Here is a 72,089-nt window from a genome sequence, read left to right as displayed (position 1 = left end):
AAATTGTTAAATATTTGAAATTTGGTTGGCCTGATAGAAGTAGAATTCCCTTACATCTTCATCACTATCTTAAAATTAGGGATGATCTTTTAGTTTGTGATGAACTTTTGTTTCATGGTAACAAACTAGTTCCAAAGAAATTAAGACCTCTGATGCTTCAAAAATTACATGAAGGCCATATTGGCATGGACAAAGTAAAATTAAGAGCAAGGCAGATATTTTACTGGCCATATATGAGTTTAGACATAGAAAATTTGACAAAAAAGTGTAAAATATGTAAAAAGTTCGCAAGAAAGAATATCAAGCAACCTTTAAAACCATACAAATTGCCTGATAGACCATGGCAAAGAATTTCTGCTGATATTTTTTCTTATGCTGATCATGCTTACCTAGTGGTATATGATGCTTACTCAAATTGGCTAGAGCTGGTGATGCTGAGAGATAAATCAGCTAAAGATGTTATTTCTAAATTGAAGTCAATTTTTTCTAAATTTGGATGTCCTGATGAATTGATTTGTGACAATGTTCCCTTCGGCAGCTTATCAATGAAAGAATTTGCTAAAGAATGGAATTTTGAGATTTTGTTGAGAAGGCCTCAATACCCACAATCAAACGGTTTAGCTGAAAAAGGTGTAGGCATAGCAAAAAACTTGTTGAAAAAATCCCTTGAGGAGGGAAAGGATATATTTGGAGCATTGCTTCAGTATCGTAATACACCCCTAAAGCATATTAATTATTCACCGGCCCAACTTTTAATGAGTCGGTCTTGTAAGACTAAGGTGCCTATTTAAGCTGAACTGTTGAAGCCTACACTTTGCACCAATGTTTCAGATAGGCTTGAACACAGGTCACTTCAAAATGAGTTGTACTTTAATAAAAATACAAGACTTTTGCCAGATCTTAATGAAGGGCAAAATGTTACTGTTTATAATCATGTCAAAAAATACTGGGAGCCTGACCAAATTGTGAGGGAGCATCAAAGTCTTCGGTCTTTTGTAGTCAAGACAGAGAAAGGAGAGATTATTAGAAGAAATAGAATAGATTTAAGAAAATCACAAAATGATTTCGAACTTGTAAATGATCAGGAATTGTTGGAATCTGGAGAGGCTTCTTCCCCAACATTTACAAACAATTCCGGAAGTAGTTATAAGCCCAGCCCAGAACCCGCAAACCCCACAAACTATGTAACAAGGTCAGGGCGAACAATAAAACCTGTAAACAAATTAAATTTGTGAAAGAATATAAAAAACTTCAAAGGGGAAGGATGTATTATAATATAGTAGATAAGAAGAAGAATATGTTTCTCTATGGTCCGTTGACGCCAAGCGGCTCATGCGCGCCACTTGTCAGTAGTCTAGTCACCGGCTAATTATTGTAATGGAGTAAATGGACGTTATGTGTAATAAAATAGTTTTCAGATGAATGGATTTTTAATATTATTACATAAAAATAATACACTTTGGCTTTTTGAGTAGTCTTTTTACCTGAGTAAATCTGCCAATACCTATTTATCATTATAATTTACTATTATTTATTATTATATACCTCAAATAACAGTACGAGAATGCTTTTTGATGAGACTATCTTGGTCTACTATACATATTTTTTATGATTTCTTCCGACTCATTGCAACCTAAACGGTTCGTTCTCAATTTTTTATGGAAACCTCTGTTTTGCTGATCAACTATTTTTCAAAGGGTTTGATAGATTTTTCCAATGTTCTTCTCGTTCGAATAATTTTTTTAAGGGAATATATCATTGTCGACTTCCCTGAAGAAAAAACAGAGGATGGTATCCCGATGGCTCTGATATCGAGCGATTGGGTGTTCGAAGAAGGTGGAAATTTATACTGCTTTTGGCCCACATATTTGAAATCGACCACACAAATAGAGAAGGCGGTCATAAATCATCAAATATTGAAGTATGACAAATGTCTTAAATGCCCAGTCGCAATAAAATATTCAACAGGTAGAAAATGTTTATTCCGTTGTCGTTCTATCCTTATTTGACAATGATTTTCAGATGATTACAAAAAGGCATCATTGAAGCTGCGGCTGTTAGAGGAAGGGATGCAGTCCCAATCAGAGGAATCCTCTTCCCAATTGAATAGTAAGGTTGTAAGAGGTAATAGAAATGAAGATTTCATTTACTCAGATGAAAGCTTCGATGAAGAGGACATGCCACCAGTCCCACCAAAATTGAAAATAGCTTCATCAATACCTGCACCTAAAAGGGACATGAATAAAACAATTAGAAGAAAAACATATTCGGTTCTCAAACCAGTCCAACCATTTCGAGTATCAGAACATAACATAAACGAACCAAGCACTAATGTAGAACCGAGTGTAGAACTAATGAATGATAACAAATCTAGTACATGTTCATGTGAACAGAACACAAGTAAGAGAATATATTATTATGTAATAAATATTCATAAATGTATTTCTTCAAAGTGAAATATTATTTTAGTTATGTTTGCATTAAATATCTTTTTCGCGATTATTTCATGGCAATTTCCTTATATTTGTTTCAATTTTCAGAAATTCTCACAAATTTAGTAAGGGAAATTCAAATATTGAAAGATGATATAAGGCATCTTTTGAGATTACATGTAGAAGATAGAAATGGATAAGAATACTATCCAAATAAAAAGGTATGAGGACCTGAAGAAATTTGATGCTGAATTAAATGATCTGGAATATTTCAAAAAATGTGTGAGTAGAATTATGTATCTACCCCGACTACCCCTTTGTGATATGCTTCAATTTTTTGGTTTTCTTCTTTTCCATTGTGGAGAAAAAATTCAACAATTTGAAAAACAGAAAAATCTATATATATATATTATATTTTTTTTTTTTTAATCACCGCGACCTACGCGGGCAGAAACTTCGTGCACACCGGGCTCAAAGGCCAAGATGTGCATTGCTGCTAAGGACCTTGGAGAAATTTCCTGACAATTCTCGCCGTGCTCAAGATGATCTGCTTCTGCGAGCTAGATATCACATGCTGGCCCAGGCAAAGTCTCCGAGTATTTTCAGGTAAGTGCCTTTCTATCAACCCATTCACCGAGATAATCAGCGGTAGCACACTCACAGATTTCAGGTTGTACATTTCACGAAGTTGGAAGGCCAGTTCGGAGTATTTGCTTACTTTCTCCGAGTACGCTTTTGCCAGGTTCTCATCCGCTGGTACTGTGAAGTCCATCAGCAAACACGTTCCTTTCTCTCTGTCGAAGAGGGCAACATCCGGTCTATTATGCGCCACTCCTCTGTCGGTCACGAGCGTAGCGTCCCAGTACATCCTATAGCGCTGATTCTCCAGGAGGGTTTTAGGTAAGTACAGATGTTGTTCGACCTCATTCTGAAGTAATCCTATTTTCAGGGCAATCTGCTGGTGGTAAATCTTCCCCATCGCATTATGTCTATCGAGGTATTCCCTGGGGGCCAGGATAGGGCACGAGGAGGTGACGTGCTGAATAGACTCCGAGCCCTGGGCCCACTTCCGACACCTATCCGATGGAACATCCTGCTTGGCGATGTGCTTCATATACATCCGGGTTGGCATCACCTGATCTTGAATCGCCAAAATTCTTCCTTCCGTCTCCGGGTAAAGGTAGCCTGCACGCAGATATGTAAGCGATTCTGATCTTTCAACGTCTCTACTTTGCAGGTGGGTTGGGTATCTGCCGTGCAAGGCCTTAGCACTCCACTCCTGAATACGCTCCTCTACAGAGCGCTGGGGAAGTTGGTACCCCGGTTCTGCAAGCTTTAATGCAGAGACTCCATCATCAGCTTCACGGATCGCTTTAAAGAGAGGTGAGTTGTTCTTCAGGAAGTGTTGTCTCAGATCACTGACAATTTTTGCATGAGCTTCCTCTAAGCTTGTTAGTCCTCTTCCCCCCTGATGTCGTGGAAGGTATAGTCTGATGGTAGAGGAGTGAGGATGGTGAACTCCATACTTAGTCAGCACAGATCTGATCTCTCTATCCAGTGCGCGGAGTTCAGTTGTTGACCAGGTGAGGACCCCAAAAGAGTAGGTCACACTCGGGATCGCCCAGATATTGATGGCAGTGAAGAGGGACTTTGAGTTCAGTTTCGACTTCAGCAGCAGCGCAACCCTAGCCAGGAGCTTCTCTTTGAAGGACTGTTTCATTTCAGGAGTTTTTATTTCCAGTGCTTGCTTGATGCCCAGGTATTTATAAGGGACTTCTTTGCTCAAAGCCGGTATTGTTATGTTACTGGTCAGTGTTGCTCCCTCCCTAGTGTCCTCGATCTTGCCCCTTCGGACATCCAAAACGGCGCACTCCTCGACACCCAGCTCCATCCCCACTGATTCGCTGAAGGCTGCGACCACTTCAAGCATTCTCCTCAGTTGTTCTGGGTTGGCGCCATATAGTTTCAGGTCGTCCATAAACATGCGGTGAGAGATAGCGACCTGTCTGTTCTTGTTGACAACGTATCCGTACTTCGTGTTCTTCAGAAAAATACTGAGGGGATTTAGTGCCAGACAAAACCACATGGGGCTCAACGTGTCACCCTGAAAAATGCCCCTGCTGATCTTAATAACTGGCGATTCTATAAGACTTCTTTCCGTGCGTACGCACAGGGAGGTCCTCCAGGTCTTCATGAGATGCCCCAGTATTTGGATAACCTTGTCGGCCACTCCATGCATTTCTAACACCTTCAGCAACCATGTGTGCGGGACGGAGTCAAAGGCCTTTTTATAGTCGACCCAGGCAACAGAGATATTTCTGAGTTTCTTCCGCGCCTGTGTGGTGACAATGTGGTCGATGATTAGAAGCTCTTTGCACCCTTTCGTTTTGTCTCGGCACCCTGCCTGCTCTTCAGTCATCAGGTTATGGCCTCTGATATGCTTGCCGAGGTATTTGGTGATAATTCCAGTCAGGATCTTATACAGCGATGAGAGGCAAGTTATTGGGCGGTAGTTTTTGGGGTTTTTCCTGTCGCCGTCCTTAGGGATGAGGTATGTAACTCCAAGTGTGAGGAAACCAGGTATCGACGCAGGGTTATTCAGGGCGTCCTGTAAAAGTATCGCCAACTTGTCGTGCACACTATCGAAGTACTTCCACCAGTAGTTATGCAGCTTGTCCGGACCCGGAGCTGCCCAGTTGCTAGATCTCTTAAGTGTCTCGACTATGTCCGATTTCTGCACCCGTATCTCCTCCATAAGCACACTAGGAATATTAAAATAATTTTCGCAGGAATTTGGACAAATTTTTATTCGTTATCCTTTTAGTACATCGCCAACGTTTCGAATCGGTTGTGATTCTTTCTCAAGGCTGGAATGTCAAAATAAAACTAGAAACAGATAAAAACGACCTAGAGACGATCTACCACTCACCTCGTATTTCATCGGATTGAATATCGTCAATTTTATTAAAATAATTGTATAAGTATCTCGAATTAAATTTCATTCAATCTTCAAGTGGTTCATGTGTTGTTAACACGACATGGGTAAACAGAATCGTCTCACGGTACGTTCCACAAATCGCAATGAGTGACATGGAGATGACATTCAACACTCCCATAAAACATTATATATGTTCGTTAAAATATCACATCTCGGGTAAAAAACAATAAGGTAAAAACAACAATGGTAATATACAACTTAACAACTAAATCAAAACATTTTGTTCTTGGTGGATGCACCTTAGACACATTCAAATGACTTTCACCATAAAATACCAAAATGAACAAACAACACAAACATCGAGGCTCCGAAAGCTCTCAGTTGTATCCATAATTAAGAATCACCATTTTGAGTCACTGAACCCCAGCATTGCCCAATATAAGACTATCATACACCAAACTGAGATGTTGGACGTCTTCCCTATAGTTTACTGTGTTGTTGGACCTTATGTGCACCATTTCACTAATTAGCCGTCTACCGTAGATAGGTTCGTAATCCAGAACTGTGACCTCCGAGAAGTTGAATTTTTGTCCTTCAGCATGGACGCTGCACACGTCTTCAGCGTCCATGCTGAAGGACAAAAATTCAACTTCTCGGAGGTCACAGTTCTGGATTACGAACCTATCTACGGTAGACGGCTAATTAGTGAAATGGTGCACATAAGGTCCAACAACACAGTAAACTATAGGGAAGACGTCCAACATCTCAGTTTGGTGTATGATAGTCTTATATTGGGCAATGCTGGGGTTCAGTGACTCAAAATGGTGATTCTTAATTATGGATACAACTGAGAGCTTTCGGAGCATCGATGTTTGTGTTGTTTGTTCATTTTGGTATTTTATGGTGAAAGTCATTTGAATGTGTCTAAGGTGCATCCACCAAGAACAAAATGTTTTGATTTAGTTGTTAAGTTGTATATTACCATTGTTGTTTTTACCTTATTGTTTTTTACCCGAGATGTGATATTTTAACGAACATATATAATGTTTTATGGGAGAGTTGAATGTCATCTCCATGTCACTCATTGCGATTTGTGGAACGTACCGTGAGACGATTCTGTTTACCCATGTCGTGTTAACAACACATGAACCACTTGAAGATTGAATGAAATTTAATTCGAGATACTTATACAATTATTTTAATAAAATTGACGATATTCAATCCGATGAAATACGAGGTGAGTGGTAGATCGTCTCTAGGTCGTTTTTATCTGTTTCTAGTTTTATTTTGACATTCCAGCCTTGAGAAAGAATCACAACCGATTCGAAACGTTGGCGATGTACTAAAAGGATAACGAATAAAAATTTGTCCAAATTCCTGCGAAAATTATTTTAATGTTTATAATATGGACGTAACCAATAATCGAAACACACTAGGAATCTTCTGATGTGCCTCCTCTATCCAGTAGGCATTTTCATCATGGGCACTCTCCCTCGCCCAGACTCCAGACCAGAAGTCACGCTATATATATATATATATATATATATATATATATATATATATATATATTTGTCCAATAGACGTTTCCAGTCCCGATACGTTTCTAAGGCGACCTGAGACCCACATGATCCGAATGTTTTCTTCGAGTATATATGATGAAATAACGTTAATGAGAATTATAACTCCTTAGGCACACTTAGAGGGGAAAAGAATTCCTTCATTTAAAAAAGTAGCATAATCGATAATATTTTCCAAACCCGAGACATTGCACCAACTTTACAATCCCACATATACTCCAGCGGTAAATATGGCCAACGTTCACGATCCCGGCGCTGTTGCCAGTTTGACGGGACTGAAGCCGACAATTTCGATGTATAAAATGACGCGAAAAAGTAGGTGTTACGGTAGATATTCATATATGTGTGACTTTGTTGAGAAAGAAGTATTGTCTCAATTTTCTCATGAAGCTAATTCCTTTTCAACAGATTCTTCTCAAATTTTGATCCATTAATAACATAAGCTTGAGAGGCCTGTATACATAAAACGATTGTAATAAAATACGAAAAATTAATTTTTAGCTTCTTTCTGAAATATACAAGGGGGCTCCTGAAATTCGTGCAAGTACTCCAACTATCATAAAAATGAGACAAAAATCAACCAAATTTATTGAAACACTGTTGACAAAAATTGAGATCTAGAGAGCGAAATATGAATTGTTTTAATATTCCAGAGCTAGACTCATCACACCTAATTCAACGTGTTCAGTTTTATCATATCATCCTGTATGTCGAATTGAAAATAATTGTTTCACTTTTCAAGAAGCCCATGCCAAGCCCAGAATTCCTCCTAAAATGTATTTTCCAAATTGAAATGAAAAACAGAAAAATCTAATTCATTCCTATAAATATCGTGAGAATGAATAGTTATGAGATGTGAAATATTCCATAACAAACTTTAAAACGACCAGAATAATCGTAATAGCTTTCCTCGATAGGTACAATCATTCATTAATGCGAAACACTGAAATGAAATAACACAAACCAAAATGAAAAAATTGATTACTGACGTTCAAATTCCGTCAATATTATTTTGAAAGTTTTGCGAAATGAGAACCGTTTGTTTGTACTCATCTGTCACGTTGAATTCTCCGATGAGATAAAGCCTTTCGATCCATTTCGCCATTGTTTCTTTAGATCACAAAAATTCATCATTCAATTGAATGCATCTCGTCGTCTGGATATCCTCCTCATAAACCTCATCAATTTTACCCACAAAGAATTGTATAGAAGGTTGAGATCTGGTAATCTATAAGGTCATGGTTCCCAGTTGGGTCTCCTGGACCAATTCATTTAATTGGATAGGTATTGTCCAGGCCATTCCTTACTTTGAAAATGTGTTTCTCCGATTTTTATGCCCTGTGGCATGCCAAGAGAAATATTTTGTGGAAAGTTATTATTATAGAACAAGGAGAAGGACTAAGGGAGATGATTCCTCGATGAAAATAAGCAGGGGTAGTTCCTATGAATTTTTTTCGAAATGGACCTCCCATCCAAGATACAGCCTTTGGAAGGCGATGACGAGTTTATAGTTTTCGATTTTTTTACGAGTTCTAAAAAACACTGAGTCATAAAACTATACATATAATATGAAGCACTAAGTATATATTAATACTCACACAATTTTTTAGATCTCATAACTTCATTATTAAGGGTTGAACATAACAACCCTTTATGATTTTCCTTCAAAAATTGTTTTCGTGGGATAGATATTCAAAAAACAAAAGTCTGTTATGGATTCCTCTTCGATTCGGGAGAAAAAATCGCCTGCAAAGTTTCGATACAGTCGATACTTTCTCGGAAGAAATATAAACTTACAATCAGTTCTGATTACTGTTCATTCCATTTCATCGTAAAAGTGTTCCATAGAATGAATATTCTGAGATATTGTATGTCTATGACGGGAGATAAAGATGTTCTATGACTCTTTCTTAAGGTTCAATTACCAATTTCCGGAAGAAAATTATTTCCCTAATGTTTTAATTCAACGAATTGAAATTTCTTTCGATTAATGAGCATAATTGACAACAGTACTTTTCATTTTATTTCAGATACAATAATGCAAAACTATAATAAATGTTCAAAATGACTACCTCTCGCTAAAATATATGCATCAACTGTCTGTCTCGTAGACCTTCGTATTCTTTCGAATATCCCGGTAGTATTTCTTATGGTTTCACACGATGATACTATTCGATCTCTGGAGTATTAAACGCATGATCTTCAGTGAACTGAGCATCATCATCACTGCAGATTCTCATATACAAATAAGGTTTGTGATTGGCCATACAATTTGAAAAATTCAAGGTTGAATATTATCTCCAAGTTTCAAACATTCTACATACTGCATGTGGAGAGGAAACTCTTGTATACTGCGCTTTGCAATTGAATACTGTTGAAAAATTAATTTTCGACTGTCAAGGTTGAAATCTAATTGATTTTATTGGTTTATACAGCGTGTCCACTTTTAAAAGGGCCAAACTTCATGATGAGATCATACAAGTGATTTGTAACGAAAAATGTCATATAACACATCATTGAAATGTTATCGGTTATTCTTTAATATAACATTTTTTGATTTCACGAAATATTCCATGTTTTTCTAATGGTATCAATCACACTACAGTTATCTCGTAGCCTAATTAAATTTGACCACATATCTGGAAACAGCAATAAATCTGCTACATGATGAGAATTCGTGTGTACGAAAAAATTTCTTATTGCGGGCTTGGTAAGGGGATGGGATGAATATCACGATTCTGAAGTGAACAAAATTAAGCCTATTTTTCCAATGGTTTTATCAATGAAAAATTATTAATTATGGATATGTTTTCTTTTCAACAAAAAATACCCCATTTAGATTGCTTCCGAATGACATATAAGCCTCTATTCTTGCTGCTAGTCTTCTTCCATTATATTTATTTATTACATAATTGTTTTTAGTAAAGGACAAGCCTATAAACTCGAAGGTTATAGATTGCATACATGCATACATAAACTGTGTGGATAAACGAAAATGAAAGGAAAAATACAAAACTGAAATATCATATACAAAAAAGAAAAAAAAATAGATATAACACCACAGTTCCTCACAGAGAGGACTTCTACCTGTCATAGCTGTTTTTGAAACCGTTTACCGAGGTCGATCGCACTACGCATTCAGGGAGAGGGTTCCAGTTGTGAAATATACGGTTAAGGAGAAAGTTTTAACATATGAATGGCTAACAAGATAACAACGAAAAACTCGACACATTCCAAACCTTAATTTGATTTGTTTTGAAGCTCCTTATGATTGAATATTAAAATAATTCACATGGAAATCATAAATTTATCTACAAAATCAAATAACCCAAATGAAAAAACTAAATTTTAATGATATAGATTTTATGGAAACATGTAAAGAAAACAAATTACTACTAGTACTTATACTCGTAATAATTGCTCGAAATGCCCAACGCCTTGTTCAATACATTTTATACATCGTTTTTGTAGTGAATCTGCAACCCTGCGAAGTTTCTGACGCATTTCAGCATAACACAATGTTATTCTTTCGATCAGGACCTCTCGAATCTGAACGCTAATTTAATAAACTTTTTCTTTCAAGGTGTTCCAGACATGAAAATCCAAAGGCGTAAGGTCGGAGCCTCTTTGTGGCCATCTTACGTTGACCCTCAACTCATGTTGAAAATGAGAAACCATGGTCGCATGGGAGTTTTCTCTTTTCCATACATGGGTTGAGGGTCAACGTGTGGTTGGCAGTCATGAGAGGTGGACTTTTCGGACGAGTAATATTTCCCGATCCGATTGATCCAAAGCATCTTGACAGACATATTGGAGAAAATGTCTGGTTTCAAATGAGTGGCTGCCAGCTCATAATAGCCGGAATGTACGGGACTAAATAAATCAATATTTTGGGGTGCAATGGATTGGAAGGTACAGTCCGGTAAGATGCCCAACAAGAAGCCCCGACCTTACGCTTTTGGATTTTTATGTCTGGAACACCTTGAAAGAAAAAGTTGTCACAATATTTTGAATAGAATCTGAGTGGTGTTATTGAATTCTTTTCGTATACAAACTAGATTATCACACGTCCGCAAAACTATAAACGTCCGATGAAGTCAGGATCTTCGTCAAAAAAAAAATTAATTTTAACTTTACCCTACTCTACCCTCTGCCGTCAATAGTCAAACGTTCCTCGCAGATTCCTTTTAAATCGTCCCAGTCGCTGAAGGTATTTAATTTTAGTTTATCGCAACAGTTGCGAAATAATTCACTAGTTACTAGAAGCAAAAATTTCAAGACATAGATGAGTTCTAGAAAATGTCAATTTAAATGTCAAAATTTGAAAAATCACTATGGTCTTTTCCAGAATTATTAACATCCCAGTAGGTTTTTAAAGTCCAGAGGTTCATAACAGCGTTTCTGGTGTTGGAACCTGAAGATGTGATGCGATTAATCATCCCGAAACCGGTAGTTCTTGTAAAATAAATTGGTGAAAGACAGTTTTTAGGTGTTTTGATTTATTTTGGTATATTATATCATCTGTTCATTTCAGCTCAAGCTAATTCAAATATCTATATTAAACTTATATTAGGTATCACATCACTCTGTAAATTAACTTGTACCTATAAGCGAAAACCAATCGTGTAACTGAAAGTCCTCTGAATTGATAATGATTTTTATGTGTATTTTTATAAATGATTATATTGAAAGTTTGACTTAGGAATACCCTTCCACCTCCTGAACTGAAAATTTCCAATAGTTAGTTCAGGATACTCGAGTAATTTCCAATATTTCATCTCTATGATTCAAACAAAAATGAAGTTGCTGAAGAATACTTGTACCAGAGATAGAGTAGAATCTGATGTGTATGAATTGACTGAAAAAAAATGATGACATATGTATAAAATTTTATTCTTGCTGCATTTCTTCTGCCATAATATCATGGCTAACAAGATAACAACGAAAAATTCCCAAACAAATTTGATCTATTTTGAAGCTCTTCATGATTGAATATTATAGTAATTCTCATGGAAATCGTGAATTTATCTGCGGAATCAAATAATCAAAATAACTCAAATGAATAAACTAAAGTCTAATGATATAGATTTTAAGAAAATATGTGAAGAAGAAAACTACTACCTAAAATTATTGCTCGAAATGTCCACCGCCTTGTTCAATACATTTTACACATCGTTATCGTACGTACACGTTTTATATTATGAAAATGAAGTTTTTCAAGAATATAAGGACTTCATACTGAAAAAACCTTTTTATCACTGTGGTAGGAGTAAAAAATCTCCATTGCTTTTGTATATTGATCTTCTGAAAAATTTCTGGAAAAGAGCTCCTGTCCAGTCAACCAAATATAACTTCAATGATGTTCAGGAAATTCGTAAATTCGTAAACACGACAGAGGGTCAAGTAGGGTGTGGTGAAAATACAATTTTTGTGCATAGGATCCCAAACGTGCCGAAGCTCCTGAAATTAGGTCGACTCACTTAATCGGGCTTGTATAAGTTTCCATACGTGTGCTATTATAGTTCGTATACGCAAAGAATACAATAACACCACTTCAATTCAAAATATTGTCATTGAATATTTCTCATGACGACTGTTCATCATACCGGGATCGTATAAGTTTTCTTATAGTACATTTGAGGTGTATAAATCGAAAAGATGACAAAATAAATTCTCAAGCTCTTCAACTGCAGCGTTGCCAAATTTTCGGACTAGATGCGTCGGTCAACTATGCGGATTATATACATCAAGTTCATGTCGCTCGAAGCGCCCTCGCACTGGCCAAACCCTGAAGTTTTCTGTATATAATAACGAGTATAACCGACTTTTCAGACCCACCTGAAAATTCACCCCCAGCATCCCCTAACCCCCCTTATAACGATTCTATGGTCGAACGTTACCAGACCCAGAGCCGGGTCTGACAACGTCACTTTTGGACTGAAAAGTCGGTCGAGTATACCGTTTTGGGTCTGTATATGCGGTCGAACAAATCTATATATATATATATATATAGTTTATGTACTATCAGAGTCTATACTATAAATAATACGAGTAATTTTAAGGGTTTAACGACTCTTTTGTGGAATGGAAATACTCTTTTTTCTCAACCAAGCTCTCGCAATTATTTTATTGCTTCTTCAGGGTTTCTACAATATAAAATACAAAGATCAATTTAATATAAAAACATTTCTTTTTTAAAATTACCGAAAGTGAGGTTAAACGTTTCACTGACTTCAACAACGCATAACATACTTCGACTACAAGTAGTACAGACAGAACTTATTTTTCGTTTTTTCGTCATGTATATCTATTTTTTATTCAGTCAATTTCAATTTATTTGTCCAAATTTCTTTTATAACTCTCACTCTATTACGTCGCATTTAACATTTGTAAATTTCAATGTCATGATCACAGAATACACAAACCACAATTTCTTGTCAAACAGTTCTTCTTCATCATCCAACGTCTGCTTCCCGGCTCCTGTTCAGTCTCATTTCCAGTAAATAGCTGTACATATTGCTCAAATTATTAGTGTCACTTTTTTTATTCATTGTATTTCCATTTTTTTTCTTATTTTTATCATCTCATGTATTAGTCGTTTTTGATAATTATTTTCCGTTTTCAAAATTTTTACATTTTCGATATCTGCTTTGTGATTTAGAATTTGGGCATGTATTGCCAGAGCGTTGTTGAAGTCAGTGAAACGTTTAACCTCACTTTCGGTAATTTTAAAAAAGAAATGTTTTTATATTAAATTGATCTTTGTATTTTATATTGTAGAAACCCTGAAGAAGCAATAAAATAATTGCGAAAGCTTGGTTGAGAAAAAAGAGTATTTCCATTCCACAAAAGAGTCGTTAAACCCTTAAAATTACTCGTATTATATATATATATATATATATATATATAATACGAGTAATTTTAAGGGTTTAACGACTCTTTTGTGGAATGGAAATACTCTTTTTTCTCAACCAAACTCGGGGAAGGCAGCGCTGGACCAGGGAAATGAACCTGAGTCTTATCAGTGCTTACTTCAAAGTGACGGAGGGAGAGAGAAAGAAAGTGAAATATGCAGCAAAACTTGCAGAAGAATGGAATGAGCTGTATCCCGATAAACCGTTCACCGGAAAACACCTGCTGGCTCAAATAAAAAACATAAAAACTAGAAAACTTTTAGCTCCTGACGAATTAGATAAGCTGAAATCCGAGGCACTAGTCCAGTCTCCAACATCCAGACTCATAAATATCAGGAGGAGTATTCAAGGTTCGGCGAGCACCCCACGGCTAAGCATAAGATCGCTGGCGAGGGAAGATGAACATCAAGAACCAGTGACACCGCTTGATGAGTCAACTCGTGAGATACTCAATTTATTTGAGGAAATAAGCATGAAATGGACTGGCATACCGATTGATAAAAGACCAAGAATAGAGCGCATCAAACTGAACCCGGAAACGAAGAGAACTATGGAAGCGGTTGACAGAGCCCTAGAGGAGACGATTGCTAAATCGGGAGAACTGGAAGAACTCTGTCACAAGGTTTACTGTGCAGCAACTGTGGCAAATCTCATTTTACAAACACCTACAAGACAACAGACCCACAGAGGCCCGTACCAGAAACCACCATGGGAAAAAAGGATGGAAACAAGAATTGCAACCCTAAGAAAGGAGATAGGGATCATACATGTAGCGCTGAACCAGCAGATGAGCAAGAAAGTTCGGAAAAAGCTTAAGAAATATTTGCAAAGAATCAACCTCAAGGAAAGTGACCACCATTACAAACTTAAACTGCAAACACACGTTGAGAAACTGAAACAAAAATTAGCAGCCTTGGGAAATCGTCTCAGAAGATACCACAAAAGAACTCTGAGGTATCAACAGAACAACCTCTTTGCGAACAACCAAAAAATGTTCTTCAGGAAGCTAGACGAACGATCAAGTATAGAAAAGAGCGCTCCCCCAAACCAAGAAGAAATGAGACAATATTGGTCATCTATTTGGTCTCATACAGTGTCACACAATACACAGGCGAATTGGATTGCAACTGAAAGGCATATACACCAGAACCTACAAGAAATGTCAGCTGTAGCGTTCATTGAAGAGGACATAACAAATAGCGTAAGAAGGATGAAAAACTGGGCCTCGCCAGGCATTGATGGCATTCACAATTACTGGTGGAAGTCGCTGACCTCTACACACAAGATTATGGCCACTCTAATGCAGAAGGCACTCGTGAATCCCAACACAATACCCAAATATTTCACAAAGGGCATTACCATAATGCTACCCAAGAAGGGAGATCTCTCGAAACCGGAAAACTATAGGCCAATAACATGCCTGCCGTCAGCATACAAAATTATTACGTCCAGACTTGCACACAAAATCAACACCCACCTCAACATCAATAAGATCATGGCATGGGAGCAGAACGGCTGCAAAAGCAAAAGCCGCGGGTGTAAGGAACTCTTGGTGATTGACAATGCAGTAACTAAACAAGCAAAAAAAAGGCAAAAAAACCTAGCCATGGCATGGATCGATTACCAGAAGGCCTACGATTCAGTACCACACTCATGGTTGCTGGAAATTCTTGAAATTTACAAGGTGGAACCACGTGTAATCGAAATGTTGAGGGTTTTGATGACTACATGGCGAACAACACTTACTCTGGGGGAAACATCGACTCCGTATGAAACGGCTGAAATCGAGATCAGAAGAGGCATCTTTCAGGGCGACAGCCTGAGCCCGTCATGGTTCTGCTTAGCTCTTAACATCCTCAGCAGCATGCTAAACAGGTCAACGTATGGTTACTCGATCACAGATCGAGCAAGGCTTTCTCATCTTTTCTATATGGATGACCTGAAGCTGTATGCGAGGGGAAGGGCACAACTGGAGGGACTCTTGGAATTGGTAAGGACATTCAGCGAAGACATCCGGATGAAGTTCGGCTTAGAAAAGTGTGCATCACTAATTATAAGAAGAGGAAAGATGGTGGAGGAGGAGAATATAAGGATGAGAAGTGGTGAAGAAATAAAAAGCCTAAATACAGAAGACAGATATAAATATTTAGGAATACAACAAACATTCGAAATAAAACAATCAGAAAACAAAGAACATGCTAAAATTGAATTAATGAGAAGAACAAAACTTATCCTCAAAACACAGCTCTCATCAAAAAACAAAATAATGGCGATCAACATCTGGGCCATTCCTTCGTTCACCTATACTGCTGGGGTGCTCTCATGGTCGAAGACAGACCTGCAACAAATAGATAGAAAAATCAGAACTACCTTCACACAATTCGGCCTTCTTCATCCTAACTCGGCCATAGAAAGAGTGTACTTGCCTCGTAAAGAGGGGGGTCGTGGCTTGAGCTCCGTTGAGAATGCATGCTGGAAAGAAGGAAGAAATATTAGAAAGAGCTTCAATAAAACATACTTACCAGTTCACCAATGGATAGCATACCAGGAAGGGATCCCACCTGTGGAGGAAGCGATCAGTGGAAACAGACCTGAAAAAGAAAATGTGCTAGATGAGCTCAGGCAGAGATGGCAGGCAAAACAACTACATGGGAGGTTCTATACAAGCTTACACCAAGATGATGTGGATATACCAGCGTCGAATACCTACCTCACACAGGGATACTTGTTTCCACAAACAGAAGGAACTATTTTTGCCATCCAGGACCAGGTGGTTCCCACACGCAACTACACCCACCACATCATGAAAAAGCAACTCGAGACAACCAAATGCCGACTTTGCAATGCCGCAGAGGAAACAGTGCAGCATCTGTCAGCGGGATGCTCCACTATCGCAGGAACCCAATACCTTTCCCGCCACGACAATATGGGGAAGGTGGTGCACCAACTGCTTTGCCTTAATAAACAGCTGATCCAACATTTCACCCCGCACCATTTGTATACGCCGGTGCCTGTACTAGAGGATGATAACACCAAGGTGTATTGGGATCTCACTGTAATCACTGATGTGGGGGTTGAACATAATAGGCCGGATATGGTGGTCTGGAATAAGAATGAGAAGACTGCCACCATAATCGACTTTGCAGTTCCCCAAGATTACAATATGATGAAGACCTATGGGGAAAAAATTAGCAAATATGCTCCACTAGCCTGGCAGATGAAAGATCTATGGAAGCTAAAAAAGGTTGATATTGTGCCACTAATCATGAGCGTGAACGGTCTAGTGCTGAAGAAAACTATTACGCATTTGGAGGAACTACAGCTACCTCACAGCGCTATAACATGGATGCAGAAGGCGGTTATACTTGGGACCGTCGGCATAATTAGGCGAGTCGTCTCTCCACACTGAAAACGAAGTCTCTCTTGGTGATTAGACCCGGGAGGCATCGGATTTACCACAGTCATGTGTGAAATTTAAAAAAAAAAAAAAAAAAAAATAAAAAAAAAAAAATAAAAAAAAAAAATAAAAAAAAAAATATATATATATATATATATATATATATATATATATATATATATATATATAATTCAATAGGGTTCAGTTCACAGTGGTAGGGCGGTAATCTAAGTACAGTAATATTTTGGGCCTTTGCGGTTTCATCCACGATGTATTTTTCTTTGTTCTGCCTGACTATCTTCAACAATTGCGCTTTTATGAGGTCAGGGGTGAAATCAATATTTTTCTCCCTCAACCATTGTTGGATATCACTCTTTCGGAATTGTGAATTAGGAATTTTCCTTGAATGGTAAGGAGCATTATCTAAAACTACTATAGAATTTTTCTCCAATTTAGGAAGTATACCCTCGAACCACTTTTCGAAGGACTGACCATCCATTTCTTCATGGTAGTCACCAGTTTTTTTGGATTGGAAAGTCCAGAATCCTCCAGTTAAAAAACCAGTGTCACTGCCAATATGACACACTATAATTCTTTGCCCTTTGCCTGGAAAAATATATTCACTTCATTTGAAAAAGAATATTGAAATTGTTTTCCACCAAAAAGGTACTTACATCAAGTTTCACAGAACTTTGATTGCTCGATCAACGATTTGGCATTCGATTTCCCGAAGGAAATCATTGAAACTTTCATATTTCCGAATATATTGGAGGAGTAGCAGTTGAGAATCATTAAATGGGCGTGTATAGATAAATTTATTTGGTGCAAGAATGATATTCAGAATGCTTATGATCAACTTATCGACTGAAAACTAATTGACGTTCATCCGTTAATCGATCGTTGATTCTCTGATCAAGCTTTATGAAACCGAGGGTTAAACGAGGGTTAAACTCAAAATTCAAGACCTCACCAGACGGATTTTTCAATCCAGTAGATAGTCTAGCAAGTAACGCTTGCCGAGAAGATGTAACTGTTTCATCGGTCCACACTTTGGATTTAGTATGACCGGCATTTACCCAAGTTTCATCCAAGTAGTAAATCTTCCTGTTTTCATCACGGAAGGCCCTAATTTTCGTGAGATTGTTTCTTCTCCAACATTTAATGTCGTCACGGTCCATTAAAAAACTGTTGCGTTGGCGACGTCTATATTTGAAATTAAGTTTCTTCAATATAATAGAGAAGGTACTCTTCTTAAAATTTTGCAAGTTCGAGTCTTCATTAACTATTTTTAATACTTTCTCTATAGTCGGGTGTTCGTATATAGAAAAACTCGTGAACTTTTCGCCGTATTACATTTTTATCGAAATCTGATAAGGACTCCCATTTGGTGGTCCGATTCACAGAACACACCCATCTTGACTTACTTTATGGTCCGATTTTGATTTGTTGCCGGCTGTGATAGAACACCGGATTTTATGTATTCGGAAATAATTCTCCTAACACTTCGAGATCCAATGCCAAGTCTCTCAGCAACTCGGAGTTCTACGTCCTTTAAACACATTCCTGCATTTTGAATAATCTCAATTTTATAAGTATTCAAAATCATTTCTTTTATCTCGGCACTGAAGTGTCGTTTCAGACATCTCTTTTTTGGAGGACTTAAGTCAACACGCGATTCCTCAGCAGTATCAGTACTTGACATTATCTTAAATGCTTGTAACTTGAATAACTTGCTACAACTATAAACCAATTTACGAAAGAAAAAGCAATGAATGACCTCTGTAGTTCTGCACAACAATACGCATACAATCAATGAATCAAACGTAATGCGGTTCTGCGGAGGGCTTCTTACTCCCGCCTGCAAACATATGGCGTTCCTGAAGCTTTGACCAATGAGAGGAGTACCTCAAATAAGATCAAGCGTTAGTCAGTTTGTTTACGCTGGCCTCGCGGATTTGGATAGACTATAGCTTTAAATTTCCGTATCTTTGTTTTATGTTTTGTCTAATCTAATCTTTGTCTAAGGTATGGAGAGTAGAGAGAAGGAGAACGATCGCCGTACTAAAAATGTGTCTCCAAAAACGGGGAAAATAGGTGTCGCTGCGATTACAGCGGGTATCGATAAGGAGTGGGGATTCAAGCGTCAATTTGAAATGAACAGCCTTCATTTTATTTAAGGTTATGTGTCATCGTGGTTTTTCTGATGATTTTTCAAATACCTTTCTTCAAATCTATATTGAATATGAGTTCTCTGAATTATATGCAATAAAATGCAAGTCGAAATCAATGAAATTCAAAAGAAATCACTGATCAAAAAAATTGTACCTACTTTTGTTTATCATTGTTTATTGAAAGCAGCTATGTTAGTTGGTTTACTAATCTTCAAAATTATATAAATCCGTAGTGAGGAGCAGTACACATCAAGACAACAAAAGGTAGCAGTCTCAGATTTATCACTTAGGTATTAGAGTAGATTCTTTTGCCAATACTCAGCTGAGAACCGATATAAACCATATATTATGTTATGCCAACAAAATTCTTCAAGAATATTTACTTCTGAACCATGTAGTTTTATTGGTTAAATATTCTTATTCAGAAGAGTCAACTTCTCACGAGGGATGACAATTTCGATTTCGTTTATAATGAATCCATCATCTTTTTGATATCTTCATCGCAAAAGTGCTCTTGACACACAAATTGATTGGGAGTTGATTCTTGAGATAAGGTTTTTTCCAATTTTCTCTCAAAAATGCTCTCGGAAATTTTATCTCTTCTCCTTTTCTTTCCGATGCCAAAACACTCTTATACTAGCGCACGCTTCAACATTTTACCATGGTCATATGTTGTTCTCTTATCAAAAATCGACAATAATAATATTCCTATCATCTGTCACCAGGGAAACAGTTCACTCAGCCAACGAGCCAACTACAATTGGATTTGTGTAAACAAAATTTCGCACTCTCGTGATGGCCAGCGCGACTGTTGGCAAAAACATGAACTACTACTATTGGTACATATTTTAGGGGACAAAAAATCTGTGGTCTCAAAGCAGCGATCGTTCTCCTTCTCTCTACTCTCCATAGTCTAAGGCCCGGTACTTTCACCTTCGAATAAATTTTATTCAACGAATAATGACGTACCGACATTCGATCTATGACAAATAAACTCTTCTAATTAAGTTTCAATGACAGATTTATTCGATGAATAACACTATCTGAAAGTGAAAAGACTGCATTTTTACTAATCTTACGAATAAGACTTAATAAATGCGAATAAATTTATTTATTCGCACGTGAAAGTACCGGGCCTAAGTGTAGAAAACTCTAAAGGCGGCTACAGACGGTATGGCATGCCTTGGCCTTGTTTGTGGAAACGTTGGTGTATTTTCGATATTCGTCGACCGCATGTTAATTTATCAAGTCTTGTCGAGGCAAGTAAGAAGGCGAAGGTTGAACAAGCGTGCGTTGTAATGGATTTTTATGATTGACGTTTTGTGGATCCCAAAGAATGGGGTACTTTTTATACAAATTGAGGAACTCTATAAAGGTGTCATTGCTCCAATTTTCAGTTATTTTAGCTTAAAAAAAAACCAAAAAAATTCACAACAAGAGACATTATTAAATCCACTGCATTCTTAACCATGTAAGAGGACACGAGGTACTTCACAAAACATAAAAAATTACGAACTTCCTTAATAAGAGATACCTACAACAAACCATACAAGACAGATAAACATTGTTAAAACACCTTATAATTTGAAATATGACTCGCGTGTCGTGTGTACGGTGATCAAGTCCACTGGCGTGTATCGACAAGTCTCTTTGATGTGTGTTTAAAATACCGCCTTCTAGGCGAACCCTAGCCAGCGCCAGCGTTGGCTTTGCCATCATTCAGTCATTGCTGTATCCCGTTACCGAGAATAAACCTACAAAAAGATTGAAAAAAAAATCGGTGCTATCAATCCCTAATTTCCTAGGGCTACTTGCGACTGTGTGTCATCCTGTGACTGAAGAGACCCAGCCGCGATATACAGATCCTTCCACACTCCGGGCATGGATAGTCACCAACCAGATCTGCAGTGGTACCACGATCGATCGACAACTTATCGATGAGGCGTTGTCGGCAATCTAATTACACCCGACAGTTTTCGTGTTAACAAGATGTTCATACAGAGAATACTGATCATCTTTGGTACAAATTTTCAACTTTTCGACTTAAAAATAAAGCAGGAAAAAAGTGAAAAAACGGGATTATGGTCGAGTCGTGCGCTTGTCGTGAGCTTGTGGTACGTGGGCTGGTCGCCGCTGTATTCTTCTCGAGTCTCCATTATAACTGGTGGACCAAAGACCTCCACTTTGATCTATCTAACGCTAGTTGTTCCCAGTGATCATTGGCATCAACTGATTTTAGGGATTGATGCAGTATATCCTAAAACCGCTTATATTGGTCTTCTGGTTTCCGAGCTCCCTCTGTGAATTCGCCATACAGAGCTATTTTGGGAAGTCTTTTGTCTTGCATCCTCACAATGTGGCCGCTCCATCTAAGTCGGACTCTCGTTACTTGAGTATAAATTGTTGTGCAACTCGCGCGCTGCAAGACTTCTGCATTTGAAACTTTGTGAAACCAGCTGATGTGCATTTTTTGTCTTAGATGACGTTGTTGCGTTTGTTCAAGCTGTTTAATATGTCTCCTGTAGGTTGTCTATCTTTCGCTCCCGTAAAGAAGCGTTGTGAGGACCACTGCTTTGTAAACAGCTGTCTTGGTCTTCAGATTGAGGTCGTGTTTTTGCAATACTCTGTCCTTTAGCTTCCACAATGCCCGTGATGCCGAATTGATATTGTTGTGAAGTCAGCCGATCGGCGGAGGTTGGAAAATACGTCAGTCGACCGCGTAAACTCGGAAAAAAAATCTGAAAATCAAGTGATTTCATCGCCTATGAAAACATCTCCATATGATTTCTTACATATATGGAAATATAAAAATGACCGTCAGCTGCGTGTCTAGCGGGGGAAAGACCGTCAGTCAGAGCAAAAATGTCTGAGCGCGCTCATGCATTTATACGGCGCGCGGAATTTGCAAAATTTCAAGTGATTTTATCCCGAATGAAAACATCTCCATATGATTTCTTCTCCTCCTCAGTCCTCTCTCCTACGCGAGGAGACGGTGACGTCATGACGTTTGTTCGACTGTGATCGGCCACTCGTCTCTATTCTGAGCCCTGTGAGAAGCCTCCGGAAGGGAAAGTCCTGTGAAAGTTTTTATCTGATCAGACCACCGTAAAGGAGATCTGCCCCTTGATCGTCGACCCTCGACTTTTTCTTCAATAATCAGTCTCTCCATTCCTTCTTTCTTCCTAGTGATGTGACCAAAGTACCTCAGAATATTTCTGTTAATTTTCGTGACGAGTCTTGAATTAATCTTTAATTCTTGAAGAACAGACTCATTTGTGCGTCGTGCTGTCCACAGGATTCGCAATATCCTCCTGTAGACCCACATTTCGAAGGCGTTAATCCTCTTTGCATCCGCTTTCTTGATGGTCCATGTTTCACAGGCGTATGTTGCAACGGGAAAGATTAATGCACCTGCCAGACGAAGTTTTGTGTTTTTAGTTATGTCGGTGTCCTTCCAAATTTTCACCAGTTTGACTTTTGCCGTCCTAGCCATCGCAATCCGCCGTTTAATCTCTTCTTCACATCCACCTTTATTCGATATTATTGATCCTAGTTATTTAAAAGTATTCACCACCTCGTATCCCGCTATGCTTGCGACCTCCGGTTGATTGCCTTCAGCTCGGTCGATTATCATGACTTTTGTTTTCTTAGTATTGATTTTCAATCCGTATTGTTTACTTATGGTGTCAAGTTTTCGCTTTATCTGTTCAAGTTCTTCATCAGATGCAGCTAATATCAGGGTGTCGTCTGCGTACCTTAGGTTGTTGATTCTGCGTCCTCCCACTGTTATTCCCCCACTCCAGTCTTCTAAAACCGTCCGCATAATGTATTCACTGTATATATTGAACAGCAGTGGTGACACAATACATCCTTGGCTCCTTGGCTAACTCCAGCCCCCAGCCTGAACTGACTCGAGTATGCATTACTTATTCGTACCTTGGTCATGTTGTTTCCATACAAGGCTTTGACAAGCCAGATAAGATGATGTGGAACACCCATTTCTTTCATTATTCCCCACATTCTACGCCAATTTACGCAGTCAAACGCTTTGGTATAATATACGAAGCATGGGTAAACTTTCACGTTGTATTCACGCGATTTCTCGATAATTTGGCGGATATTCAAGATCTGCTCACGGGTGCCCTTTCCAGGGACGAATCCAGTCTGCTCTTCTGAGATCTGTGGTAATAGAAACACTTTCAGCCTCTCATTGATGATATTGAGGAGAGTAAATATACTCAGCATTGAAGAGTACTTTACTTGCATGCGATACGAGAGCTATTGTTCTGTAATTATTGCAGTCTGTTGGGCTGCCTTTTTTGTAGATTGGAACAAACAACAAACACAAATCTACACCAGTCCGTCGGCCAAACTCCCGTGTTCCATATTTTTTGGCAGATTGTGTGAATAATGTCAATGCCGTCTTCTCCCATGCCCTTTATTGTTTCAGCCGTTATTCGGTCTTCTCCCATAGCTTCACCAACTTTCAGCTTTCTAACCGCATCAACCACTTCGCTTCTAAGGATATTCGGTTCTTTTTCCCAAGCTGTGATTTTATCAACCGCATCAATTCTGTCATCAGGTTTGGTATTTGAGTATAGATATAGATGCTCACAGTGTCTCTTTCATGTTTCTGCTATTCCTTCCAGATTGATTATGATATTTCCTTTTTCATCATTAATGATTTGAGTTTGTGGTTTGAATTCTCTGGCTAGATATTTTACCTTGCGAAATAGTTCCCTAGGTTTTTGATGATCAGAGTGCTCTTGTACCTCACAGCATATAGCACTGATGTGTTTATTTTTATCTCTGCGGCTTAGATTTTTTATTTGTTTATTCAAATCTGCAATTCGTTGGTTTTTCTCTGCGGCGTTCATGACGCATTTTTTTAGGGCTCTCCGCTTTTCTACAAGTTCCATTGTTTCATCTGACATCCAGTGTTTCCGCCTCTGCAATTTTTCTTTGGAATTTGTTGAGTCGATAGCATTGAGAATCCACTGTTTTGCGTCAATATAAGTTTTTGCGGGGTTTCCCGTAGCTTTCGGTTTTATGCTATTCTTCAAGGCCGATTGGAACTTGGCTAGGTCTTCTGGTACAACTCTGGTTGTGCTCATTGGTTTCGTTATTCCGTGGAACTTTATTTTGAATTCAGCTCTCAGTAGTTTGTGGTCAGAACCACCTTCAGCACTTGGTCTGGTTTTGACATCTTTAACTGAAGTTTTCCATCTCTTCCTTACTAGGATGTAGTCAATTTGATTTTTATATTTTGCGCCCGGCAATGTCCATGTTGAAAGTCTACTGATACTGAGCTACTTCGTCTAGCAGAAAATCTAACCAAATTTTATTCTTCGGACCTTTCCGACTCTCTTCACCAAGAAATAGTTTCATTTAGGCACAGATTCAGAGATAGAATTGATGCAGACGTTTGCGCGTATGACTTGGCTAAACTGTAATTTTTTTCATATTTATTGGGAAAACAACCGGTTTGGGTACTCGGCAATTATTGTTTGGACAATTATCAACAATCAGGAATCGTAACACCTATATTTCGAACCTCTTGTGGTCATATAGTAAAAAAATAATAGGTAGATTGTATGCAGTAGATAGACGACTACTGATTAGAGGAGTTTTCAACTTCAACTAAAGACAGAATTCATAAAAATCTCTCCCTGTATTCTATACAGGGCGAGTCTTCGACTAATATAGAAATTGTAACGGAACATTCCTGTGGACGAAAAAATCACTATTTCTCATTTGATAATAAGAAAAGAACTGTTGAAAATCCCTAAATAATGTCATTTTAAGTAGGTAATATCTTCACTAACGATATTATCGAATGGAATGAATATTTGACCATTTTGGAAAAAACAGTATTATACATAAATTTCGAGTAATTTGATATCCAAAAATGAATATACCTATGAAATTCTAAAAATTGGGTACTTTGGCTGAATGCAACTCTGCTAAAAAAATACACAGATGTACAGTGTATATAAGTGTTCTGTTGTGTAGATATTTAGCTCGAAGGGAATTTAGTTTTTTCAGGTTTGACATAGCTCATTATGAAAACTTAAAAGGACTAATATCTTTTTATCTAGGCCGAATCGGAAGAAATGGCAAAGAAAGTAGTGTTTCTTTTAACATCAAGAATCTGCTGTTAAAATGTATTAGTCAAAGAATCGCTATGTACATAGTATAGACCCCAAAGAGCAAAATTTCAAGTTTTATATTCTATCAATTCTGCATCCAATTGGTAACTAAGAGAGGTGGGTTGTATTTTTTTACAATTAAAATATCATCATGCAATCATTTTATTCACAGGGAAATTTACCAGATAATTTCAAATTTTTATTTCAAAGAAACCATGGTAGGAGTAGAAACGTCAAGTATTCCCCTGAGATAAGAAAATTCGCGGTAACGTTGCAGTTCTATTCCACTAGAGCCTATTAATACGTCAGAAAGACTTTCGGAAATGTACACACGAACACATCGTACAGTGTGGTTGATAAAAAACCAGGGTATTGTTTAATCAACGGTTTGGATGCTCCGGATAGAGCTAACATAATAAAAAAGTTATTTGAAGTTTTAAAAGAAACAGGATGTATAGTTACATCATTGACATTTGATGGGACTTTGGTAAATTCGAAAATGGCAGAACAATAAGGGGCAAATTTCGATTATGGCACGGAAAGATACAAACCATATTTCACAAATCCGATTACACAAGAAAAAATAATTATATTTTAGGACCCATGCCATATGTTGAAATTAGTGAGAAATACGATTGGCGACAAAAGAGTGTTACTCGATAATGAGTGCCAATAAAATAACGAAAAAGCTTATCTTCTACGAAAATAGGTAATAGAATGAATGTTCGCCTTGCTGCACAGACTCTCAGGGAAAATGTTTGCAACATCTTCAAATACTGCCAAAACATCAACATTGAAAACGAGGATGCAATAGCGGACGTCTGTTTGGAATTCAATCACCTCTTCGATTTATTGAACTGCAGAAATTTATTCTCGAAAAAAAATAAATTCAACATCCCTTCAAGCAGAGAATCTATAAGATTCTTGCAACACAACGCTTCGAATTTCGAAGAATGTATAAAAAATTTGATAGACAAATCAGGAACTGCAATCATAAAATCCAAAAGGTTCACAAGGTTTTTAGGATTTATAATATGCTTGAATAACATTTTTGATTTATACAATACTTATGAGGAGAGAGGTTCGAAATATTTATCAACCTTCAAATTAACACAAGACCCAATTGAAATGTTTTTTAGTGCAATTGGAAGTTTCAATATCAACCCTAATGCTTTACCTACAATTCAAAAGTGCTTTCAAAAGACTTTTGATAAAAAATGAAATAAAATTTTTCTCTGCCAACAATAATAACTGTATCAGTGATTACTTAGATATATTGAGTGTTTCTTCAAGGAAACTCTATACCAGTGACCCATATGTGCTGACACGATAATTGAAATTCCTGAAAGTGATCTCGACTATATCCGGTAAGATATGGTCACTGAATATTTTCACTGATTCATAAAATATTGAAAAAAGGATTGTGTGTAATATATGAAAAACATTTAACAGGTACTTCCGTTCCAAAGTTGTGCCAAATAAAAGATAGAGGAAATAAATTTCTCACACCTTCAGATGATGTCCAAAAATTATGTTTAATCACTGAGAAAAAAATCAGGCAAAACAGTAATTTGATTTTTGAAAGAAAAAATGTGAAGTTTTCCATAATAACAGCAGTGTTAAAGAACGCAAATAAAATATTCGATACAGCTGAAATGAGGAACCAATTCCATCCAATCTCAGGAAATTTTGAACAATCATTGTACTCGATTAATAATATTGGTAAATGAATATTTTATAGAGATCAGGTTTCACTATGAAGCAAAATTGAAAAATATGGAAAAGAAAGAATTTATTAGACAAAAGTTCACTAAACTTGTCCATTTCAGGAATCAATAATGGAAAAAAACTCACATTTCTGTAAGGTAAATTCATTATTTTATTTGACAGTTAGATCGTTTCCATCCGAAGATTTAGTGTGAAAAACTCTTTCCTGGGGGTGGGAAAAAAATAAAAAACCTTAATTATTGTTATATATATATATATATTATATTATTGTTATTTTTATTTATGAAATTGAAAAATCATATAGATACACACTCAAATATTTGTCTAAAAAAATTTCACTCTTCTCGCTTTTATATTCGCGAAATCTTCTATAATCTTAGTCATATCCAATCTATCCAAAATTTGGTGTTCAATTGAAATTATAGCTAAATTACTTAATCTGTGTTGGAGCATAGTGGATCTTAAATAATTTTTGATAATTTTAATTTTGAAAAAGATCTTTCTCCAGATGCAACTGAAACCGGCAATGTTAGTAGTATTCTTAGTGCTATTGTTATATTCGGAAATGTAGAAATTAAGTCATTGCCAAAAATATATTGTAACAGTGATTGTGGATCCTTCGATTGGTGTTCTGCAAAATGCGATTTTAGTGCAATAATTTCATTAAACAAATCAATACCGTCAATGTCTGATTCATTAGTAGCATCATCTTTAAGCTTCAGATTCAAGTCTTGACAAAACTTCATCAAATCAACATTGGAATAGTCGAAACACGTCGCAAAATGTTGTCCACTGTTCGAATCTATTTTTCAAGGAATTGATTTTTTGATCTAGTATCCTAAAATAAAACTCTACTCGGTATTTGGTTTTTGGGTCGGATAAAACTTCATCACTGTGAGCACTTTGTATGTCCCCTCCAAAAAAAATTTCAATTTCACTGGATTTGCCGCCCCCCTGAACGTGCCGCCCTTGTGCCGGGCACGCCTTGCACACCCGCATACGGCGGGCCTGAGGAATACGGATTGTACAGGGTTGGCAAAATTGGTGATACCTGAACTACAACTTTTTTAATCCAACAAGATAGAGGAAAATGCATGGCACATTACGGTAGTCTTTTTTAGTTTTTTCGAGAAACTAATAATACCATCACATGCATTCCTCTATCTTCTTTTGTTTTCGAGTTATAGGTCAAAATTAAAATTTCAACTTTGGTCATTATCTCCGTTTCTGTTTAATAATAATAATAATAATAATTTTCTTTATTTGCCCAACAGGAATATCCCAATTACAGGGTAAAGAAATAAAAATTTGTACATTACAACGTGTTACAGCATTTATGAAATAATATAATCCAAAAAGAAACCAAAACAATGAGGAAAACACTCAAACTTTGAACACCACACAATTCAAGTCCCGAAGTTAACCAAACACATCCATCCCCAATCTGTCAACACTCCGACATATACTAAGCTACGATGTTGAAATGAAAACATTATATAGAGACACTTTTTTCATAGCAATCAAGTGGCGTACTATGATTTTTCCAACAGGTATATTTGCTGAGCTGAAACATAAAGATGTGTTTTTTCTCATGAAAACAGTAGTTTAAAAGGACTTAGAAGGCGATGTATGATATATTTCTCAAACGGTAAAAAATAGCGATTGCTTCTAAGTCATTTTGAACTATTGTTTTCATAAGAAAAAACACAACTTTATGTTATAGCTCAGTAAATGAACTTGTAGGAAAAAATAGTACGCTTCTGGGTTGCTATCAAAAAAGTGTCTCCATAATATTTTCATTTGAACATCCTAGCACAAACAGAAACGGAGATAATGACCAAAGTTGAAATCGCCAAAATTTAAATTTTGGTCTATAACTCAAAAACAAAAGAAGATAGAGGAATGCAGTTGATGGCATTATTAGTTTCTCGAAAAAATACGACATATATGGCATATTCATTTTCCTCTATCTCGTTGGGATAAAAAGTTGTAGTTCAGGTATCAAAAATTTTGCTCAACCTTTTCAGTTGACCGTTTTCTCTTGTACAACGATACCATTAACAAAAAACAATATCGTTTCAATCCCTTTATTCAATTTTTTTTTTCAGAGGTGGAGAGGGTGCTGGGGCCCGCCACGTCCATCCTTGTTTCCTCCTCAACCACCACCTCGTTTGGCCGGACGGCCTCTGCTGGAGGCGCCTCCGGTACCCCTTGCGTAGACGCCCCCGCCTCCTGCACCACCGGCGCCCTCACCGCCGCCCTCCTTCCCCGCCACCATTTGTACCTCCTGTAGGTGCCGCGGCCTCTCCCTCCATCCGTACTGCGACCCCTACTGCCTCTACCTCTTCTACCACCGCCTCCTCTTCCTCTCTGGTGCTATAAGATGAATGATGATAAATAACACACGTAAGAATAGTGCAACGTATATTTGCTACAGAAACTGTTTTTCTTTATTTTCTGAAACTTTTTAGGGTTTTCACTCTCAATCTCTGAAACAAAGTCAATGAAAAAATTGAAATAAAAACGATTTGCTCCTGCGTAAATTCTTGCACTAATTATCAGGATCGAATCAAATAGAAAATTGTTGCCTGAAAATGAACGGAAAAAGGGAACTTTGGAATTATAATTATATATAGTAACACGGGGTATTCTTTGTGGGAATAAGGACAAATACTTTAGAACTTTTAAAATATATTTGTCGACGTTTCGCAGATTTTCATCTGCTTCATCAGGCCTCTATAAACTAAAGCTCTATTGGAACACTCTCCAGAGATATAGACTCCAGTCTTTATCAGACTCCTTCATCAGGCGAAAATCAATTTTCGAAAATCTTCTGAATTGTAGCTTTTATTCGACATTAATTATATAAATAAATACATAGAAACAGAGACGTTGATTCATTTAATTTTGAAATTACCGGATGACAGACGGCAGTTCCCTCTTCAGTAAATTATTCCAAATAAGATCTATTCCTACCGAACAATTGGCAAGAATTTACGCAGGAGTAAATCGTTGATTTCAAATTTTTAATTGTATTTGTTCCAGAGATTGGTAGTGAAAACCCAAAACCCTAAAAAGTTTAAGAAAATGCAGAATCTTCCCAGATTGAATTTGAATCGATATCTGTTGTTCTTTAATTCGGATTTCATTATACTAGATTAGAAATGTAGGCTAGGCTAACAACATAACAACAAGTGCTAAATAATAGATTTTACGTTTAAAAAATAGTATTTGAAAAACTACTAAGGTAATTGCATCTAATAAGGGCCGGGTTTTTGGAAATCCTTATAAATCAATTTTGGGACAAGTGTCAACTTGTAAGACATCTGGATCAAATGAACTGTTTATATTCAAATAGAAAATAGTATAAAAAAACAAGGCACCGATGGCCAGGTACTCATAAAAAAAGTTTTTTGAAATTCCTTCTTTGGTCCCTATTGGGAACTATGGCTCTGAATAAGGTCCATAATTGGAGTGCGAGATTTGGGACGTTTCATACTAGAAAAATCGTATTCTTAGGAAGCAATGACTTTAAACTACTCTTAAGTTCGTGGTTTTCGAATAATGAAACGGAAATTCATATAAATCAGTATCGTGGCCCTTATAAAGTCTCAGGAAATGTAAATAGGATATAATTATATCCTAACAAATTTCTGGTTATCAATTTTACTAAAATTATATTGTTTGATACTAGGCAAAACGATGTTTTTTTGTCTATATTGCAAAGACAATCTCACGGTAATACATGTTACCAAAAAATCTAGAAAATAGATAAGTTAACTTATCTATTTTCTAGACATAATTGAAACGAATTGTAGTTTTATGATGATATTCATCAATTCAAATAAGGAAAAATCGCAAATGTTTCAAATTAGTCATTTTTTCAGTCTTGGTCCTTGGACCTTATTAGGTATAGCACTGTTCGAATCATAGTCTGGACCTTATTAAGTGTTTGAAAATAACAATTTGGAGACGACAAAGTGGACCTTGTTCGGTACTTCGGTATGTCCTGGGCAAATCAAATAAAATCGAAATAAAGAATCAATAATTTTGGTAACATGTATTACCGTGAGATTGTCTTTGCAATATAGACAAAAAAACATCGTTTTGCCTAGTATCAAACAATATAATTTTAGTAAAATTGATAACCAGAAATTTCTTTCACTTATGAATGGCACTGATTGGAATTTTTTGAAGAGTCTTTCAGATTCTGATGATGTATGCGAGAGATTCAATGATAGAGTTCAGTATATACTTTCTCAATGTTGTCCCCTGTTCAATAGCAACACCCATAAGTACCCCAGTTGGTATACAAGAGATCTCATAAAGAGTATAAAGCTAAAAAATCACTACCATAGAATGTATAAGAGACATAAATGTCATTTTTATTATGAACGTTTCAGCAATATGAGACGAGTTGTAAAAAAGGAATGGAAACTTCATACTCCGAGTTCATTAAAAAATCCGAAGACAACTTAATAAAGAATCCTCGTGAATTTTGGTCTTTTTTGAATTCCAAGCGAAATAAAACTCGTATTCCCGGTGAAATGTATGATGATAGCAAAAAATTTTCATCTCCAAAGTCCATTGTTGACGCTTTCGCAGATCAATTCAAGAGTGTTTATAATAATTCAGAATATAATATGGAATCCTTTGATGCTTTGGATGACTCGTTCAGCTTTACTGAATCTTCTCAGATCAATAAAATTTCAGAAGACCAAATATTGAAAGCAGCAATGTCGTTAAAAAGTAAAATGAGCTGTGGTCCAGACAATATTCCAACTAAGCTAGTAAAGAATCAAATAAGTGTACTCATCGAACCTTTATTGTATGTTGTATATCTATAATTTAATTTTGAAGACTAACAAATTTCCTAAAATGTGGAAAGTGTCACGTATTTGTCCGGTTTTCAAGTAAGGAAAACCTGCTGATATAAGAAATTACAGACCTGTTGCCCTTATCTCTGCTTTCTCTAAGTTATGAGATTTTGCTTTTTGACATGATTTATTCTCATGTATCAGGTAAATTGTCTGTCACAATTCTTTGTACACAGTATGTGTCAGATTGTTTGGATGGTCGGAAACAAATCGATGTAATCTATACGGATTTTAGTAGAGCTTTCGACAGGGTATCACATAGATTGCTTTCAAAGAAGTTGAGTCGCTTTGGTATTTCACCGAATATTGTAATGTTGATAAAATCATTTCTCGATAATAGGAAATTATATGTTGAATTAAAAGGAGTAAAGTCATTTTATTTTATTGCACGGTCAGGGGCCCCTCTTATTTCTTATATTTATAGACGATGTTTGCACTGCGATTAACTCGAGGAAGCTTTTGTTTGCGGATGATCCCAAGATTTTCAGAGTGATTCATGATATACAAGACTTTTATATGTTGCAGGAAGATATTAGACATTTATATGAATGGTGTACTGAGAACGACTTGCCTCTAAATATCAGTAAATGTAAAGTTATGAGTTATTCAAGAAAGCTAACCACCGAAGAATTCACTTATAATATTGGCAACCATATTTTGAAAAGGGTAAACGAGTGTAAGGATTTAGGTGTTTTATTCGACATCAAGCTTACATTCGACCTCCTCATAGGTGGGATTATCTGTGAAGCTAATAGATCTTTTGTTTCGTTTTACGCAATTGCAAAGAATTTTCGAATTTGTTGGCTGTTCAGTCGGTGTATTTCAGTTTGATACGTACAAAACTTGAGTACTGTGCGTTGGTGTGGAATCCCAATCACGAAAAATAAATTGTAGCGCTGGAATCCGTCCAAAAAAAATTTTTGAAATTTTTATATTTCAAAAAGCATAGCGTTTACCCTATTCGTCATTACGATTATAACTCTCTTCTGGTTGAATTTGACTTCACAAGTTTGAGAAAGAGGAGAGAAATTTCAGGTGCAATCTTTGCTTTCAAATTAGTTAATGGTCAAGTCGATTCGAGGTATCTGCTATCTCTGTTGAATTTTAATACGCCTCGCTTTTCATCCGCTTTTCATCCAGAACGAATTTATTATTATTATTAATAACTTTCAGGATTACTGTCTGTAATACTCAACACCATTTTCATAGTCCGGAAGCATCTATCTGCAGAAGCTTGAATAGTTTACCCTCAATTGATATGTTTTTTCTTAGTTTAGGTAGGTTTAAGAGACAATTATATATGTTAATTAGAAACTAATCTTTTGTTTGTTTGTTTTTTTTTTGTGATTTTTGGCTCATAGTCCATAGCCTCGACTGGCGACGGCTTGAGGCATTATTATACATATATGTAGGTATACCTGTATGTATTGGTTTATTGTATACACCTGTAATTGGGCATTTGCCTGTTGGATGTAGAAAGTTAAATAAATAAATAAATAAACTTAATCCGTCAATCCACGCTTCAACAGTGTTTTAACACTGTTACTGCAGAATGACTGCATAATAACTGGGTTTTATTACTAAAACCACGCAAAACAGAATGAATATATTTTAAAAATTGGGTCACGTCGAGTGACTCAAAAAATGATCAGCGCGAAAGCAATGAATGTCGATGCACTTTTGTGATTGGTAACTGGGAAAGGTCCAGGCAGCATCAGTTTCATTTCAAGTATTAAGTCCGGGAAGTTCGAAAAGATGGACCTTATTTGGAACCGGCCCTTTTTAGCCGTAACCACCTTAATCGATTGTATAGAATATAGATTTGTATAATAGACTGCAAATGTCGATTCTTTATTCGTAGATGAGCAACACTTTAAAATTTATTATATTATATTATAGTATTATATTATTACAATTTCTCACGAAAGAATAATAACTGACGAAACAACCAAATAATTGATCCCATACTTACGTAGTTTGGTTTGTTGGCGACCAACACCTCTATCATACGCAGGATTCGTTTGCAGTGCGCCAATTGTCTCTGTAAAAGATAAACGAACACTATAATTTGTGTATCGCATTACATATACGATGACAATGATCGATCATGTATCGAACAATAATACCTAAAAATCGAAAACGTTACAGGATGCACCGGATAAGGGGGGAAAATTTTTGATGAGAGATAAATAGATAGATAAATAGGTAGATAAATAGGTAGAGAACACCCGCCAGACATAAAGAAACCCCTCATAATTAGTATTTTTTCCAATTTAAACGGAAATTAAAACCAGTCTATCTCCTGAACGAAATCATCGAAGTTTGGCCGAAATTTGAAAGAAATAATCGTATTTCTTTCAAATATTCCTATATCTATCGGGGTTTAGCTTCCGTAGGGCTTCGGAAAAATTGCAATGAAATATCATCTAATTTACAAGACTGTATCGTACGAAGGCGTAGAAGGGCCACATAATATTTTAAAAATATTTTTCCTTAAATTCCGACTTTGAAGTCGGAATTTAGTTAAATTCCGAGTTCAAAGTCGGAATTTAACAAAATTCCGAGTTCAAAGTCGGAATTTACTAAATTCCGACTTCAAACTCGGAATTTTATTCAGTTCCGAACTTCTACAGGGTGTTCTACGTAGATTTGTTCCTGTATTACAGTTTGCTTTTTTAAAAATATTCAAATTCATATATTACAAGGTGTTCCCACATTTATGATGAATGAATAATTATATGCACAGGGTGTACATTATTATTTGAGTTTTCTTCTATGAGAGGTCATAACAATGATATGACAACCTTTTACAGACATGACATGAATATTTTTTTAGACATAACTGTTTTTTAGGTATATTCCGGATATTTTATGAAAAAATTTCCTTCTGATATGTACTCGTGAGGCTATCGCAATGGACAAGAAATCAGTACACTCCGCGAGGTATACCCGGTATGCTTTGATGTTTCTTACATGAAGAGGTCATTACAACGGTGAGAAAACCTCATATAGGCAGCTCTATGACGAATTGGTTCATTTCCAAATATGCTGAGATATTCATGAGAGGATTCAGATTTCACAAAATAAACACGTTTTTCTTTAATGAATATTAAACTTGATGTATTTTATTGGAGATAATTGTCATTAGGATTAGGTCCATGTTTTTGAATAATTATGAAATTATGGTCGTAGACAGGTAGAGGTAAGGTTGGGCACAACCTCCCCCAACCCCAGTACTGAAATAGTAACCATAAAATAACATTGAGCTCCCAGCCCCCCTCCTCTCTGTATATATGGAGAAATAATCTATGTCGTCGTAGAACAACACTCTGTGCATCTAGCCTGTATCGGTTTAGAAGCAAATAAAACTTTGAAGTTTCCGACTTTGAACTCGGAATTTAACTAAATTCCGACTTCAAAGTCGGAATTTAAGGAAAAATATTTTTAAAATATTATGTGGCCCTTCTACGCCTTCGTAGTATCGCATAAATTTGTTCTATTTTATTTCGTGTCGCTAATTCGTCTCATACTTTTACTTAGTAGGTAGTAGATATATAGAAGCGGATAGCTTAAACGAATCCCCAATAAATAGAACAAATTATAAATATCAATGAATTTTATCGATTACATCACTTCGTGAAACGTCGATAGCACACAGATATTTTTGTATTACATGTTATTTCTTATAATAGCAGGTAATATTTTATTCGATTTATTCCCAATACTTTCAGAAGCCTCCTTATTATTATTATTATATTAGTATTACGATAAGAACTGATTGAATAGTGATGAATAATCCGAACGATAGATACAGTTTGCACATTATTCGCAACTCGAACGAACAATAAGATGAGCTGTCCTCAATCAAAATCAGAAACGATTTTCTTATGGTCAATATATCAATAAGACAAAATACTCCCCTGCTAAGACAAGAAGTCGTATCTGCAAGGAAAAAACGATTTGCAAGCTTAGATGTCGACTGGATTTTGGTATTTCAAGGCATGCTGCGATAAGTAAGCAATGTCTGAAAGTCGTAATTAGAATGATGAATTTGAAAAGAAAAAGAATAGAGAAAAAAGGCAGATGGCATATCATACCTCACAAATTACTCAAATCCTAAACTTATCTTATGCAGATACGCATTGCTGTCTTAGCAGGGCGCAGAATAAATCAAATCTTGGCCACCACCTGCTACTAATGAACGGTGACGTGGAAAATTACTCAACGAATCGTAGGTGTACATAGTACATAATAATGTATAGATGAATATTATGATATTAATTTGAAAGAGTAATCGGAGAAAATTAATAAGCCCTCCAAAGGACCCCGCACACTCACTTAGGAAAAGCGGGTCCAGTGAATTTTCCCCATTTTTATATATTATATTTATATCAACCTTAGGAACAATATATCAGATTTTTATGAAGGTCTTACATCCGGTTTGTTCTATAGGGCGTTCCAAAATTGCAGCTACGGAAAAATGAATCTTTAAATTTTGATTTTCAAAATTTCATCATGATGCCTTGGATTCTGAATAACAAGATATCACAGATATCCAAACATCGCCCGCCACGTTAAGTTTGGTTATACAGACTGTTTCATGAAGCTGTATAAGTAACTGAATGTAACTTTGTTAGTGACTTTGGGACCACCCTGAGTTTTTCAAAATATGACACCATGATGTATGTCCACCTCTGTAGGAAGTTTCATTAATGTACAAAGAACAGTTGCAAAATTATTCAGGTTTATATTCGGATTTCTTACAATTTTTCTTCAAAACTTATCTGTAGTTGAGATTGCTGTCAAGAAATATAGGTTTTCATTCATTATAATTATTATGATAGGTATTGACGGTCGGTCCAAAAGTTTTTTTATTCAGGAATGTACAGGATGGATATTATTCGGTGTCACTAATCTCCTCATTCCGCTTATTATTGGTATAAAGTTATAGAAAGTTAATATGAAAAGACAGCAATGAATGCGCGAAATAGATATGCATGTTTACTATGTGATCATAAGTTTTCATTAAATAACCTCAGACAAATTGATAAAGAAGATGATGTCGATAAAAGAAATCTGGCTGTTTTGAAGCACGAAGTATTAGAATTATATTTTTATGTAAATTGGTGATAATTATCATTTCAAGTAATGGTGTATAGTGAACTAAAACCTGAAATACTTTTAAGTATTTATACACGAATGGAATTTTTCACAAAAGTCGACATACTTTTATGGTATAATATTTAAAAAAATATGCATCCTTAGAGTTCTCAAAGATACAACAACCTGGAATGATAATACTGTTTTTCTATATAAACAGATTTTGAGATAGAGAAATGAGGAGATTAGTGACACCGAATAATGTCCATCCTGTACATTCCTGAATAAAAAAACTTTTGGACAGACCGTCAATACCTATCATAATAATTATAATGAATGAAAACCTATATTTCTTGACAGCAATCTCAACTGCAGATAAGTTTTGAAGAAAAATTGTATGAAATCCGAATATAAACCTGAATAATTTTGGAACTGTTCTTTGTACATTAATGAAACTTCCTACAGAGGTGGACATACATCATGGTGTCATATTTTGAAAAACTCAGGGTGGTCCCAAAGTCACTAACAAAGTTACATTCAGTTACTTATACAGCTTCATGAAACAGTCTGTATAACCAAACTTAACGTGGTGGGCGATGTTTGGATATCTGTGATATCTTGTTATTCAGAATCCAAGGCATCATGATGAAATTTTGAAAATTAGAAGAATTATCATCAAAATTTAAAGATTCATTTTTCCGTAGCTGCAATTTTGGAACGGCCTATAGAACAAACCGGATGTAAGACCTTTGTGAAAATCTGATAAATTGTTCTTAAGGTTGATAGAAATATAATAGGTAAAAATGGGGAAAATTCACTGGACCCGCTTTTCCTAAGTAAGTGTGCGGGGTCCTTTCTTTGACACATACCAACACACACACTAAATGAGATATTCATTTCAAATACTTATCAAAGAAATCGATTAGTCCGTCCAGAAGATAGATTGGTTATATTATTCGTACGAATTGAGAAAAACTATTACATTAATAATACGATAATCTTATACTACTCACCCTATCCATTATCGCAGAGTCTCTTGTGTTATCTGTAAAAAAACATCCCATCCGTGGGAAAATTAATAAATTTACAAAACTTAACGTTAAAATAGATTCAATTCGATTGCATTTATATATACATTTTTGATTTACCTAAGAATGAATTATTATAAATCCTCTATCGAAATTCGGTTGCCGAATATATAAACAAAAGGTTAAACATTATCTATATAATAAATAGGTATGGCTTTTTTTCAAAGTTGAAAAATTATTCAAAATGCTATAATATCAAATGCTATCGGTATCCAGTTTGTACAAATACCACGAAAATGTCGATAATAATTGATTCAAATACACATATTTATATATTATACAATAATGATTTGAGAAAATCGATGATGTTACCTTTACCAATCGCAAATATGGTTTTTAAACGACTGATAAAGAAATATCATAAGTTAAACGTTTTTTACTTCAAAAAAACCTGGCGTATGAATATTAAATCTGCCTATATTCGCGACCAATCGAATGGTCTTTATTATAGTGATAACGCAACTCGACACCTTTTAATTCGAATGCGCATAATCATTTTATATTATTTCATCATTGAAAATCATCTATATTAATATTTATCTTCACTTAAAATATCTATCGCAATCCCATAATTGTATATTTACATATAATCTGTCGTAAAATTTCTTACGAAAAAGCATTAACGTAATAGATCTACTTTTAGACAATTATACCGTGTCTGTTTTTTGACGCATGACGCATAAAATGTGATAATCTTCTTCTTTTTCTTCTTCCTTCTATAGGCAACTCAAACGTTCTAAGGTTCTAAATTAACGCAGGACATGTACAACAAACAAACAGACGCATATTCGTGGAGGAAAACTCCTAACGTGCAGAACAATTTGTTATTCCATAATACAGAGGATTATGTTATTAAAGTTCATCCTCATCCTGTGCGACCATCATTATCAAGAAGCACTGACCACAAACATTTCATTATTGCCAATCCATCCTAACGAATATACATGAAAAATACGTTCATATTAAAACAAATTTAAGTTTGCCATCTCACAGGCATATAGCACTAGTACAGTCTGAATGAAATACGTGCACTAAATTTTCTACAAAGACGTAATTAATGCTCCCTCAAATAAAGTTTCAGGTTGTGATCTTCCCATCAGAAAAATGTGGTATATCCTGATTTGTATATAAGAACAAGTCGCGGACGTTACAATTACTATACTTTCCAAGTGGAATTCAGTTGAAAACCCTATTTGTGAATGTAAGAAAACATCAGAAGAAACCGAGAATCATCTGCTTAATCATTGTCCGATTTATAAATTTTCAGACGGTTTTAGAGCAATACATGTAGTTTCCGTTTATTTTTCGACTGAGATCGTTAATTTTAGGTCAATATATGACGTATACTCAATCTAATTTTATCATTCTACCTTTTTCTTCTTTTGTTTTCTCTCTATTTCAGATAAAAGTTTCTGAATAACATGTAAATGGTGAATCGTAATGCTCTACATCAGAAAAACATATATTATATCTAATTTCTACAACCATAAATGTTTCTATTACACAACAAAAGAACACATTCAAGAACTCAACACCCAACAAATACTTTTTGAATAGGCGCATTTTCTCTAGTAGGTTATGCTACAACAACATTAAACGCCATTTGGACAAGCATTCGGAATTCGTAAAATCAATTTTAAGCCCACGTTTCGAATTCGAAAAGCTTCGGCCTAGGGCCTAGATTCTTAGTGTTCCGATCGACTCAGACTCAATATACTCTCAATTCTTACCTCAGCAAAGATCGCTACAAATTCCAAATGCATACTCTGTAATGTTTTGAAAATCCGCAATTATTTATACCATTATTCCTTAATGATAAAAACTATCGAATGATGTTGAAACACGTACCGTTTTCGCATACATTCTACGACAATGATTTGATACGTATATAGTCTTCTTCTTCTTAGGACACTACACTCCCTACGGAGGTTGGCGATCCAAATGGCTATTGCTGTACGGGAAACCGCAGCTCTGAAGATCTCTGTCGAAGTCCGTCCGAGCCATCTACGCAGATCCCTCAACCAAGAATTCTGCCTTCGACCAACAGAACGTTTATCCTCAATTTTTCCCTCGATTATGAGGCGAAGAATCTCGTATCCCTCGCCCCTCATGATATGTCCTAAATATTGTAATTTTCTTTCCTTGATGGTCAGGAGAAGTTCCTTATTCTTCCCCATTCGTTGTAGAACGTCTATGTTAGTTCTGTGCTCTGTCCAAGAAATGCGAAGCCTCCGATTGTATCAGATGGCTATATAAATATAGCCATCTGATGGCTATATTTACTATATATTACTATATTGGACTAAAGTCCAATCGGTGTATTCTCTTGTTTGAATTAGTTCTCTTCTTGGCCCTTCTCCTATTGTTAATTCGATGGGGTTGTGGTTAGAGGTTCCGTCCCACAAGGTCTCTATCGAGAATTCTCTAGTGATATTTTTCATAATTGCGATATCAATTATATCTGGTAATCCATTTCCGAATGCTAGGTACGTTGGTTCTTCAGGTCCAATAACGATAGCTTCATGTTTTTCAGCCAGATCTTTCAGTTTTCTGCCATTTCTGTTTTCCATCCTGCTGTTCCATTCTGGAGATTTGCAATTAAAATCTCCGATGCAAATTTTCGGGTTTGTTCCATCTAGTAAGTTGTTGATCTCTTCTTCCAATAAGTTATTTGGGGGTCTTTTATATGCCGAAGTGACTTCGACTCTTTGTCGATTTATTTCAGCAACAATCGTCACTGTTTCTATTTGTGACTCGACAGATCTTCCTTTAAAATAGTGTTTTAGATCTCGTCTAACCAGTAAGGCAACACCTCCTCCAGTGTTTGCGATTCTGTCACATCTATAAATATATCTCATAATTCATGATGTTCAATCGCGTATTTGGTATTTGGTAGAGCGTCCGCGAACACCGACTCAAAGTATAGGTTGAACAGGAGGGGGGATAAAACACATCCCTGTCTCACGCCTCTTCTTATTGCCATCTTCTGATGTAGCTCCTTCGATTTTGAGTGTTGCTGTTTGATGCCACTAAAGTTTGCTTACTATCACAATGTCCTGTGCGTCAATCCCGGCTGATCTCAGGATCTCGATTAATTTTTGATGGCAGACGCAGTCGAAGGCCTTCTTATAGTCAACAAAGCATGCAAAGACATTGACGTTCATGTCCCTGCACCTCTGAGTTAGCACATTCAACGAAAAAGTGCTTCCCGTGTCCCAATTCCATTCCTGAAACCAAACTGGGAGCGGTCAACCAGACGATCGCATTTTTTATACATCCGCGTGTGAATCATCCGTAAAAATATCTTCAAAGCATGGGACATTAAACTAATCAAGTCACATCTAGATGCGCTATCCTTTTTTGGCATGGTAACAAAGGTGGACTTAAGCCAATCAGAGGGTATTTTACCAGCTCGGTATATTATGTTGAATATATCTGTGACAAGGTCCAGACCAGCGCCATCCTCGGCAGCCAAGAGCTTAAAAGTTTCCGCATGAACATCGTCGGGCCAATAGGCCAAAAGCCAGAGCCAAAAAAGTCTCTGAATTTCTAAAGCCTGGTTTTTTCTCAGGTGATTACAATCATAATATACAATAAAATGCTGCGGTCAGTCAAGTGCATGTTAGAACATGTGCCTCCGGTGCGCATTCAAACATGTCGTGATTACCGACATAACAAAATCAATTTCTTAAGGCTGAAACTTTATAAACTTCTGTATTTTGGTATCTAAATCAAAATTATGATAGTCAGTCAGCGTCCGATCGGGACACAGCTGGTCAGTCAGCTTTAATGTGCGTAGACTGGACTGGACGTGTGACTGGAAAGCATCAAAGGATGATTAATGTCAGTAGAATGCATCAAGAATTGGGAAATTCTGTTTGCAATGCTCTTCCTGGACTGCATGCTTTGACTGGATGTGATTTCAACCCAGCTTTTTACAAGAAAGGTGAAAAAAAACCTCTGCAGATAATGAAGCAAAGCGAACATTTTCAAAAAACATTCGCTGACCTTGGAGTTGTAGATGTAAGCAACCAGAATAACATGTTCAATAAGGTTCAAGAATTTGCCATTTATACGGCTTGAAAAAAATTAAATCAATTGACGAGGCAAGATTCGTTATATTTTCACAGACGTATAAATGTTTAAGCACCACAAATGATCCTTTTAAAATTAATATTTAGAATGTAGATGGGTCGAGTATGCCACCATGCCAATCGGAATTGATGCAGCCAGTGGCGGCCCGTCAGGGACGGCAGGGTCGGCAGTGCCGACCCAAAATTTCGCGAGCAGCAAAAATGTGAATTCTCACTTGTGTAAAATAATAATGTATTAGAAATTCTCCAAACATAACATAGCTCTCAATAAATTTTATAAAAATATTAGGTATATGATATCTGATATCAATGGAATATGGAACTTCTTTGAAATAAGCTGTTTCAATTTATATCCCACATCTACTCGGTCCGTAGACAAAATACGCTCATCTCCAATCGAGCTATGAAGACAGCGCCGCAGATGCCTTCTCTAGCGACCGAGTGACCGACCGTTCGTTCTGTTCATTCAGGTACGGCATGCCGAATCTAGATTGTAAACATATCGAAGGAGCGCTAATATCAATGAGTCAAATTGCTTCAAACTTGAATAATTTTTGTTGGAATTTCATTCGGATAACAATTAAAATTAGATAAGCCTCTTATTTAATGTTTTTTCCGCCAATATCCGATAGTTTCAGTTTCACATAACAAATTACAAGAGATCGCTATCATTTAAAACGAATTTTTATCGTATTCGTTAATTTTCATAAACGTGAGTGCTGAATATAAATATAATACTAATGAAATTCCGACAATTTTTTAAAAACTTTTCAAAGAATAAAGACCAAAACTATGATGAAAGTTGATATTGTTGGCTCAATACTTCGCACGGTGTAGGACATGTAGGTCCGGCAGGCAGCGACCCTGCCGACCCTAGAATGCCTCTCTTCGGTAACTCGAAGAATGATCGTTCGGGATATCTCGATTCTATCGTTTGCGCTCGAGGTGATGTTAGTTTCTCGCAATTCTCAATTTCGTTAGAATGCACTTTTGTTTGTTTTTCCAATTTTATTTTATGGATAAGCATTTTTAGAGTATTTTATTGGTTATATATATTTTCGGTTCTTATTTTCATATTTGTTCCGAAATTATATTTATTTTTCAAGTGGTATGCAGGTCTAAAATAGTTATGTCTCAATCATTTTTTATTTTCCGGATTATCTTCAGAGATTATTGAAACAGAAACAAAAATTTTGGCGAAACTTCACTACGAAAAACTAACGCCCCGAGTGCAGTACCCCATGGTGATGTGGAAACCTGCATAATACATAGGTATAGAAAACATTTAAAAAAAAATATATATATATATATATACAGGGTGCTTCAAAAAAATGTATACACACTTTGAACTTCCATAGAAAATTTATTTTCCGTTCTACAAAGTTAAATTCCAGGAAAATAGAAAGCTGAAACTCCAATGTAAATGAAACATAAATAACAAATGTTAATACTGTTCAAATTGGTGACCTGCAGCATCAATACAATTTTGAGTACGAGTCACCACAGATTCTGTACATCGTATCAAAACGTCCAATGAGATTTTTCTACACACTGCTTGAATCTCATTCCAAAGAATGTCTAGGTTACGTGGTTTACGTTTGTACACCTCATCTTTTACTGTGCCCCACAAGAAGAAATCCAGTGGTGTAAGGTCTGGAGAGCGTGCTGGAAACTCGATTGGCCCCCTGCGTCCTATCCACTGGCCCGACAAATTTTGATCCAGGTAAGCTCGTACGTCCCTGTGATAGTGCGGCAGAGCACCATCTTGTTGAAAATAAAAATCATCATTACTTCCAGTACCACTTAATAATTTGCTTACGTTCTTCAAAACTCAAACGTACGTCCCCCATGTTGATATTACAAATTCCAACTGATAATATAACATAGAGGGACGATTATGCTGGCACCTGGCGAAGAAATATAACATTAGCCTTGTAGAGCGGGAAAACTACAATAGTTCAAAGTGTGTATACATTTTTTTGAAGCACCCTGTATATATATATATCTGCCGACCCACGATAAATATGCTCGAGCCGCCACTGGATGCAGCAGTTCTTAAGAGTGAGCTTCATTTCAAATATTTGGCGCAATGCTCACCGTCAAATTCCAACGGAGCTATCTCCTACAGACTACGGGTGGAAATTGGTGGATGAGAAATATGACTTTGATTGGTTCAAAGGCGACCAATTACCAGAACTTGTACAAGAAGTCATTATTCCACCTCTACAAAAAAATACAGGTATAGAAATATATTTATCTGGATTAAACAATCACAAAAATACTTTTTTTACTGAATTTTATTTATTTTTCAGATTGTGTAACACCCGAGCTCGACTTGTCAGATCGCGATAGTGAAAATGATAATATGGATTCAGATGATGAATCATGTGATGATTCTTTATAGCTTGTTATCGTTAATGAATTGAATAAATATTAGAAATGTTTGAAAATCAATGAGTTCTTACTTGTGCGTATACCCATGTTCGTTAAGTATCCTGTTGATTTCGAACGAATTTTATTTCTGAGATTTTAAAGAACAATTGCTCATCAAAATAAATGTGTTATACTTTAAATGATTGTGATGTAATATCTATAGGGAGCGAAAAAATTTAATTTCTTATCCACTGACTGACGTGCGTTGTTCTACGGTATGGGTGACTGACCATTTTATTTATCAATAATATAGTCAGTAGTAGTTACACGAAAAATTTCACGCTTAATAAACGAATTGCATCCTTATAAACGAGGCTACGCACATTGAAGCTGACTGACCAGCTGTGTCCCGATCGGACGTTGACTGACTATCATAATTTTGATTTACATACCAAAATACAAAAGTTTATAAAGTTTCAACCTTAAGAGATTGATTTTATTATGTCGGTAATCACGATATGTTTGACCGCGCACCAGAGGCACATGTTCTAACATCCACTTGACTAACCGCAGCATTTTATTTTATATTATGATTGTAATCACCTGAGAAAAAACCAGGCTTAAGAAATTCAGAGACTTTTTTTGGATCTGGCTCTCCGTCTACAACAGCCTTACCGTTCACTTGGAGTTTAGTCGCGTGTCTGACTTCATCTTTAGTGATTTTTGGCCCCATTTCGTTGTTATCGCCTGGATCATGGGACAGCTCCGGTCTGACGTCGTCAAAAAGATCCTCCACATACTCCTTCCACCTTTTTATTTTTTCTTCAAATCCCACGAGAATTTGATTGTTGGAGTTCTTCAAATACCACCTTCATTTTAACGCTGCCCACCTGTAAGCTCTTTGATACTTTTGTGTAGGTTGAAGAAATCGTGATTCATCCGAAGAGCTTCTATGTTCTTACATTTTTCCGTCAACCATGCTTCTTTTGCTTCCCTGCATTTCGAGCAAATTAATCGATCGAGTTCTTTATATTTAGTTTTATTTTTAGATTTCTGTTTTCTTCGTTCATTCATCAGTTCTATGATCAGTCAGTTGTCAGTCATCCTCTCCTGTTTCTTATTGTTGCCTACAGATCCAATGTCAACCTCTTGTGTCTCAATTATGTTATCTTTTAAATGCTTCAATAAAGACTCCATATCCTCTACTTCTTTGGAGGATTCGAGACACGCTGAGTTCCTCAATCTGTTTTCTAGTTGTTCGCCTACTTGTGTTTTCAAGAGAGGATCCTCGAGCTTCCTGAAGTCAATTCTTGCTTGTTTCGTGGCTTTTCTAAGTTTTGCAAAGCGACGTATTGTATAATAACATCCATTAAGACTGGGTTGTGATCACTATTGATATCTGCACCAGGATAAGTTTTGACTGACTTAATGAATCGCTTGAATTCCTGTCTCACAAGAATGAAATCAATTTGGTTCCTGATAACATGGCTCTCGCAATCGGCAGGTGAGCGCCTTGTGTATAGACGCCGCGGATGGTGTTTGAAAAAAGTATTGGCGATACAAAGCTGTTGTACGGAGCAAAACTGTATCCGCCAACAATCCCGTCGACTCTACCTCCGGATCCAACCTTAGCGTTGAAATCCCCTAGGACTATTGTTATTTCACCGTTTCTAGTCAATTTCATGGCCTCATCCATTCATTCATTCATTGCTGTAACCCGTTGCCAGGAATGAATCTACAAAAAGACGAAAAAAGGGAAAAAACAAAAAGAAAAGAAAAAGAAAGAAAAAAAAAAGGTGCGAACAGACTTATAATTTTTCAGGGCTAGTTGCGACTGTGTGCTCTCCTGTGACTGTAGAGACCCAACCGTGACCTACATATCCTACCACACTCCGGGCATGAACAGTCACCAACCAGGTCTGGCCGCCGCTGTATCCTTCTCGAGTCTTCATTATAACTGTGTACCAAAGACCTCCACTGTGACCTGTCTAACGCTAGTTGTTCCCAGTTATGATTGGCATTAACTGATTTTAGGGATTGATGTAGTGTATCCTTAAACCGCTTATATTGGCCTCCTAGTTTCCGGGCTCCCTCAGTTAATTCGCCATATAGAGCTATTTTGGGGAGTCTTGTGTCTTGCATCCTCAGAATGTGACCGCTCCATCTGAGTCGGGCCCTCGTTACTTGAGTATCAATTGTTGTATAACTCGCGCGTTGCAAGACTTCTGCATTCGAAACTTTGTGGAACCATCTGATGTGCAGTATCTGTCTTAGATGACGTTGTTGCGTTTGTTCAAGCTGTTTAATATATCGCCTGTAGGCCGTCCAGCTTTCGCTTCCGTAAAGGAGCATTGGGAGGACCACTGCTTTGTAAACAGCTGTCTTGGTCTTCAGATTGAGGTCGTGATTTTGAAACACTCTATCATTTAGCTTTCAGAATGCTCGTGATGCCGAATTGATACGGTTGTGTATTTCCGTGTCAAGGTTAGCCTTAGTATTTATGAAGCTTCCCAAGTATTTGAACTCATCCAGAACAGAGTAGAATTTCTCAAATATTTAAAGCATTCGATTCCATACCTCACGAATGGCTCTTGACTATCTTGAACATTTACAAGGTGGATCCTAATATTGTTAAGTTCCTGAAAAACGCCATGTCAAACTGTCGTACTAGTCTTCAAATGAAAGCAGCAGATGGCTCCATTACAACAGGACCTATTCCAATAAGAAGCGGAATTTTTCAAGGAGATTCGCTGAGCCCTCTGTGGTTCTGCATGGCCCTGAATCCCTTGTCTCATAGATTGAATTCTACGGACTACGGATTTGCCACCAAAAGCGGCAGTAGAACTATGATGAAACTGAATCATCTCCTTTACATGGACGATTTGAAACTCTTCGCATCTACCAAGAGGCAAATGCAACTGATGCTGAAAATGGTGGAAGGATTCTCGGAAAATATCAAAATGAAGTTTGGACTAGAAAAATGTCGACTGCTGAACATAACGAGAGGGAAAATAGAAGATGGTACGTTCAAACTCAAGGAAGGTGCAGAAATTGAAGCATTAAAGGAGGGAGACACATACAAGTATCTAGGCATAGAACAGGCAAGAAAAATCAATCAGACCCAGATGAAGAAAGAACTAACGGAGGAGTTCACCCGAAGATTGAGAAGGATAATGAGAACTGGCCTTAACAGCAAGAATCTAATAAAAGCTATCAATACCTACGCTTGCTCGTCGCTGAGATACTCATTCGGTAGCGTCTATTGGACCACCACCGATTTAGCAGCCTTACAGAGAAAAATAAGGACGATGCTGACTAAACACGATAAACATCACCCCAAAAGCTCAATATAACGGACCGAGCTGGCACGACATCTTGCGGGGTTTGGTTGTTTCTTGAGATTTGGACCTCATGACCTAGATAATTATATTTGTTCACCAAAGCTACTTCCTCATCACCAATGAAAATTTGCTCACTGGGAACTAAATTTGTCATATATTTCGTTTTTGAGATATTCATTTTTAGTCCTATGTCAGCACACGCTTTCTGTAGTTCCCGTAACATGTCTTGAATGTCCCTAAGGTCATCTGCCAGCAAAACCAAATCATCTGCAAAACGTAGATTTGTCAATTTTCGACCGTCTATATTTAAGCCCCTGCTTTCCCAATTTAGTCTTTTAAAAGCATACTTCAAGACTGTTATAAAGAGTTTGGGCGATATCGTGTCTCCTTGTCTGACACCTCTGCCGATTTGAATGCGTTTGGTATTTTCATGGAGCTTTACCATTATTGTAGCATTTTTGTAGATATTGTAGATTAGCTTTGAGTATCTGTAATCAACCCGACATTCCTGTAATGCACTGAGGACCGCCTTCGGCTCTACCGTGTCGAAGGCCTTTTGAAAGTCTACAAAAGCAAGGACTAGTGGTCTATTGTATTCGATGCTTTTTTCAATCACCGTTTTTATGCTCTGCAAATGATCATTTGTTCCAAATTTAGCACGGAAGCCCGCCTGCTCTTGAGGCTGATAGAAATCCAGTTTTTTCTCAAGTCTTGCTGTTATTATTTTTGTGAACAGTTTATAGAGGTGGCTCAGAAGGCTTATCGGTCTGTAGTTTTCGAGTTGCGCTATATCGCCTTTCTTATGGAGTAGTATTACAATAGCATTGTGCCATTTGTCTGGTATTGTACTATTGTATAGGCACAAGTTAAATAGCACTCTGATTTTCTCTAGTAAAAGCGGACCACCGATTTTTATTGTATCTACAACTACATTGTCTTTTCCGGGAGCTTTGTTATTCTTTGTTCTCCTTAGCGCGAGCTTTATTTAATCTATTGTGATGCATGGCAATTCTTCTGAACCTTGGTTCACAACCCCTTTTTTGACTGTCACTATATCCGGTTTTGTGCTAGAGTTTAATGTATCTTCGTTTTGGCTTGTGTACAGCGTCTGGTAAAAGTCCTCAACTGTTTTTAGGATTTCTTCTCTGTTTGTTGTTGTTATACCTTGTTTGGTCTTTAGTTTGATTATATGTTTTTTCCCGATTCCAAGTTTTCTCCTCATAACCCTCATACTTTTATTATCTTCGGTCGTTTGTTGGATGTGACCCGTATTGAATGCTCTAATGTCACGTCTTATGGCTTTCGCCACCTTTTTATTCGCTTCTTTTAGCTCGTTGTTAGCAACTATTCCTTTACTTCTGAGATCTCTTCTTTCTTGGATCATTTGCCTTGTACTGTGGCTCAATTTTTCTTCTTTTTGTGTTTTTGGGCAGTATTTATTTTGGCTTTCTAGCATGGCACTGGTCAAAATGTCATTGAGTGTGTTGACATCTTCGTTCGAATTCGCGTCGCAGCCTGCCAATCTATCATCTATAGTGCGCTGGAATCCCTCTATATCTGCTGGTCTCTTCCAACGTTTATCTGTTCTCTTCTTGACCATTCTGTGACGTTCTTTATCGATATCAATAACTACCTTAGCCCGTACAAGTCTATGGTCGCTGCCCATGGAGAACCTATTCAATACCGTCACATCTTTAACGATGCGTTTTTTGTCCGTTATAATATAATCTATCTCGTTTTTTGTGCGACCATCTGGACTTTGCCAGGTCCATCTTCTATTCAATATTTTCTTGTAGAAGCTGTTCATCTGAAATAGGTTATTCTGTAGCAGATAGTCTAGCATTATTTCACCTCGCTCGTTTCTACCTGGTAGTCCAAAGTTGCCTAAAGAGGTTTCAGCGGTGTCCTGCTTCATTCCTATTTCAGCATTGAAATCTCCACATATAATTGTATATTGCGTTTGTTTGTCTGTGAGAGCCGTTGTTATATCATCATAAAGACTGTCTACCTCTTCGTCATCACAGCTAGTCGTAGGTGCGTATATCTGTATGATCTTGATGTTGTATCTCGCGGTCAGCTTCAGAACAAGACAAATCACTCTGGTAGAAATTTTCTTTAAGGAAACTATGTTTGCGTTATGGCGCTTATGTATTAGGAATCCCGTTCCTCCAATTGACTTGTCCTCTTCACCCGCATAGTATAAGTTATGTCCTGATTTTAGTGTGATGAGTTGTTCACCGCGCCTTCTGACCTCGCTGAGGCCTATAACATCCCACTTAATATTCTCAACTTCGCACTCAAGTTCGGTGAGCCGTTCCTGCGACAAAAGGGATCGTGTGTTGAACGTTGCGATGTGCAGTGTCCGGTTCGTACTGTAGTGCACCTTTCTATTCCTCAGATGTTTGTCCCCCCCAGAATCCATGGGACAGACTGATTGATTATCAGTGCGAGATTCCGGAGATATTCTTCTACTCGCCTGGGGTAATTAAGTTTTAGCATCTGACATTTTCCATAGGGGGTATTTAGCCGTAAAACACCTCGCTGGCAAGACGTGTTGGTGAGTTTGTAGTTCAGCCGCCCAATCTGGAACAGACGCTGTCGGTAAGCCGCCCACTCTGGGTCAGACGCTGCCTGAAGGATTTCTAGTTTTGGTCCACCCCGAGTATTTGATTTCCTCGGTACCACCCATATCTGGGAGGCATCCCCCTATCCGCCACCTGGGGAGGCGCCCGATAGGGGACTAGCAACCCCCACGGGTGTCCAACCGTATGACCCAGGAAATTGAAGGACTTCGAAAATATTTTCTGAACAAGGCTACTTCATCAGAACTCCATCAAGTAGTTTGTGTTGCTGATAGTCCTACACCGTTAAAGCTACAGCAGGACCACTTGGAAACCGTCGAACACTCTGCAGAAAGTAAAATGCAGAAACTGATTGGCAAACCTTTGCATGGAAGGCACCAGAACGAGGCCAACCATGATTACGTCGACATATCTGCGTCGAACTACTGGTTGACCTCCGGAAGGTTGTTTCCCGAGACAGAGGGCTTTATGCTCGCCATCCAGGAACAGGTGATTCCAACAAGGAACTACATGAAATATATCGCCAAGGATGCCTCAGTGACGAATGATAGCTGTCGTTATGGCTGTGCTACACATGAAACTATCCAGCACATTACCGGGGTATATCACAAGTTCGCGGGCACGGAGTACAAAAATAGACATGATGCCGTTGCCAAAATTCTTCACCAAGAATTGGCACTAAAACACCATTCTAAGTTCGAAAAAGGTTCCGTATTACAATTACCATCCGGATGCTGTATTGGAAAATTAACTTCACAAGCTCTACTGGGATCGCACTGTTCTGACAGACCGGAAAATAACCCACAATAGACCAGACCTCATATTGCTCAATAAGGATGAGGACAGAGCACTATTCATCGATGTGGCGATTCCAAATAATAACAATCTTCTAGATAGGAACACTGAAAAAATTTCAAAGTACAGAGATCTCGAGGAAAAAACCAGGACACAGTGGAAGCTGAAAGATATCAAGACCATCCCTATTGTCATATCATCTACAGGCCTGATACCGAAGAAACTACTAGAGAACTTGAGGAAACTTCAGCTGAGCGAAAATATCTATAGAGTCATGCAGAAGGCGGTACTGCTGGGAACGGCGAGAACTGTACGCAAGTACATGGGAAATGCAGAGTCTGCTGCGACAGGAAGTGCGGGTGGAGCAGGAATCCAACCGGCGGCAGGGAGCCGAGGAGCGACCCGGACCCGACAACCACCACGAGCCCGAAAACCTATAAAGGGCTCCGACAGAGCTTAATCCTTTTGATATCTGAGATATCTGGGATAAGTGAATTTTACTCTGGAGAGGAGTGTGAAAGCCGCAAGGCTAAAGTTATAAGTACGAATGTAACTGCAGAGAATTATGGTGCATGAACTCACGAGTGAATTCTTCAGAGAATTTTCGACTAGTGCGAACAGGCTCTATAGGCAAATTGAAATTTTTTAATAAGGGCCTTTAATTTCTTTAATTTTTTTTTTCTTGAGCTATTAGAAAATATGTATAGTAACAAGATTTTGAAAAAGCACCAAAAAATGGCCATATCCAGGCTTCACAATAATATATTATGCCAAACACCCGCGCGAATATATAATAAAATGTTTTCTCTTTATCGGTAGAGAGAAAGAGAAAAAGTTTATCGGTAGAGTATCAACAATTCATTTGAGTATGTACCTATTCGGACTTTGAAAGAAAGTTCGATACTGAAAATGCATTCAGATCCATCCTGGGGATGGAATCTACCTCTTTTTCACTAAAGAGGGGGCAAATCATTCAATCTAAGAATAAGAAACCAAACCGTGATTTTGATCGTGGTCCAATTACAATCAGAATGATCCCAAAGTCTTTCAAGCAGAACGAGGGGGTTCGTACATGGGCGTGACATTCTTATTGAATGAATAAGTCAACACAATCGAACGTTTGGGAGTTTCGTGTCGTTCTCGATTTTCCTAGTACGTTATTGAAATGAATTTGAGACAACCAACGTTTTGCAATGAACTCCTGACAGATAACTAGCGAAATTTTGAACGGTGTGATGGCATATGGCAATTTTCCTGATTTCGTTTTAGAATTTGGATAAATTATTAAAACTAGGATATAGGATCAGATGAAAAGTTATGAAAAGCTTCTGAGAAAAAATATTTCACTCAAGACTCATATCATGTAGATGTATGAAACATAATGTATGTTAAGGGTGGGCAAAATTCGATGGGACTGAATGGCAGCTCTGTCGCCATAAGAGCTAGGGAAAAATGAAGGGCTCATTTTAGACCCCGATTTTCAAGAGACGTACCAAGGCCAGAACCGCATCCTTCTTTCTTCCTCAGTTTTCAAGTTATAAGTGAAAACACATTTTTGAATTGGTACCTCTACTGTAAAGTTTCAATAATATCGAAAAACGAATGCAATATTCTACAGTAACATTCTTAGGTGGAATTCAGTGGTGTATCCTAGATTTTTTAGTTTTTTCAATTCACCACTTCAGTGATATAATAGAAAGTTTTATTTTTGAATATAAACTCTAGATTTTTTCATTATATATTAGTCCGATTTTTTTTTTCATTCAGAATTAATAATTTACGTCGTGTTTCTAATTGTACTTCTTATATAAAAACTCAAAACCTAATTAGAACAAGTTGGCAGGTTATTTTCATTGATAAAAGGATAATGCGTAAGCTTAAAACCTTATGCTTCTTCGTTGTTAACAATGGATCCAACAACAACGAAGAACATATTATGTTCTTAGTTACGATATTTTCATCTAGTTATATGAACAATTGTGGAGACAGTAGTTGTCAATCAATAAAAGGTTTGAAAGATACTAAAAGTGACACCTTTTCTTTCGTCTATATAACGGGCCCCAAAACGAATAGTTCATTCCTGCTTTGATAGATTTTATAGTTGTGTCAGAAAATCAGAGACATTGACTATGACTCTCATTCTGGATATTTGGAAAGATAGAGTACTTATCAATATGGAATGCATCAATTTCAGGAAATTTTTCAAACCTGTACATTCGAATGAACACGAAACCTTTTCAATTAGTAGATAATCTACTAGTTGCTAGTCTACAGCCTTCGAATAATGAGGGCTATGCTAGAATACTAGTACAGGTTAATATGAATTAGTCATATCGGAATTCTTCTTATTCCCTTCGAGCATATTTTCGAATATTCAGAATAAATCTTCAAATTCTCTGATAACCTGACACAACATAAAAACACAAAGCTCTATACGGGTTATCATATTATCCAAGAAAATATCCTGCCAACATTACCGAACTAGTTTTTGAGTTTTTCATAATAAAAGTACAATTACAGATATGACGTTTATAATATATTCTGAATCAGAAAAAATAATTTGACTAAATATGTAAAAAAATTTATAGTTTATGGTTTATGTTTGAGAAAATAAAAGAGAATATTATATCAGTGAAGTGGCGGACTAAAGAAAACTTCGGCTACGCCACTGAATACAAAATCACTGACATAGAGGTACCAATTCACAGAACCAAAAAACGAGTTTCCACTTATAAGTTGACACGGAAATACACAACCGTATCAATTCGGCATCACGGGCATTCTGGAAGCTAAAGGATAGAGTGTTTCAAAATCACGACCTCAATCTGAAGACCAAGACAGCTGTTTACAAAGCAGTGGTCCTCCCAACGCTCCTTTACGGAAGCGAAAGCTGGACGGCCTACAGGCGATATATTAAACAGCTTGAACAAACGCAACAACGTCATCTAAGACAGATACTGCACATCAGATGGTTCCACAAAGTTTCGAATGCAGAAGTCTTGCAACGCGCGAGTTGTACAACAATTGAGACTCAAGTAACGAGGGCCTGACTCAGATGGAACGGCCACATTCTGAGAATGCAAGACACAAGACTCCCCAAAATAGCTCTATATGGCGAATTCACTGAGGGAGCCCGGAAACCAGGAGGCCAGTACAAGCGGTTTAAGGATACACTACATCAATCCCTAAAATCAGTTAATGCCAATCATAACTGGGAACAACTAGCGTTAGACAGGTCACAGTGGAGGTCTTTGGTATACAGTTATAATGGAGACTCGAGAAGGATACAGCGGCGGCCAAATCTGGTTGGTGACTATCCATGCCCGGAGTGTTGTAGGATATGTAGGTCCCGGTTGGGTCTCTACAGTCACAGGAGAGCACACAGTCGCAATTAGCCCCGAAAAATTATAAGTCTGTTCGCACCTCGGTTCGCACTTTTTTTTTCTTTTCTTTTTGTGTTTTTCCTTTTTTCGTCTTTTTGTAGATTAATTCCCGGCAACGGGATACAGCAATGAAGGAATGAATGAATGAATGAATGAATGAATGAAAACAAAAGAAGGTAGAGGGAAGCGGTTTTGGCCATTATCCATATTTTATTCTATTTCACGGAAAAAAAAAGGAAAAACATCCACGTATTGCTCATATCTGTTAAATAAAATTAATTCAACAGGTGTCAATAAATCCTTTTCAGACGAGTATGTAGACAAATTTATCGATAGTGATAATTCAAAGTAAACCATTCTCTTAAACATGTCCTATCTCTCAGTTGTGCTTCTTTATAGGATCGTTAAATGATATCGATTGAACCAAACCTATTTCGCATTGCATACGACGTTGCCAAACTTACGGGCTTCAAATTCACCCTGAATCATATCGGGCATCCTGTTGGCCAAGTTATATCGGTACAATGCATATGCATTATACATACATACATTGATACACGGCTCTGCCGACGCACCATCTGCAGGGGGATCGCATGAACTAAACGCGTATATATTGCGATAAAAATCCGCCATTTCTCGGCCCAGTCGAAAATTCGTCTACGGGCTCCCTGAGGCCATACGAAGCTCCTGTATAAGATATACATATACATATTTTTGACATTGCCTGTATTATGTCGGTCAGGGATTATTTTGGGACTGCATATATGGTACGGACATAAGCCATATGGTCCGCATTAAGTCCATCACAGGCATCCAATGGATATCCGATACGGACATTGTGCATAAATTGGACTAACAATGGATATATATCGTGGACGTCCTAAAACTGTCCGCAAACAAACATCCTAAGGACATTCAAATCAAGTCCATGGACGTTCCGACGTTGAGTACGTCCTAAGGACTTTGTGTGCTATTAGGATCGAAACTCAAGATTTTCAAATTACTACTTACATTTTTTAATTATTTTTAATGCTTGATTAGTCAGTGGCTGAGCGTTGAGAATACGTAAACAATTCACGAAATGTCAAAATTATTTATCGAAACATCGAATTTCAGTCGGTATCAATTCATATACATAACATCCATTGATTTGAAAATCAACAAATGTTACGATCGAACTGGCTAATCAACATCACTCCGAGCATCAACAGAAAGACCATGCCATCAAGGAAGAGTAGATGCTGACCAGTGTATTCAGTCTCATTTGACCTCGTCAGAGCAACACAACTTCCACCTCGATTTTTACAAGTATTAAGGGATGTTATCTATATGAATTAATTTCGATTCTTATTCATTTCATCAATCAAATTTCAGTTTCTTTCTTTGATTTCCGGAAGTCGCAGACTGATAAAGCAGTTCAAAATGGATGTAATCTTATTATTTCAAGTTTTTCCTGGATTACTCTCAAAGTTTTAATATCGGGTAAAGAGTTCATTTAGGCAACCCAGGCCTGTTTTTGTTACTTTGAATCAAGTTCTGAAAACGATATCACTATTATGGCGGCCGTCAGCAGCGATACACTAATGCATAGCCTACTAGAAGTTTTTAGTAGTCTTTGACCTTTGTGTATTAAGGAGGGTTAATACTCAATGCTATGACTGAAATTTTCGACCGCTTCGCGGTATGTATCGAGAAATATATCCCGGATTTCTTCGGTTATTCGCTGCTTGAGTCGTGGTAGGTTATGTAGACGACGTCCAAGACTTTATCTTCAAGGTAGAAGAAGAAGGAAAGAAGTCGCAGATGCTCAAATCAGGTCAGCGCGCTGGCAATGTCCTCTCAGATAGATCTGTAGTCCCGGGAATATCTGCCCCAAAACAGCTAATGCGAGCTGGGTGGGCCTTAGCCCCATCTTGCTGGAACCAGATAGCACCCAGATCGTATGTGATCCCAAGTTGTCTCAATTTAGGCTGTAGGAAGGTTTCCAACATCGAAACGTTATATTGTGAAATTACTGTGACATTTTCCTTCTCGAAAGAGTAAGTGCCTATCATGGGATTCTGCGACCAAGTTATGAAGAGAGGCTATCTCTCATGAATTTACCGTCGTTTGCTGACAGGAGGATTCGAGGCGACCTAATCACAACTTACCATGCTCTTCACAATCTCTTTGGAGCTGACCTAAGCAGCCTTTTCACTTTGAACTCCGATGGTCGTCTACGTGGTCATGCATATAAACTGTCTAAGGAAAATTTTAGATCGTCGCGGAGGCAAAATTTCATCTCCAACCGGGTTTTTAGTTCGTGGAATAGTCTGCCGTCGGCAGTTGTGAACTCGGAGTCTGTCAATGCGTTCAAAAACAACTATGACAATTTGTGCCGTCGCGTACGTCGGTGACACTCGTGATAATGGATTTTTTTTTCTCTCTATTTTGATTCACACTTTTTCATTTTTATGTTCACACAATGTATTCTTGATTCTCTGTAGAATATCTATGTTCAAATGAATAAATAAATAAATAAATGTCCTCGTCGTATACTTTATGCTGTGATTGTTGTTGCAGAGGGGAGAGAAATGTTTACAGGAATACCAAAATTGCGCCGAAACAACCGCTGGTACGCGACCACATGTTATTTTCGTAAAACGTACGAATGACAAAGTCCCGATGCACTCTAGTGCCGACTGAAAACTACAGACCCCAAGGAACGCAAAGAGCCATTCCGCACCTTCCTGTCTCCACCACAGCTCAAGCAATGACCATAGAGTCTTGTCTCTGGCAATGACCTTTGGGAACTGGTCAATCGGGTATCCGCACACTGTTTGAAAAAAATATTTTTCGCTAAATTCCGAGTGTGAAGTTGAAATTTAACTAAATTCGCCATAAGTAGGGTGTTCTATGACGACCTATGTCAGTTTTCGAAGCATAGATTACTTTTGTAACGAATATTCTTATCCATATAAGACCACTTTTAGGACGAATTGATGATTAGAAGTGCACCACTAGGTGTCTTCGATTTTATTCGAGTTTTCTTCTATAAGAGGTCATAAAAACGATATGACCAATATTATACATCAGGATGTTCCATAATGATTTGTATAATTTTTATCATATTCTGGATCTTTTATAAAAACATTTGTTTTTTATATGTACAAGATGCTCATGAGGGCTATTCGGAATATACAAGGAATATGTAAACTCGATATTCTTCGATGATCCTTCAGTTTTTTTACATGTAAAAGTCATTTCAGCGTCAAGAATACCTCATATAGGCTGCTCTAGAGTCTAGGATGACTTGGGTCATTTTCAGATACAATAATGTTAGGTATTCATTCTCATGAATACCTAGTAGGTAATCCTCTCGGATTACCTACTATTTCTTCATCAAACATTCCGAAAATCGAAAAATGACCGATTTTGTCGAAGAACAGCCTGCATGGTTTTCATATCGTTGTTATGATCTCCTCATAGAACGAAAATTGAATACAATCAAAGAACACCCTGTATACATTCATGATAAAGGTGTGGACCCACAATAAAAATGAATTTCGGTATTCGCTCAAAAACCAACACATATTACGAAAGCAAAACCTTTCATTATTTCCTCCGTATATATCGAGAAATGATCTATGTCGTCATAGCCTGAATCGGTTCCAAGTAAATAAAACTCCGATTTTGAAGTTGGAATTTAGTAAAAAATATTACGTTTTTACCATTTTTTTCATAAGAACAATAAATCATAAATCGTTCAGTTGTTTACATATAGTGTGGAAAATGTCATCAAATCAGCTACTTAACGCTGCAAACATATACTGCGTGTGCGTGTGCCCTTTGGATGTTGCAGAGGTCTGAAAGTTCATTGTCGAAACTCTGATATGTAAATTTTCAGCACAAAATTATGATAAGTTCTCCATAGGTATCTAATAGGCCTTCGCAGTGAATCCCCCTGTATAATATTAACCTTCAGAATATGAGCATTTTCATCCGATTCACTCTGTATGTCATAAAGATAATACTCAGTGATCAAGTGAAATTAATTTATTATTATTGAATTCTCCTTGATACAATTGCTTACAGGAGTATGAAAAAGCATAAACAAATTCATTTCGTGGAAACCGAATTCTCTTCTCTCAATATTCACATCTGCGAAGAATCGGTATATCATATCGGTAGAAAAATTTGTGCATTTGAATACCTTGAGATGGCCACCCGTAAGTTAGCAAAACACTTATTGGCTTTCTCTTGTTTGAATAAAAACAGTCGTTATCTTGATATCAGAGTCTCTGTTGATATATCTGACAGAGACAAACTCTGTATCTGATTTACGACAAAATTGCGCTTGTTTTCGAGAATCCCCTCCCATCAGTATCAGCGGGAGCTTGAAGTATACATTGGTTTTCAAAGATGGCGAGTTGTGTGACAGTTCACCTCGAGACGTTGAAGCAGGTAGATGTGTTGAATGATACCAGTGCGATACGTCATCTCTCGTGTTGTAAAAGAGAAAGTCGAAGTGAAAGTGTACACTAGCGATGCAGTGCGATACGTCATCTCTCGTGTTGTAAAAGAGAAAGTCGAAGTGAAAGTTGACACTAGCGAAGCTACGGAATTTTTGATTCCGTCTACGAAACTTCCGAAGTTTTTTGTAAGTTCTATAAGTGTATGCGTTATAGAGCGGAAATTCGTTCAAATTCAGTGTGTTCAGTGTAGAGTCCAGATCACCTCCAAGATCGCTGGTTCCACGGATATCACTGGTGAGTCGTTTTATTTTTCTCATAGTATAGAAAATATATAACTTAGCCATTTTTCTTTTGTCTTGAAAAATTTTATTTCCAAATTCTTTGAGTAGCAAAGTGATTATTAATTAGATTCTAAAATGTCTGACCATTCGGACTGCGATTCCGTAATGGAAGAAGACGCGCCAGAAATCGCTAATGTCGTGTCCGAACACGATATTTTGAGAGAGGAGAACGCAAGTTTGAAAGCGAGGGTGAATGAGTTAGATAGATGCGTATCTAGCTTAGTTGCTGAGATTAAAAATCTCAGGGAGAGGCTCGAGTTGCAGGAGGGAAATAAGGAAAGTTACTCCAAAGCACTCAAGAAGAACATTATTTTGAAAAATGTCCAAGAAGTGAACTTACCGGTTCAAAAACAGAAAATGGAGGTGGTCAAAACCCCTCAAACCAAAATTTCCCCACCCGCCAAAAGAGTGAGAAAGGATAGCTCCTCGTCAAATGAAGATACAAACAAGAAAAGAGTCTTGGAAACCCCAGACCAAGAGAAAACCACTCCAGTGGAGAGAAAAGAAAAAATCCCCCCTGTGACACTGAGAGGTACGTCCGAATGGACTTCAATTTCGAACGCGTTAATGCGAAACGGTATTAAATACCAAAGAGCGACGACAGTAAAGGACGGTATAAGAATCGTCCCACAAAGCGCCGATGATCATAGAAGGATGACGGACTTCCTTCATAAAATAAACAGGGAGTTTTACACTCTTCAACGGGAGGAAGAAAAGAAAATATACGCGGTAGTGAGATACCTACCGCTGGATGCAGATATCCCGACGATCCTTGACGACCTCAAGGATCAAGGGATCGTCGATGCTGAGGTCATAAGGATGACCTCAAATAAAACAAAACAGCCGATGCCCTTATTGCTGGTTAAAACCCAGAATAAGGATATCTTCGAGGTGAAAAGGCTCTACAACATGAACTGTGTTGTTGAACCTAAGAGAAGGACGATTGGGCCTGGACAATGTTACCGCTGTCAGCGATATGGACATGCCCAAAGTAAGTGCACTTTTCCATGGAGGTGCGTGAAATGCTCCGGTAATCACAGCTCCAAGGAGTGTACGCTTACCAGGGAGAACGAGGAGCGAAATGCCTCTTGTGTTCTCTGCGGAGAGCAAGGACATCCAGCCAGCTACAAGGGATGTAGCGAATGGAAATTGGTCACTAAAAAGACCAAGAGATCGCCAAGATCGAACCAGACCTGCTCGAGGCCAACACAAAATACACCGAGGCCATCCCAAAACTCTTCGGAAGTGAAGAAACTCCAGGAAACTGCAACCAAAGTGGTCAAAGACACGGAGAATCCAGAGAAAAAGAAAGAAAAGTCAAAAACCGTCAAAAAAGCCGAAACCAGGAAAGGAATTTCTGGAATCACTGAGGAACTAGATAAGTTCACGAAAAACCTCCTCAGCACGATGATGCACAATCTGGAGAAAGAGATTGAGAAGAAGATGCAGCAAATAATTAAGAATATTTAATGGCTGATACGACGATAAAGAACAATCTCATAATTGTCTCTTGGAACGTCGAAGGATTGAGAGCCCGCAGATCAGAATTCGAAGAACTGATTGAAGAGAAGAGACCGGATGTCATAGCTCTCCAAGAAACAAGACTTAACGCCAACGTTCGGATAGCATTTCCCAATTACGATATCTACAGAAATGATAGACCTAACAGCACAGGTGGCGTTGCTATACTGGCTAGAAAGAATATGGATCACCATTTCGACCAAATATTCAATGGACAAGAAGTAGAAGCAATATCGATTATTGTGAATACTAATCGAGGACAAGTGAAGATTATTTCAACTTATAAATCACCGGATAAGGACATGCTGGAAGAGGATCTAAAAATGCTACTAGAAGGAAGACACCCTAAAATCATAATTGGTGATCTTAACTGCAAATCGCAGGAATGGAATAGTAGAGTGGAAAATACCAACGGGAGAAGACTGAAGATTTATGCTGAAAAACTTGATGCAGTTGTAATAGGACCTGATATACCGACCTATATACCAAGAGTAAATGGACTACCTGATGTACTGGACATTGTCGTAATGAAAGACATCACTGAAGAAATCAGCATTGATACAATAGAAGACGGAACTTCAGACCACAATCCCATAGAATTCATAGTGGGACATGGCCCAAGAAACGAAGAAGAGACACAAACCAAGGATCGCACAGACTGGGAGAAATATAAGAATTTACTTCAGGAGAAAATCACGGAAATTCCCCAAATAAACACCCGGGATGAATTAGATGAAGCAGTTGAAAAATTGGAAAATCAAATAAAAGAAGCCTATGAAGAAAGCACCAAGAGAATAAGGAAACCAATTCCGAAACATTCACACGGAGATACGCCAAGGGATATAAAGGAACTTATAAAAAAGAACAGAAGACTCAGAAAAATCTACAGAACAACAAAAAGAGAAGAAGACAAGAAGAAACTGAATAAGCATAGCCAGATATTGAAAAATGCTTTAACAGAACTGCGTAATAGCAGATGGCACCAGAGATTAAGGGAACTGAATACAATAGATCACTCGGCTTGGAAAATGCAAAAACGCTTACGACGAGAACGGACAGTTATACCTCCACTGCATGGAGCAAACGGAATGGTATATACGAGACTTGAGAAAGCCGAAGCACTGGCCGACTCAATTGAGAGAGAAGCCAGAATAAATTACAGAAATGATGATGACAATGAAGATCTAGAAGAAGAAGTGGAGGCAAACGAAGAACTGATGATGGAACCACCGGAAACCGAAACCATTCCAAAACCGGCTTCACCAACAGAAATCAAAGAGATCATAATGAAATTGAAAAACAGGAAAGCGCCGGGAGAAGATAAGATAACGAATTATATGTTGAAGAAATTGCCTAGAAAAGGAATAGCAGCCTTGACGAATATAACAAACGGAGTGATGAGGACCGAATACTACCCAAAGAGATGGAAAACTGCAGAAATGATAGTTTTCAACAAGCCTGGAAAGGAACGGAAATTTCCTCAAAATTATAGACCAATCAGCCTACTATCAGCACTAGGAAAAATCGTCGAGAGGGTTATCGCTAAAAGGCTGAATGAGGAAACAGAAATGTTGAAGATAATTCCACCTGAACAATTTGGATTTCGACGAGAACATTCGACTGAACTCCAATTACTACGGCTCATAGAATACGTCACCGAAGGAATGCAGACCAAACAGGCCACAGGATTAGTTCTGATGGATATTGAGAGAGCTTTTGATAGAGTATGGCACGAAGGCCTAATCTACAAAATGAAAAAAGCAGGATATTCGACCAAGCTGTGCAAGATTATAAGGAACTATCTGAGGAATAGAAACTTTTATGTGAAAATAGATGGAGCAACCTCTCAAACCAGACAATTAGAAGCGGGAGTGCCTCAAGGATCGGTACTTGGACCTCTGCTTTACGTAATATACGTTTATGATATCCCGAAGAATGCTAGAAATATGCTCACCTTGTACGCAGATGACACAGGAATAGCGTTCAGACATCGACGCCCAGAGATCATACACCGGAGACTGCAGGAAGCCATAGATGAATTACTCAAATGGTGCATCAAATGGAAAATACAAATCAATGGAAGAAAGACTCAAGCAATATTACTGCAAAAGAGAAGATTGGGGATGGAAGAAAACCTTGAAGTTGATGGAGAAGAGATTGAATGGAAAAATGAAGCAACATACCTAGGAGTGACGCTTGACAGAGGACTTACATGGAAAAACCACATCAAATGTGCAGTTGATAAAACAAAAGCCGCAATGAGTAAACTTTATCCACTCATAGGCAGAAGAAGTCATATGAATAAGAACATCAAGTTGACGATGATTAAAACAATTGCGCGACTACAACTCACATATGGTTCGGCGGCATGGGGCTTCGCAGCCAAGACCCACATCAAGAAAATACAGGCCACTGAGAATAAACTCCTTAGAATGGCGATGGACGTACCCTGGTTTGTTAGGAACAAACAAATCTACAAGGACTTGGAATGGGAACCAGTTACAGAATTTATGAAGAGAAAGGCGGAAAGGATATTTGACAAAGCCAAACAACATCCAAATGAGGAACTACGAAGATTGGTCGACTACGATCCAACGGAAGAAGCTAGAAGGTCAAGAACCTACCACCGAAGACCCAGAGATCAGTTAAGGATTTAAATGTAACCAAAGAAGAGCTTAACCTATAAAAGCTATAGGCAGCATACAAATATCAACACGACTACGATCGTGTGAGAGTCCAGAAACCATAAGAGTCAACTGGTTAATAGGCAAAATGCCCGGAACCTATGAAGAAGCAGTTAAGGGTTTTTAGTGGGTCTCGAGCTCAGAGAGTGAGAATCCCCACACTGTTCCCCCTCAGGAGAGGGTGTGTTCGTCTGTTTGCAGATTTTCCCCCTGCTACACCAAAAAAAAAAAAAAAAAAAAAAAAAAAAAAAAAAAAAAAAAAAAAAAAAAAAAAAAGTTGTGTGAAACAAAGAAAATCGTGAATAAATCAAAAATTATTAATGATAAAGAACTAATTCCAACGGAACAAATTAATGGCTCATAAAAAAAGTGAAAATTTACAACTTTTTCGCTAATTTCACGCTCCATACAAAACATTATCGAATTTCTGGAAAACAAAAAATGATGTTGAAGTAGTTTCAACAAAACAAATTGGAACAAATTCGGTACTAAATATTGGCATTGAAATTTTTTCGAAACCAGAAAGTGTTGGTGCTGAGTGTGAAGTCAGCACTAAAAGTTATGAATGGGAATAAATAAATATCTATTTGAGATATTTAGATAATTTCAACAGAACAAATTAGAACAAATTGAGTACTAAATATTGGTATTAAAATTTTTTCGAAATTTGAAAATGTTGCTGAGTGTGAAGTCAGCACTAAATCATAGAAATGCGAATTACTCAAAAACCAGACCGGTTGCGTTTTTTACTCAACAAATTAGAACAAATTGAGAACTAAATATTGAGTTTAGTTTCAGAATTTGTTCTACCAACTTCTCGCTAACTTCGCGCGGCCACCCAGAACAGACGATATAAAATATCTGGGAATAATAACACGACTCTACAAAAAATTTTCGTTCTTTGTCTTAACGTTTATACTAGGATTTTCCGGTTAATTATGCACAAACACGAAAAGAAAATACCTTTTTTTGGTATAAAGTTTGCTTTTGTGATAGTTATAGTATTAATACTCATTCTTCATTTTTTGTTTACTCTTACAAAGTGTCACTAGTGGGCACTCGAGTCATAAACAACGATAAGGTGTTGTTTACAAGCCCAGACAAACTTCAAATGTCGTCAAGAAAGTGTAAATACGATGCTGATGCATTTTGTTTTATATGTGGTCAATTTATTATAATTCGTGACGTGAAATACGAATTAAAGACATTTCACGTTCTCTCTGAAGCCTATGAAGCATATTTTGACTTTCCTGTTTGGAATCACGAGAAGCCATGGGCTCTACATGTTGCTTGTAGTTATTGTAAATGATATTGTTGAATCAGTCTCCTAAATACAGAAGCAAACTTGGACTTGGAATTTGTTGAAACCGACATTACGATTTTCAGCATCGGTAATAGATTTATATCCTATTCCACTGGAATAAGAAGACAATTGCATGTATCCTATAAAACTAAATATGGACAATGTATTTTCAAAAATATCATAGTTGACTTGAAAAGGATATTATACTTGAAATTATGAACACAGCTCTCACATACGGAAATGAGCAATTGATTTAAACGATGTACTTCATTGGCAGATAATATAAACAAACTATAGGGAAGATATTTAAGGAAGGTTACCTTTTTCTTGCATAAGATCAAGCTGTAGATGAAAAGGTGCTGCAAAGTCATTTATTCTATTTCATATATGAATACAACAAAATAGTGGTATACAATAATGATTATTTTAAGACTTATGGATTGTTATTACATTATTTTCTTTCAGAATTGCAATGATCGCACCAGTCTGTTGATACCCCTCATCAAAGAAACTATGTGTATTTCCTTTATTTTCAAATTTGATAGTATCTGTCCATTGTCATGTTGTCAAACTTTCAGAATCCTATTGTTTCGTTTATATATTCTATTTTCCAGATCTATATGTACTAAAAATGGTTGATAATTTTTATCTTGAAATAGTGTGGTACTCACCACATATTCAATTGTGCAGAATGGTTGAAAACAAAATAATACTTGATTCAAGTTCAGCAATGAATTCAGTAATCTAATAAAAGAATTATGCTTTCTAATTAGTCCCTCTTATTATAAAAGTTGCATATAAATGTTGTGCTACAGGATTATTGTGATATGTTTTTATAAAGGAATTTTTTGTCAGTATTAAGTTGTCAATCATTTAATAAGAACATTCAATCATTTAAATTTTAAGTATAATTTTATTTATTTATTTTATTTATTTATTTATTTATTTCTATACGGGATCAACCCCATTATACAAAATATATTAATATCACAATGATTTCCAACCTTAATATGCTAAGAAAATAACAACATGATATCATAAGTATCACATAGAATGCCAAAACAGTAACAAAATTAAAAGTTGTCTCTTATCTGTCTCTTAAAATGAGACAAGGTAACACCAAAAACATCAACATTCCCACCATTCAACAATCTTAACGTCCTCTCAATAGGCAAGTGCATAGCATAGTTGGTTGCATGATGGGGTATGAAAAACAATCTATTGGTTCTCAGTAAACGTCGAGGTATGTTGAAAGAGACCCTCTCTAAGAGTTCGGGACAAACCACCTGGCCATTCAAAAGTTTATAAAGAAAAACTAAATCACCATGAACACGCCTATCTCGAAGACTCCTCATCCCCAGCACCGACATTGCCCCGTCATACACATGATCATCCGGGACCCTCATATGAAGCCTGAAAAGACAGAACCGAAGAAATCTATTCTGGATCCTCTCCAAAACTAAACAACCGTTCCCATAATAAGGGGCCCAGACCATCGAGCAGTATTCCAATAGAGAAACAACCAATGTCATGTACACTCTTCTACAAGTTTCCACCGACAGCTCTCTGCAACCGCGCAACACCAAACCCAGGACCTTGGATGATTTAACCACTATCGTGCTTATATGCTGCCCAAAGTGCAAACGTTCATCGAAACTGATCCCGAGGTCCTTTATTACATTCGAATACCTGAGTTCCACACTCCCAACGCAGTAAGAAGATGGGACCCTCCTATTCCCCTTATAAAAGCTAATATAACTGCATTTTTCCACATTCAAAGAGAGTCCATTCTCTGCACACCACTGGCTCAACCTATCTAAATCTTCCTGCAAAAGCAACACGTCCTCCACCGAACCAACCACTCTAAAAAACTTTAAGTCATCTGCAAACAGTAAACATTTACTAAACTTGAAACAGGTCACAATATCATTAATAAAAATTAGGAAAAGTAGAGGTGAACAATGACCACCCTGGAGCACACCAGATGTTGCACTTATTAAACGGGAACAGACTCCACCTAAACGGACCTGTTGGCTTCTGTCTCTCAAAAAACTTGCAAACCAAGAAACCATAGTCTCAGAAAAACCAAATTGTCCCAATTTACTCAACAATAAAGAGATATTAACTTTGTCGAACGCCTTACAAAAATCAGTGTACACAACATCTGTCTGCTTCCCGCACTCCATAGCTCTCACCAAATAGTCTTGAAACACCAACAGGTTGGTCAAAGTGGACTTACCGTGTCTAAAACCATGTTGTTCATTGATCAATAGTTCCTTGCAGTGAAAATATATCTGGTCATAAATTAGACTGTCCAGAAGTTTAGGAATAGCCGATTGAATAGACACACTTCTGTAATTAGTTATATTATTCCTATCACCTGACTTAAATATCGGTACAATAAAGCTGCGCCTCCATTGCTCAGGAAACTCTGCGAGCTCTATGGATCTCTCAAACAGGACAAAAAGGGGGTAGGAGAGAGTACACACACATTCCTTCAGAAAATAGTTTGGTATACCATCCGGGCCGGAACTAACAACAGGGGGCAAATGGACTATCTTATCAAAGACCAACTCCACAGACAGCCCAGGATCAGGAACAGAGTTATATCCCCCCAACCTGCAATTGGGCGAACCGTCCACCAACACATCACCATTATACACCGACTCAAAAAACTGGGCGAAGCCTTCAGCAATTTCCTCGGAACCAACAAACTCACGTCCATTATAACTCATCAAATTGGGAACCTTATCCGATACTCGCCTATGTCCAAAATTACTCCAAAATCCTCTAGGATTAGTAAAAAGTTCACGGTCCAAACTTGACAAGTACTCTCGCCGACAACTATTCACCAGGGCAGAACACCTAGACCTCAAATTAGAGAAAACACTATAGTTAGAAGGAGTCTGATTTGATTTAAACGTTTTGTGGGCCATCTTCTTCTGATATATTAACGATCTCAGCTCAGACGAAAACCATCTGGGAAAACTAGAGGTTTTGAATCTCTTCACGGGGACAAATAAGGCTACAGCCATAGCTATCACATGATAAAGACGCATTAACTATTTTGAGAATTGTCAGAGTCTTAGTTAATTTTGTGAGCTCCTTATTGACCTATTAATTTATGTCATTGTACTGTAATGTTTTTCCGGATGGAGTTGTATAATATTAATTAAGAATTGTTCTTATAAGATTTTGTTCATTATTTTTATAGGAATATTTCTTCTATTCCTGTTCGACTACAAAAGCAAATTTTAATGAATTATTGTAATTAATTTCTAAATAAAATGTAGAAAACAAAATTTAAGGCTATATCACATATTATTTTCTTGTGAAATACTAGCTATCAACATGATCGAATCTGTATTTTTGGAATTATTGAAAAAATAAATTTTTCCTCACATCAGTGGTTTAGCAATTTTTTTTTGAAATCTACCTTTATCAAAAAATTTTCCTTGACGCAATAAGCGAACGGCCTAGTGCAAAACCTGAAATACCTCGATGTATGGCAATGTTATGGATCATACTAAACAAATATTTATTTTTTGGAAGAAACCAATATTAGTCTCGAAGTTTTTTCACGGAATATGAAGTTTGGATAGTCGACAATCATATGTGTGAATATTTCGTTTTGACTCTCGTTAAAACTTCGGAGATATATCGGAAAACCTTCGTGCTTCAGATTGGTAACCCGTATTGATATACCAGGATTGAATAGGGGCGGTCTGCAAGCAGTAAAAGAAATTTTTTTACGAAATATCATAACCATTTGTGCGAAAATTTCTTTTAAAACTTCGGAGTTATATCGAAAACAATTCGTGCCTCAGGTCATTTCAGTTCAATTTAACGAGAAATTATATCAAACAATTTTATTTTCCAAACGAATTGATGTAATTATCAAATTCATATACACCCATCATTACTATTCTTCACACCGCTATAATAAAAGATATTACATATTATTATTTACAACTTTTCAACCACGCCACTGGTTTCTGTTTACTATTGCCGCGTTTGTTTGTAAACATTCAGTGTTTACTTTGCGGACAAAACATTCCATGCATTCAGTATAGGGATGCTCCATCTTGGTGTGTAATATCTTTGGTTATATCTGAAACTTCTCTCAAATGTCGAAGTTCTGTGGTGAGGACATGACGATAAATTTCTATATCTTATGTTGGCGTCGTGAACATCAGATCTGTACTTCAGCTTATTGAAGAGATAAGGTGGACTTCTCTTTAAAATTATATTATGGAAAGTGCAAAGGGCAAAATAGTCAAAACGAAGCCTCATTGGGAGCCAACTCAACTCTTTAAGTTTGTGAGATACATGCTCAAATTTTCTGATCCCAAAAATAAACCTTATACAGTTATTCTGAACACGTTGGATTCGATCAAGAGAGTCTTGGTCCAAGCAAAAACTATAAACAGAAGAGCAATAATTGAATTTTGACAAGACCAAAGCCTCACATAATAGCCGCTTCGTGAAGATAGGCAGGTATGATCTATGGGGAAATAACATTCTCAAAGACCCATAAGCTTTACCAATCACGCTTACTACATGTTCTCGAAACCTCATCGAATCATCCAACATTAAGCCCAAATCCCGAGCATTATCTACAAAACCAATGACATCATTTGAAATGTGCAGTTTGAGACAGTCTTGAACCATTTTCTTATTTTTCTTGGAGCCAAAAGCGAGAGCAAATGATTTGTTGCCATTCAATTTCAAACCATGTTTCTCTGCAATATCCCATAGCCGATACAAGTCTTCGTTCAGCTAGAGGGCTGCAACATTCAAGTCATCAATGAAGAAGTCTAGGAAGAGTTGGAAATCATCAGCATACATGTGCACCTTGCAGTGATGTATGAACTTTGGGAATTGGCTGGTATGTAGAATGAAGAGTATTGGCCCAAGAACCGAACCTTGAGGTACTCCACTCAATACCAGTCTGGCAGCAGAAAACCTATAACCCAATTTAACGACCTGAGAACGGCCACTGAGATAAAACTCGAATAGTTTTAGTGCCTCCCCATATATCCCACAAGAACTTAAAATAGCAAAAAGAGTATCATGCCTGACCGTATCAAAAGCTTTACTGAAATCAAGTAAAAGTAAAGCTGAGCATTTAGATTCATCAACTGACTGCAAAACATCATCAGTGACATCGAGGAGAGTACTAGTGGTGTAGGAAATGTAATAATTTCCTCGAAAATAAATTCACATGCCGAATTCCTACAACAAATTCGACGAGAAAATCAAAACGGAGAAACATAGGAAACCACTCCTCCTTCGTCGTACAATTTCATTGGTGCAGAGAAAATGTTCCGAAAATGGTATAAAAAGAACCCATATGGAAAGCAAAATTCATTCACATTCAGACTCAGCGATCGAGACAGACGACCACCAGCTAAGAAAATTACGCATATCGCTTCCGCATTCCAAGCCTGCACACAAAAGGTTTTTCTCAAAACCACTCCAGCTACCCGAAGACGTGCAGTTCCAACACATCTGGTAACAATTATCAGGGCGACACTTGACCTGCATTCCGAGGCTGCATTCCGGACGTCAACAGTGACCGCACATTAGGGCGAAACAAATTCGTTTTTGTTAAAACGACATTGCAAATATTTTACTCTTCAGGGCAACCCTCATAAAGTTGGGTTGAATAAAACTGTGATATTCTCTTTTGAAATATTTTATTTCAATTCCCTTTTCCCTGGTAAAACTAACGATAGTTCCAGCTCAACAGACTATTCAACCCACAAATTGGTGACCCCGACGTGATCGAAAAGAAGCCCCGAAGAAAAATGGAACAACAAGCAGCCCAGGTCTCAAGAGTCGCCGTTCGGATGCCAGAGTTTGTAGCCACCGATCCCGAATTATGGTTTGCCATGGCTGAAGGAAGTTTTCTTTGCTCCGGAGTGACACAAGACCGGACAAAGTTTGGCTACATAGTAGGAGCCCTGCCAGCAAAATTTGCCGCCGAGGTGAAGGACATAATCATGAATCCACCTACCGACGGGGCCTACGAGAAATTGAAGATGGAGCTGGTGCGACGTCTGAGTGCCTCCCAAGAAGAGAAGACCCGCCGCCTACTGGAACGAGAGGAAATTGGAGATCGTAAGCCGTCACAATTCCTTCGACATTTACAGGGACTCGCAGATCGAACCGTACCAGATGCCCTGATGAAATCCCTGTGGATGAGCCGGCTACCCAAGGGTGTCCAGGTGTCATTGGCCATCATCAAGGACAAAAATCTCGAAGACTTGGCAACCCATGCGGACAATATAATGGAAGCCTCCCGACCTATCGTCCACCAGATAGCAGAGACAACCAACATAGAGGCCATCATCGATAGGAAGCTGGAGCAGATGTTCTTAGGACTGAACCTGGAGATAGCCACCCTGCGAGCAGAGCTGGCAGCACACCACCGACCCAGGAAAGATGGTAGCAGAAGCCGTTCCCACGACCGTCGAAGAAGCCAGAGTCGCAGACGATCGCCAACTGATGGAAAGTGCTGGTACCATACGAGATTTGGAGCCAGATCTACGAAGTGCGTGCAGCCCTGCAACTACACCTCGGGAAACGAAGGGGGCCTTCACTAGAAGCGGCCAGTGATCCCAGCCCAACGACGCGCCGCTTGTTCATCACGGATCAGGACTCCAAGTTGCAGTTCCTGGTCGACACTGGAGCAGACCTGTGCGTCTTCCCACGCAGCGCAGTGACTGGCAGACGAGAGAAGTCCGACTACGTCCTTTCAGCAGCCAATGGGACACCCATCGCCACGTATGGTACAACCACCCTCACGCTGAACCTAGGACTACGCCGAGATTTCACATGGAGG

The 72,089-nt window shown here is 37.5% G+C and overlaps 4 protein-coding genes across 5 annotated transcripts; 2 read left to right on the top strand and 2 right to left on the bottom strand.

The window, feature by feature from the left end:
• The first annotated feature begins 1,546 nt into the window (after nucleotides 1-1,546).
• LOC123321954 lies at nucleotides 1,547-2,663 on the top strand. The gene is made up of 3 exons (XM_044909770.1): nucleotides 1,547-1,968; nucleotides 2,023-2,400; nucleotides 2,541-2,663. Exons 1-3 carry the CDS (start codon nucleotides 1,659-1,661, stop codon nucleotides 2,630-2,632), a joined length of 780 nt encoding a protein of 259 aa, XP_044765705.1. The 5' UTR covers nucleotides 1,547-1,658; the 3' UTR covers nucleotides 2,633-2,663.
• Nucleotides 2,664-13,952: 11,289 nt separating this feature from the next.
• Nucleotides 13,953-17,270, top strand: LOC123322268. Its single transcript, XM_044910211.1, has one exon. The coding sequence runs from the start codon at nucleotides 13,953-13,955 to the stop codon at nucleotides 17,268-17,270; it is 3,318 nt and encodes a 1,105-aa protein (XP_044766146.1).
• A 12,109-nt stretch (nucleotides 17,271-29,379) lies between these two features.
• LOC123321629 lies at nucleotides 29,380-38,787 on the bottom strand. 2 transcript variants are annotated; one of them, XM_044909342.1, is made up of 4 exons: nucleotides 38,684-38,787; nucleotides 38,297-38,328; nucleotides 34,156-34,224; nucleotides 29,380-29,682 (listed from the first exon to the last, which is right to left on the bottom strand). In XM_044909342.1, the coding sequence occupies exons 2-4, from the start codon at nucleotides 38,303-38,305 to the stop codon at nucleotides 29,398-29,400; spliced, it is 363 nt and encodes a 120-aa protein (XP_044765277.1). In that variant the 5' UTR covers nucleotides 38,306-38,328; nucleotides 38,684-38,787; the 3' UTR covers nucleotides 29,380-29,397. The 2 variants fall into 2 exon arrangements, with proteins under 2 accessions (XP_044765277.1, XP_044765278.1); XM_044909343.1 differs by lacking the exon at nucleotides 38,684-38,787 and adding an exon at nucleotides 38,432-38,632.
• Nucleotides 38,788-49,164: 10,377 nt separating this feature from the next.
• On the bottom strand, nucleotides 49,165-50,601 carry LOC123322267 (craniofacial development protein 2-like). The gene has a single exon (XM_044910209.1). The coding sequence runs from the start codon at nucleotides 50,599-50,601 to the stop codon at nucleotides 49,165-49,167; it is 1,437 nt and encodes a 478-aa protein (XP_044766144.1).
• Between the last annotated feature and the right edge of the window lie 21,488 nt (nucleotides 50,602-72,089).

The sequence above is a fragment of the Coccinella septempunctata genome, chromosome X, assembly GCF_907165205.1.
Source record: "Coccinella septempunctata chromosome X, icCocSept1.1, whole genome shotgun sequence".
NCBI classification, from domain to species: Eukaryota; Metazoa; Arthropoda; class Insecta; order Coleoptera; family Coccinellidae; genus Coccinella; species Coccinella septempunctata.
Note: the sequence above shows the minus strand (reverse complement) of the source record. Positions and strands in the feature narration are given on the sequence as shown.

Excerpts from the sequence above, each read along its gene's own strand:
- LOC123321954 (XM_044909770.1), top strand. The coding sequence starts at position 1,659 with ATGGAAACCTCTGTTTTGCTGATCAACTATTTTTCAAAGGGTTTGATA. Across the intron at positions 1,969-2,022 it reads CGCAATAAAATATTCAACAG|ATGATTACAAAAAGGCATCA; the intron begins GTAGAAAATGTT and ends AATGATTTTCAG. Across the intron at positions 2,401-2,540 it reads TTCATGTGAACAGAACACAA|AAATTCTCACAAATTTAGTA; the intron begins GTAAGAGAATAT and ends TTCAATTTTCAG.
- LOC123322268 (XM_044910211.1), top strand. The coding sequence starts at position 13,953 with ATGAACCTGAGTCTTATCAGTGCTTACTTCAAAGTGACGGAGGGAGAG.
- LOC123321629 (XM_044909342.1), bottom strand. Across the intron at positions 29,683-34,155 it reads TCGCCAACAAACCAAACTAC|CACCAGAGAGGAAGAGGAGG; the intron begins GTAAGTATGGGA and ends TTCATCTTATAG.
- LOC123322267 (XM_044910209.1), bottom strand. The coding sequence starts at position 50,601 with ATGGATTCTGGGGGGGACAAACATCTGAGGAATAGAAAGGTGCACTAC.